Consider the following 60948-nt stretch of genomic DNA (forward strand, 5'->3'; position numbering starts at 1 on the left):
GAAAACAGGTGAAAAAATACCATCAGGAACTGTGCTTGTTGGCATCAAGACTGTTCAAATTCCTTCTAACATCCTTTAGACGGAAGAGCACAGGAGGCATTGAATGGAGTGTCCTGAAAATGGTAGGTGGTGGTTTATCAAAATCATTAATACACAAGTTAGAAGAAAAGTAGGATGCTAGTAAGTCAGCTTTAACTGAGGCAGCAATAGAACCATCCAGTTTTGATAAATGGGAGTACAGATGGGTGAAAGTTGTGGCCAATAGCTTTGGCATTTGAACATGAAACAGGTTTTTTACTCTTAGCCTCTTCAACATCTAGTTTGGATTGATTGATAACTACTTTATAATTGTTGTAAGCAGAAAATGAACTTGGAGATTGGGATATGAGCCAGTGGTGATATGCAACATTCTTATCTTGAACAGCCTTAGCACATTTAATGGAAAACCAAGGTTTAGATAAATGACAAGATTTTAAGGTGTAGTGTGAAATAAAGGATTTCATCTCTGCAAGATTAATTTCATTGATCTGAGGTTTTAAACAGTAATCCAACCAAGAAAAAGAAGAAATCTCACAGATCATCCCATTTTGCATTCTTGTATGCCAAACAACATAAGGTTGAAAATTGTCACAGTAGAAGGGCTCCATTGGAGAAGAAACCATCACAAGTTGTGATATGAGGTACCTAGAGGACCACCCACTTTGACCGTGTAATTAGAAAAGTTGTTGGCTGTTTGGTTAGGATTATCTAGTATTCCAGTAGAGAAATGAACAACCTGTGCGAGGTCATTAGTAATTGTAAAAGCTATTTGTTATTTGGTTTTTTTTTAGGAGTATTAGCAGCTAAGGCCATATTGCTCCGGGATATGCGGTGGTCATTCCCTGACCTTTCCGCATCCTCCGTATTTGGTGGTGACGGGCTCGAACCCTGGTCTAATCAAGAAGCGTGTGCTATGCACTGCTGCTCCTTCCCACCTGGCTACAGAGGTGCCTGTAATTGTAAAAGCCTAAGCATCTTTCCCAGCTGGGTCTGTGTGCCATGTGACTAGAAATGGAATCCAGCTGGAGTTCTGAACATTAAAATTACCAAGGGAAATTATCTTACTGTTAGGAAAATTGGACAGAAGAAAGTCAAGTTTTAAAGAGAGGAAGTCAGAGTTCCAAGTGATTAGTGGAGTTGGGAGTATGGTAAAGGCAACGGGAAATTTGACAACAGAATGTAGTAGAGAGATTTTAAGCCAGAGAAGATTGAAGATAGGAAATTCCAAATTACTAATTCTCTGACAAGGAATATCAGTGTGGACACATGCACAAGTATCACCTTTGAAACACAAGGTATCATACAGCAAATAATTTGGACAACTGACATGAGCAGTGGTTGTATGAACAAATAATTGGAATTCTCTCAGAAAAAGTACATGGGGTTTGGCAATCTGTAAGTGGAAACAGACATCATTGAGATTGGGACTGAGACCATGTATATTTGTGAAATGAAAGAGGAAGGTTTGGATATTTTTGCAGATAAGTTAGTTCTATTAGTTTGACAATTCATGAAATATTCAGTAGTAAGAAAGGTGGGGAGGGCATGCCGTATGAAGTAATGAAATTTTTGGATATGGTGTGCACATGGCAAGAATATACCTGCCCCTTGGCGTAAGAGATTTTTGAAGAGCCAATACTATGTAATTGAATAGGATGGAAGAATAAATAAATAAACCAGGAAAGAATTTCAATGTGTAGTTTATTGCTTTTCGTGAGAATATGTGCAATCTTCCTGCTGCAGCAGTGCCGCACTATGGCCATAGATTCCGATGCACCTAATAAATCCCCAAGCAAATAAACTTCCTGTTGTAGCATATGACATCATTAATTAATTACCATTAGTTTGTAAGAATAGTCTGAGAACGCTGTTTGGACTATACTGTAACACAGTTCCAGAGGCTACCAACAAAAGCTGGATCACTAAATATTCCCTCCTCTCCTTCCACAATTTATAAACATTTTTTAAAAACATTATTATTATTTTTTTTTTATAAGTTTCCTTCTGTATGTTAGTGGTGTATCATAAAATTTTAGTATTAGTATTAGTAACGGCCGTATGGTGCAAGAAAGCCTATGGCTTATGCTGCACCAGCCAAAAAAAAAAAAAAAAAAAAATCCGAACAAAACAATGATAAAAACAAAAATTAAATAAATAATAATAATTAATAAATAAATGAAAATAATAAAATGAAATAAAAAGGAAATTAATCCTATCATCCTATGCGCTTCCCTTACCCGAAAGTACTATCCAGATGACCTTTGAATTTCCCCAAACTGTCGGCCTCTACCACCCATGAAGGCAACTTATTCCAGTAATTTATAACTCGCTGGCTAAAATAAAACTTCCTGCAGTCCAATCTAAACATTTCCCCCCCGTAACTTGAATTTATGTCCCCTAGTTCTAGCATCATTTATAATCTTGAAAATTTCGTCCTCATTCATTTTACTGATGCCTCTCAGAGCCTTAAACACCTCAATCAAATCTCCTCTAAGGTGTCTAGTTTCCAAACTCTGCAACCCACATATTCGAAGTCTTTCTTCATAAGGACGCCCTTTTGCCGATCTCACCAGGCGAGTTACCCTTCTTTGCACCCTTTCAAGAAGCTCGATGTCTTTCTTTAGGTGCGGTCTCCATACTTGAACACAGTATTCCAAGTGTGGTCTAACATAAGCCTTATATAATAGGATTATCACGTCCCTATCTCTACTTGCAAAAGTTCGATAGATCATCGATAGGACACCATGGGCCTTCCTTGCAACCTGTTTACAATGCTCAGAGAATTTCATGTCTGACCGTATCGTAACACCCAAGTCCCTTTCCTCCAGTACTGGGTTTAGTTGAACTCCACCAAGTGAATAAGTTATTTTGGGATTACTGTTTCCCAGGTGTAATACCTTACACTTTGTTGGATTAAAGCACAGCTGCCATTTTTCTGACCATTCTTGAAGTCTATCTAGGTCTCTCTGAAGAAGCTCAGCTTGACAGTGATCATTAACTACTCTACCAATTTTAACATCATCTGCAAATTTAGACATCACGCCCTCTATCCCTTCATCAATGTCGTTTATGAAAATTAAAAACAACAGTGGTCCTAATACTGATCCTTGGGGAACCCCACTTCTTACATCAACCCAATCTGAGGAATAGCCATTTATCACAACCCTCTGCCTCCTGCCCTGAAGCCATCCTTCTATCCATCTAAGGATTTTCCCAGTGATTCCAACCTGTTCCAGCTTATAAAGCAACCGCTCATGTGGGACTGAGTCAAAAGCTTTGCTGAAATCTAAATAAACAATGTCGAAATTATTCCCTAAATCCAGCTCGTGAGTGACCTTTTCGAAATAGCGAACCAGATTTGTTAAACATGATTTTCCCTTTACAAAACCATGCTGAGTATCCTTGAGAATTTCAATTCGATCCAAATGATCCTGAATTCCACCCTTGATGATTGCCTCCATGATTTTCCCTACTACTGAAGTCAGACTGACAGGTCGATAATTTCCCACTTCACTTTTAGAGCCACCCTTATGTATGGGAGATACATTTGCACTTTTCCAATCCAAGGGAATCTCCCCAGAGTCTAGTGATGCTCGCATAACCAGCCTCAGTGGTTCAATGCACTCGCTTGCCGCCTCTCTCAAGATTATAGGGTATATTCCATCAACTCCAGGAGCCTTACTGGTCTGTAGGCTTGAAAGTTTTTTCATTAAATAATCTTGCGAAATTTCAATATCATTAATTACATATTTTTTAACTTCGCTCCCACAATTTCCCATTGCCACAAAAGGCTTTTCATTTGTAAATATCGATGCAAAATAACTGTTGAGTTCATCTGCAACGGCAGCTGGTGTATTTATTACTATCCCCTTTCCCTTACGTAAAGGTCCGATCTGGTTTGTCCTGCTCTTGGCATTTATATATGTGAAGAATTCTTTATCCCCCCTCTTTGCTCTGTTTGCTAGTGATTTCTCATAAACTGCCTTTGCCTGTCGAACCTTTTCTGTGGCTCTATTACACATCACCTTGTAGCTGCTATAGGCTTCAGTACTTTTTATTGCTCTGTAACTTTTCCATGCCACCTTTTTCTGCTCAAGTAATGTGGCAACTTCACTATTCATCCAACTTGGAACCCTTCTCGTGGAGTATTTTTTTAATGGTATATACGCATTCAAGGCATCTGTGATTAATGTTTTAAAAGCGTACCACAGTTCAATTGTATTCATTCTCTGCGCGATATCTACCCAGTTAATAGAGGCCATGTAGTACCTTAAGGCATTGTAATTTCCTTTTCTGAAATTAAAACCCATTCCTTTGCCTTTTACTTCTGCTACCTCTCTCGTCATCATCCACCGTAGAACTCCATGATCACTTCCTGCTACTGGTTCCTCTACTGTCAGCCCTGTTATGTCATCTGATTCATGTGTGATGATGAGGTCTAGGATATTCTTTTCTCTAGTACTTTCCCTGACATGTTGATACAAATAACAGTCATCTAGTTGATTTAAAAATTTTGTTCCCCATGTCGAGTTTCCTTCCCATTTACTCCAATCAATTAGAGGCAAATTGAAATCACCCATAATAAGGCATTGACGCTTACTTGCCCATTCCATTTGCATGTAGAGGCTTTTGTCATAGTCTTCACAATCACCTGGTCTGTAGATTACTCCTACTCGCATTGTACCTTTGTTTCCAACTATCTCACACCATACAGACTCTATACTAGCATGTGAAATGTCTGAATCCGGGAAAGCTATCGTCGCACTGAGGCTGCTTCTGATAAGAAGCATTACCCCACCACCCCTTCTATCTACTCTATCCTTCCTAAATACATTATACAAGCCATACTGAAACTCATCATCCCCAATTTCCGGGTGGCACCACGTCTCTGTAAGCCCTATTATGTCCGCGTTACTTGTTTTAACCAGCAGTTCGAATTCGCTCATTTTATTGACGACACTTCTAACGTTACTGTATAAACAATTAAGATTTAATGTTCTTGTATATTTAACAACCCTTGAAGTTTTTTAGGCTCTCTTCCCTGATATTAGCTACCCGCTCACGTGAAACGTCTTTGGCCCCAGATATCCACAACATGGAAAATTGCCATGCTTGAAGTTTTTTTTTTTTTTTCACTGGGTATACAGGATGTGTGGACAGTCACTATGCATCTGTTTTAAAAGAAAGTTTTTATTGTAATTATTACAAATCATTTGTTATTGCCTAGTTTTACTTACATAATCTTGAAATAACTTCCACAGACAAACCTGAACACATTTATATTCAAAAACCTTTAGTTCTTGTGCAGTGCTTCTGATGTAAGCATTTACAGAAGTTTGGGGTTCTTGAATTTATCCCCACAGATAAAAATCAGGTGGATTCAAGTCTAGTGAATGAGGGGGCCACAGAGTTTTTGAGGTTATTTGATTAGCAAAAGTTTTGTGTAGCAGTATGCACAGTGGTGGAATCTTCCTAAAACCACCCATTCTCGATTTCATCCTCATTTAATTTGCCAATGAATTGGGAGAGAATATTGGAACAGTAATAATGTTCAGAGGTTATTGTTTCATCAAAGAAGATAGGCCCAATGATTCTTATTCTGGAGATGGAAACCCAAATACCAACCTTCTGCTGATGGAAAGGTGTTTGATTTAGACTTGTCGATTTTTGGATGACCATAATTGGTTATTTTGAGCATTCACATACCCTGACAAATGGAACTATGCCTTATCAGTGAAGAATGTAAGATCCAGAATATTATTGGTATTTTCAGTGGTGAACTGTTGAAACCAGTTGTAGTAATGTACTTACTTTTGGTGATGTGCTGCTTTTAATTCTTGGACAACAGATTTTATATGGGTAAAGGCATAACTTCTTCCTTACCACTAAATGCACAGTTGCAAGACTAATACTTTGCTGTTTTGACAACTTTCTCATTGATTTTGAAGGACTTTGCAGCATTGAATCTGAAATATCCAGGAGTTTCTCTTCTGTCAGTTTTGGTTCCTTTCCACTATGCTCCACGAAGTGTGCACAAAATTTGTCTAATGTCCTCTCTCACAAAATTTGTCTAATGCACAGAATGCCAATATGGTATTAGCATATATTGAAATTCCTTAGAAAAGTTTTCTCGGATGCTTTGCTTGTATTTGCCATGCTCATTAAAAACATACTCAACCAAAAAAAATATGCTCCAGTGACAAAATCATCATTGATAAACTCATCAATCGACTGCCACGATAGCTATCTCACAGCCAACTGACCTTGACACACCATTAGGTTCGTGGGGTCTCATCACACTACATGATGGTGTACAGTGACTCATATCGTTTTTGCACATTGCCATCATACAGATGTATAGTGACTTTCCAAATACTCTGTATTTCATTAAAAGTAAAGTAGGTACATTATTTTTTATACTGGACAATAAAAATGACACAAGGTTGTCATTCCAAAATTTCCTGATGATACTGCCTCAAGTTTGTATATGAATTTTCACTGTAAGTTTAAAATAATTGATGTTTTAATAATAATGAAAGTTGTCTTCTGTTATTATTTCAGAGATGCTTTAGATGCACTTGGGCTGAAGAGATACTGCTGCCGAAGGATGCTACTCGGTCATGTGGATCTCATTGAAAAATTGCTGAACTATGCTCCATTAGAAAAATGTTGAGGACATGGATATCTTTTTTTTTATCAAAGGAAAAAAATTTTCTTCAACTGATTAAAGAAAAACTGCTATTAATGTGCTATGACAGTGTTATCAGTAATGGAAAATTGCTGGGATTTGTGTGCTTATTGCAATACTGTGGTTGATTTAAATGATACTGAAATATAAATTTTACAGTAAATGAATCTGAAAATGCAGTCTTCAGTCTGCTCCTTTTTGACCCATAATCACATTGCTTGCTGTGGAATTTTACAAAGTTACATGAATCTGAAATGAAGTTGAGTTGTTTAATAACAATTTTACCAGGATTAAAAAAAAAAAAAAAATCTATCATGTAGGAAAGGACCAGGGTAACATCTTAAAGACTGGATTATTAATTATTTTCTTCATGGGATATTAATTACAGCTTGTTCTGTTACATTTTAAAATATTTTATGAACATTAAATCCTAGATTTGGTCATTAAGTTAAATAATTTGGGTTTTTTATTCTGATCACTACTTTGTTTATTATGCATGAATTGTTTTAAGTTATTTATTTTTATGTAACCTTTAATCAGATAAGTGAAGTTAAGTCAGTTTTGCTTTACATTGAATTCTTTAAGAAAAAGCAAGGAAACCAACTGAAGCCATGGAGTGCAAATGGTCTAAATTAAAAAAAAAAAAAAAAATTCTATCATGTAGGAAAGGATCAGGGTAACATCTTAAAGACTGAATTATTAATTATTTTCTTCATGGGAAATTAAATTTACCGGCCTTCTGCCATACAGTATGGAATATATACACTGAGTGATCACTGAATTATGACCACCTTTTGTAACTCAACCATACAATCACTGTTCTTTGACCATCCCCACTATTCAAAGACAAGTGAATTTATTTAAGCAAATGTTCTAAATTTCTTGCATTTTGTAGACGTTTTGGAGCCAATGTGTGTGGAAGCTGTTTGGTTGCTTGTGGTGTTGACTTGTTAAGGTGCTGCTTTATCCTGCAGTGAACATGTTGAAAAAGTTGCACATATGCAGTTGTATTGTGTGCAACACTCAATATTTTTGTGTTAAATTCCAGAGTTTAAAGTGATGCACATCCTTTATTCTGATATTGGGCAATAAGAATGAAGAGTAACTTCAGTAATAGCAGTTTGTATTTGATCAAAAATTAATGATGCATATTGAAATAGAAGACCATACTGGATGCTTATTAAAATTTGTGTTGCCATAATTATTTGTATTTCAATGTTTTAATTCTGAGTGGGTTGGATGGACTGGGTTGAGCAGCATAGGTTGTTGGTTTGCCCATGTTGTGGAATAAAAACCAGTTTATTTAAGAAAATCAAGGTGGCACTGGCACAAACTAACACAATTGTGGTATGGAAAGAGCACATGAAAGTTTTTCCATTTTAATCTTAACCAAACCAGCCTTCTGCCATACAGTGTGGAATATATTCACTGAGTGATCACTGAATTATTACCACCTTTTGTAAAACTGAATGTGACCATGTGAGGTACGAGAGTGCGGAATTAGTTGACCTACGTAGCACAGATAAGGTGTCAGTGGTTCAGTAGGTAATAAAATTCTGTGCGAATGGGTAAAAGGAAGGATTTATTAGACTTTGATAAAGGACAAATTGTGGGTGCTCGGCAAGCTGGTGCCTCTATTTCCAAAACGGCTGAATTGGTGGGTGTCTGAGAGCTGCTGTAGTTAAAGTGTAGTGGGACGTGTCGAAATGGTCAAAACAATGACCCAACGGCAAAATTGCAAAGGTCAGTGAAAGGTTGATGTTATAGGGTGAGTGCTGGGTCCGACGACCCGTACAGGCACAGCCCTGTTGAAGAATTGAATACCCAATACAACATGGGCCAACCCAGAACAATATCTGACATGACTATTCGTCGCAGGCTTGCACGTATGGGCTATATATCAGCAGATTACTCCTACGGCATCCTCTCCTAACCAAGGTTCATCGGCGTAAAAGACTCTCCTGGTGCAAAGAGAATGCAAGTTGGACGTTAGAAGAAGGTGTGCTATCGATGAGTCACGTTATTTATTCCACATCATGGATGGTCATGTATGGATTTGGCATCGACATGAAGCTCTTCATCTATTGTGCATGGCATCAAAAGTGGAGGCAGTTGTATAGCGTAGGACATATTTCACTGGCAGGAACTTGGACCCCTGGTGCATGTGGAACAGCGTATCACTGGTCTCCGCTATCGTGAACTGCTTACTGATTGTGTACACCCCGCTATGTTACACTTTTTTCCAAATGGCGATGGTGTCTTTCAAGATAAGTGCATCTGGCACTTGTGCAGGAATGGTTTGAGGAACACAGTTCTGACTTCCAGCATATCGATTAGCTTCCGAACTCCCCCGATATCAATCCCATAGAGTATTTGTGGGACACTATGGAAAGACAGACATCTGGAAACACCAATCACCTCCATACCTGCATTGCTGACCGCATTACGCACAGCTTGGTTGGTCATACCTCCCAAATGCTTCTGACATCTTGTTGAATCAATGCCACATTGGATAGCTGCTGTACCGAGGGCAAAAGGAGGACCTACGAAGTTTTAGGTAGGTGGTCATAATTCAGTAATCACTCAGTGTATGTATCGTTCTTTCTGTTGTTGCAGGTGAAACAGTAATTGTGAAGGTTGGGATGTGGAAGAAATTAAAGGTTTGTAGGTCAAACTGCTAACTTGGCCAGTGAATCATATTGTATCCCAGGTAACATAAAAACCACATATCTTATGGATAGTTGTAAGTTTACAGAATGAAAAATGTTAGTCTAGAGATTGAACAACTTGGACCAGCTACAAGATCTACCATGTACGTAGGCAAGGCAATTGCCTCTTGGCCCTTTAGGGGCCCGGTGTCTTTGGCTGTCTCCTGTTTTTGCAATTTTCATTAATTAAGTAGAGGCCTGAACATATTCTTTGCCTCCAGGCCCAAAAAAGGGTAGCTACGCTAGTGTACAAGATGATGTGGAGAAGCTGGCTGAGCAACAAAATACTTCCACTTGAGTCATCAGGAAAGTTCCAGGAATTGCTGCAGTAAAATTTTGCTGGCTGAAAAAGCTGAAAGCGAACATACCACGTTTCTTCTGTAGTGAGTTGTTCATTTATTGTGTACCTCAGTATAAGGTTGAAGGCTTGAGTTTGTTTGTTTTTTTATTATTATTAGACTATGGTGTAAGAAAGCCTGAGGCTTATGCTGTACCAGCCAAAATTTTCTGAATTACCTTGCGAGAGAGTGTCAGAAGTAAAAGCAAATCACCAAGAAAGAGAAGAATGATGATATTGAGCTCAGGACCCTGGGTGTGCCAAGCCCATACTCGCCAGATGTGAGTATGGGCTTGGCACATACAACTGTGCCTGCCGTTTAAGTGGCATGCAGTTTTCTGAATTAAAAAAACATCCATAATGATTCTTAATTTAGCTAGTTGCCAATAGTAAATATTGAAAAAGTGCAAGAACTTCATTCTGAGTGAAGAATGACTGTCAAGGTTGATAACATAATATACATGCTTTTCCCACTTTGAAAACTGCTGAATAAATGTGTGTTAAGCATGGGAGATTTGTCCATAGGAAATTATTTTAATTGTTTGATATGACCAACATTCCTGTCTGCTTTTAAGGCATCTCGCTGTATAACTAGAATGTCAAGAAACATTTAAACCTTTAAATACATAAATATGTGTTCAAGAAAACTTGCCCTAAAATTAAAGAACCTTGTATATAAAATATACTCGTTATTTACAATAACAGCTTTCATACCGTTAATTTTCAAAAGACAAAATGTGGTATAAATCTAGCACTCTTGAATCCAGCCTCTAATTTAACTTCCAATGACAAGTTTTTCCAATAGCTTTTAACCTCTTCATATTATTAGTATTCTTTGAGGCCATTTTAAGAAAGAAATTGAAAAAATTAACACTTGTAACTAAAATCAGTCATGCAGACAGTGGGAATGAGGATATACGAAGTCCATATCCAAGAAATGGTGCATGTGAATGTATCGTTTTACAGCTATGGACATAGGAACAAACGGCTACAGAAAATAAACAAGATGTAAATTATTCATGGAGAAATGTTTGTGACAATAATTTCTTGTCATAAATTGGAAGCGCTTTTTTGCATTTGACAGACAAGGTATTGTTTTCTCATTACCAAGTTTTCCAAATAAACAATGTAAATCACTAATTAGACAATCTCTCCAAAGAGTTTCATGTGTACAAGGCTGAGAAGTATACCCGTTATAAATTCATCAGTTTTGTTATCTGTGACTATCCCATATCCATTACGCAATGGTGCAATCTAATTAGGTATTTTCATTTTTTTTCCCACGTACATGACATCGTACCCCTGTCTAGTGATTTCTCATAATCAGCATTCACCAGCCTAATATTTCCAGCACTATTGCTGTTTTAAGTATGAGTACATTTCATCATCCTGTAGCTTGCATGTGTCATCTTTTTGTTTCATTAGGTTGGCCAGCTCTTTGTTCATATTTGTTGTCTTATCTTTGATGTACATGGGATCCCCAGTATTGGAGTATGCATTATCCAAGTCCCTGCATTTACGAGGATTTAAAAATTAAAGAATTAAAGCTTTTTCCCTTTAGAAAATTGACCAAGCACTTGAATATTTTTTGTGAGAATGACTTTCATGAATGGGTTGAGCACGCTGAATTCTGATGGGATCCTTCCACTTGTTCAGATTACGAACCTAAGGGGGTATAAATTCAAATTAAGAAAAGACAGATGTAGATTAGATGTGCGGAAATTTGCCTTTAGCCAGCGGGTGGTTAATTGCTGGAACAAACTTCCATCTGTCATTGTGGAAGTTGATAGGTTGAATAAATTTAAGGAGGAACTGGACAGGCATTTGGAGGGAATGGTGTGTTTTTTTTTTTTTTTGGCTGATGCTGCATAAACTCATACACTTGCTTTCTTGCATCAAATGCCACTACTACAAAAGCTGAGCTCAAAGTTAAAGACAACTAAATGCGACATATTTTATCTGAAAAAATAAGGCAAAAAAAAAAAAAAAAAAGAACAAAAACAAAATTCTGGATTTATTCTTTATTCGTACAACTGAGAAATAGTGTAACTTCAATAAACTTTACTTAACCCTACATTGTGCAACATAATTAAAAAACCTCTAATAAAAGTTTCTTAATCTGCAGTTCGTTTTTTATTATTACAAGTACATTACTATATAATATCGATATTTCACCTGTATTTCGTGCTCATTCTTCACAACAAGTTGCCCGTGTATTGCACTACCTCGAATAAGTAATGTTTCACTAATAGAGAAGATTATCATTACTTATTCTCTGTGGGCACCATCACCCAGATAGCACTCCTTGCAAAATGGTACAGGATAAGAAACTGTTATCTACGTACTATCCCTATTAGACAGGACAGCAAAAAGGTGTAGGAAAGTGATAGTAGAAGAGGAAGAAATGCTGTCGAAAGAAGAAAGGGACAGTTACTCCCACTTACTGAACTAAACCATTCACGGATCCCCCCCCGAATAGGTAACGCTTCCCCATCCTTCACAACAGGTTACCATGTATTGCACTACTTTAAGAAGTAATCCTTCACTAATTGACTTGTTACTTATTCTCGGTGGGCACCATCGAGAATAAGGCAACACCACACAGACGGCACTGTTTCAAAGCTAGTTGGTTTTTCACCCAACGATGAAAACCAAACTATCTTTGAAACAGATAGTTTCAAAGATAGTGCCCATTGAGAATAAGTAACAACAGTCTTATCTATTAGGGAAGCGTTACTTATTCAAAGTAGTGCAATACATGGACAACCGGTGAAGGATGAGCACCATATGAGATACAGATGAATGATGCCTTTCACACTACTATCGTAGTTTTTTTTAAGAGTTGTCTGTGGTGTATCTACACCTATTATGGAATCTTAAAATATGCCTAGTTGCATTTAGTTATATTAAACACTAGCGGGCTCCACTTGCCTTGCTCGCCAACCCCAGCACACACTTTTCTACGAAATATGTAGAGGTATGATGGAGTAAGAATTTCTTTTCTACATAAAAGACACCTGTCAAAACGCACTGATCGATATTTCATCAGGAAATGACGTATTTGTCGTGGCATCGACTAAAAGTTAGGAATGAGGTAGTGATTGCCAGGTGCCACTCACTGTTTAGCCCTGCCCCTCTCCTCCTAGCTTGACATGCCTAGGGTGTTTATCCCCCGACTTGCTGCTGTTTTAAAATCAGTAACTAGTTTTCCAATTTTAAAACAGAAGGATGGGGGGTTAAACAACCTACCTAAGCTAAGAACCCTCCTAGATGACGAAACATCATAAACAAAACACATTCACAATAATTACCCAATCACAGAACTCAACCATACAATCACCCTGTTCTTCGACCATCCCCACTATGCAAAGACAAGTGAATTTATTTAAGCTATCAACTTCCACAACGACAAGTTGAAGTTTGTTCGGTAACCACCCACTGGCTAAAGGCAACTTTCTGCACACCTATTCTACAACTGTCCTCAATTTTAATTTATGCCCCTGAGGTTCGTATTCTGAGCAAGCAGAAGAATCCCATCAGAATTCAGCATGCTCAACCCATTCAAGGCCTTATACACCTCAATCAGATCACCTCGCAAGTGCCTAGTCTCCAGCCGCTGAAATTTGCAGGACTTAAGCTTCCCATGGTAAGAGGACCCCTTCGTTCCCATCAAAGTCGTGGCCAAACAGAAAACGCAAGGGGGGTAGTGTTTTGGTATGGAGATATTTTCCTGAGAATTCCTTGAAGCTCTTATTCTCTACATCGCAAGTGCCTAGTCTCCAGCCGCTGAAATTTGCAGGACTTAAGCTTCCCATGGTAAGAGGACCCCTTCGTTCCCATCAAAGTCGTGGCCAAACAGAAAACGCAAGTGGGGTAGTGTTTTGGTATGGGGATATTTTCCTGAGAATTCCTTGAAGCTCTTATTCTCTACATCGCACTTTGAATGCTAAAAACTACGTATATATTGTAGCCCTCCTTGCGTGAAGCACACTGGTTATAATCTCTGTGCTCTCAACGTCGGGTGAAAAAGGCATGGGTTCGATTCCCATCAATGACTTAAGTATCCTTTATGGACTTTTTCACTCCATGGCTGAGGTAATAGTAGTAGTAGTGGCATGTGATGCAAGAAAGCAAGTGTATGAGCTTATGCAGCATCAGCCAAAACAAACAAAAAAAAAAAAAAAAAAAAAATCACACCATTCCCTCCAAATGCCTGTCCAGTTCCTCCTTAAATTTATTTAACCTATCAACTTCCACAACGACAGATGGAAGTTTGTTCCAGCAATTAACCACTTGCTGGCTAAAAGCAAATTTCCGCACATCTATTCTACCTCTGTCTTTTCTTAATCTGAATTCATGCCCCCTTAGGTACGTAATCTGAACAAGTGGAAGGATCCAATCTGAATTCAGCGTGCTCAACCCATTCAAGGCCTTATACCCCTCAATCTGATCACTGCGCAGGTGCCTAGTCTCCAGCCACTGCAATTTGCAGAACTTAAGCCTCTCTTGGTAAGAGGATCCCTTCATTACCCTCACCAATCTTGTTGCCCTTCTCTGTACACGCTCAAGTAAATCTACATCCTTCTTAAAATGAGGCCTCTAGACCTGTACGCAGTACTCAAGGCGTGGCTTGACCATTGCCTTATAATACAGAGGGACAATCGCCTCATTTTCCCTGCTAGCAAAATTCCTATATATCATTGACAAAACCCCATGACCTGCCCTGGCAGCCTGGCTGCATTGCTCAGAAAACTTCATATCTGACTGCACAATTACTCCCACCTTAAGTGTAGTACCACACAGTTAGTACGTTTCTCTGGGGTTACTTCTACCCATATGCAGTACTTTACATTTGTCAAGGTTAAACTTCAGTTGCAACTTCTTAGCCCATCTGCCCAAATTTTCTAAATCCTGTTGCAGTAGCACACTGCCATTACTGTCATTAACAATCCTGCCAACCTTTGTATCATATGCAAACTTCGACACTAAGCCTGATATACCTTCATCAATATCATTGATAAATATCCAAAACAACAGTGGACCCAACACCGAACCCTGTGGGACTCCACTAATAACATTAGTCCACGAAGAGCAGCACCCATTGATTACCACCCTCTGTCTTCTCCCACTCAACCATCCTTTTATCCATTGTAGCAACTTACCCTTAACACCATTCTGCTCCAATTTGTACAATAGTCTTCCAAGTGCAACAGTGTCAAAGGTAGTCAGTCTTAGGAGTGGTTAGCAAGGGTTTTTCAGTCTGAAATTTGGATTTTTCGTCCAGTAAAACGGAAATCGAAACACAAGAAATTTATGGACATATTACACAGGGACAGATATGTTAGTTCACGAGTAGCTCTAAATCACATTTCACTTTACTTAAATCATGAGGTACACCTCTTTATGGTGACTGTTTTCTCAGATGGCAAAGTGTGTTCTAGAAAATGTGCCCTGCCATGTTACCGATATTGTTCGAGAGTGGTTCCCCGCACATGAAATGGGCGCTTAATAGCCACTGCTGCTAATGCGCCATTAAAATTTTAAACCAAACCAAACCAAACCAAGCACATGAAACTGGCTTCCAATTGCTACATTGGCCTCCAAATCATGGATATGAATACGAAAGTGCCTGTGATTACGTAGACAGACCGATATACCGTTTGGATCCTATAATACGCATTATAGCAAATTTATGGACGCAATCCTAGCGATATGGTATAACCTACCTCTTTAACGTTCAGAAGTCTTTATTGTCCATGCTTCGTATTGTGGCGGCAAGAGGACGACGTATCCACTATTGGTAGTTGTCCTAATGTTTCTACTGGATAGTGTATGTGCTACTCTATGTTGTGCACAATCTGGAGAAAGAGAGATCAAACGAAGCTAGTGCCACGTGGAGGTGCAGAAGAGGCAGTTGGCAGACATGCAGCTTGTAGCTGGTGTAAACTAATCCAGCCATAACCGAAAATTTTCAAGGAAGGAGATTTGGTGTGGGGGGGGGGATTTGATGGGCGTATTGCAGCGGAAAATGTTTTCGAGATCTCAATGGATGAGATGGCGCCTACTAAACAGGTTATTGCAACGTGCTTGGTTAATGTCAGTGTAAATTTATCACATGGTGCTTTAAATTTGTGGTTTTGAATTTTTTTTTTTTTATCACAATGATAAAAACTACAATGCGAGTGCATTTGTTTCTAGGTCGGATGTAATTTAAGAGTTGCCTTAAAATTTAAATTCTTGCATTAGTGTGGATCTTCCTTCTGATGTTGTATGGTGAGCATTTGTTAATTTTTGAATTATAAATACTATGTACACTTTCAATTAGCATTGTAGTTTATTTTATAGTCGTTTTGTACTGTAGTTTGGAACAGTTCGTTAGATCAATAGTTACGGTAATTCACTTTTAATTGAAAAGTCGAAACCTCCAGCTTAGCGTTTGAAATTCTCAACTCATTGGTTCTTACTTGCGACTTCTCCGGCCGATTTGTTTTGAAAATTTTGTAGGTTATTGGGTGCTTAGATGTCACCAGAATACGTGGTTGTGCAACTGTATGCACTGTGGCGGATTAAGGATAGTTGGGGCCCCTAGGCAAATTATATTTTGAGGGTTCCCCCAAAAATAATAATAAAAAAAAAAAGAATACAAAATAAAAGTTAGGTGGCAAATAAATTAAATTTTGGGCAGAGATTCAGAAACGGGTGCCCCTTCCAGACTGCTAGCGATACAGCCGTGATTGACGGGTGTTGACTCCGCCTATCGTCACGTGATCTCCTTAAGAGACGGATGCAGCCGGCACGGTAGAACACGCACTGCGTGCCACGTAACTAACGTGGAAACACGTGTTTTGATTACGGTAATGGAAACACGTGTTTTGATTACACGTGGTTGCGAGATACTTCTATTGATTATTGGTATTGTTTATTGTTCCAACCCCTCACATAGACGGGGGTCTGGGGGCGGTAGCCCCCAGAACAAAAAAATATTAAAAAATTAATAAAGAAAAAATGGCCGCAATCAATAGCCGTACTTGTTACTTGTGGTGTTTTGATATCACGTGGTTGCGAGGTATGTCTTTTGTTTATTGGTATTGTTCTCTGTGCCACGTAACTAACGGCACTGGAAACACGCGACGATATGAAACCGTCCTCGTATATTTTTATTGTTCATCACATATTTAATAAATTGTTCATCACATATTTGTTTCAGGAGCAAATATACGTGGGAATTAATAAAGAAAAAGAATGGCCGTGGTGGCCGTTACTTTGTGGTGTGTTTGATATCACGTGGTTGCGAGGTATGTCAGCTGAATAATTCCGGGGGTGTGGGGGCTGGAGCCCCCACATAAACGGGGGTCTGGGGCGGTAGCCCCCAGAAAAAAAAAGTAAAAAAATAATAAAAATTAATAAAGAAAAAGAATGGCAATTTAAAAAAAAAAAACCAAGAAACAAAAAATTACAGGACGAACTGTAGTAACCAGCCAATCAACAGTAATCAATCAATAGTAATCAGCCAATCACAATGTGAATGGCTGATTACTATTGCGCCATTTCCAGGCTCTGGTGGTCATTTTTAGTCTATATTTCATTTGTGCGGGTGTCCTGTTGCTGCTGTGTAAAATTCGACTCCTACCTCGCAGAGTACATGTGGCCAAGGAAAATTCCAGCAGCAGCGATCTGACGCTTGAATTTTTAAAAGCAGTAAGTACTGTATATAACCGAGGATTGAAGGTGGACACCCGACCAATGAGGTGAGTGGTTTTTCTTTGTGCCAGTTCAATCTGATAGTTTGTCTTAGAAATAGCATAGAAAAACGTGCATTTTTTTATCCTCCTAAGAAACAAGTGATTGCATTTCGTATAACTTTTTGTTTTATATTAATATTTTGTTGATTTGCGGTTCCTTTTCTTTCGCGAAATTTCGTTGTCCCCTTTTCAGCTAAATCAGACTCATTCAAATATCACGTGACTTTTTATTTTCGCGAAAAAACGTGCATTTTTGTTCCTTTTCTTTCGCGAAATTTCTTGGTCCCCTTTTCAGCTATATCAGACTCATTCAAATATCACGTGACTTTTTATTTTCCCGAAAAAACGTGCATTTTTGTTACTTGGATTTAACTTGGATTTACCGTGTAACTGGGATTTACGATTTGTTTTCTGCCGCCATTTTTGTTGCTGTGCCAAGTGCCGTTCGCGTGTCACTTGAAATCCATCGGGCGAGGAGAGGAGGGGGAACGCAGTGAGTGGGCGGGGTCACAACCCGCCAATCATTGCTTTTCCCCTCCTCTCCTCGCCGCCATTTTGAAAGGGGCACCCGTTTCTGAATCTCTACCAAATTTTGTACTTTTGAATTTTTTTTCTTAAATTTTCGCTTAAATTAATCAAGATTTTTATGATGTTTACTGAAAACATTAATCAATTTTAGAACACTATAGGAAAATGTCTTGGCTTGGGGGCCCCTAGGCATGTGCCTCATTGCCTTAATGGTAATCCACCACTGTGTATGCACTTACTAGTCTGTGGTACCAGTAAGTGCTGCGTACTTAGTTGATTACCTTTCTGGCAGCGTGTCAGGATTATTCCATTTGTGTAGTAGGCGCGAGATTTAAACTCGCTGCCTTATGCATTAGTGTGTACACGTGGCTGTTCATAAGGCATCGGTATTATAAAAAAAGTATACAAATGGATGAAGCCGATCTGTAGAGGAAAAAGCTAAATTTCGGAAGTCCACCAGTCACTCGCTGCTGCCTTCCTTTTTTTCTCGCCAATAGTCTGGAGTACGCACCCTGTTCTTTAGTTTACCGAGGATTATCTGGTGAGTATGGGCTTGCCACACCCAGGGTCCTGAGCTGACCCTGGGTGACCTGAAAAAAAAAAAAAAAATTCTGGATTCCCTTCTGCCTCTCTCAGGGTAATTCAAAATTTTTTTTTGGCTGGTGCAGCATAAGCGTCAGGCTTCCTTGCACCATTTGGCTAATAATAATAATATCCAAGTATTGAGCATTTTGATAAAGAAGCATTACCTGATAAATTTGGTATACCAGTGAAGCAAGCAGTTATTTTCAGTATGATTCATAAAAAAGATTCAAAGGCAAGCAAAAAAGTAAACTTTCTCCAAGTTTCTTATCACCAAAGAAACCCCAAAGAACTTACAAGTTATTCTCTGGACCAGTTTGATTGTGATGTCATAAGACGTTCCAACAATCAAGGATATTTTTGTATTAATGATGCTATTGCACTTAATATATACATAGTCTAAATTTGCTCGCAGCTTGAGGCTTTAGCCCTAAATGCATCTTAGGATATTTTTGTTTATGATAAAAAAAAAAAAAAAACAGTACCAACTATGCCAAAATTAATCCTAGTATTAAAACAAATTAAAGTTTAATTGAAAAAGAGAAACTTTAAGAAGTGCTTCATGAGTTGGGATTTTGTTTTAAGAAATCTCAAAACAGAAATTTAAATGGAAAGAAATTGCATTGCATTTAAGAGAATGAAGTATTTATGCAGATTTGAATAAGAAAGCATTTTCTCTCATTGGTACTATCGATCCAGTTGAGCTTTGAATTTCTCACTCTTGGCAATAATTTATTCCTCTAATTAAGATTTCACTGGCCAAAGGAATTATTGAAGTAAGCTGAATTGTTGAACTACTCTATTTCAGCTAATAGGAACAGGTGATTTGGTCATGTGCAGAGAGGTTTAAAGGACTACCTTGTACAGGTACGCAGTACACGTAGAATACAGGTTAATCAGAGCCTATTGTCCATGTTTGGAATCTGTGCTAATCTGCTTCATGTCTGTGGACACATAAATAGCAGTTAACTGGTGTTTGTATCAATTTTGGGAATTTGCTTTACTTGAAGCTGTTGTACATGCCAACCTGTATGTGTGAATTGAGTAGTGTGTAAAAGTCAGATAGCCAACTTTCAAGAAGAAATCTTTGAAAAACCTAATTAGATCTTAAAAAATCTGATCATCTATTAACAGACCAATATAAACAGCAAAAACTACTGGAGAAAAAATTTGCAAGAACCAAGAATGTTTGTTTTTGTGTATCCACCCTATTGCCCATTCATTCATTATAAACTGCAATATACAATATAAACTGCTTCAGCTGCTAACAACCAGCAAGCTTAAACTGAAATTTATTTTAGTAAGCAAGCAATTGATATTAACAGTGATGACCACTTCTCATATGCAGTTGCTGTGTTTATGACTAATTTATTCCCAGTTATGGGTGTCAGAATTGTAGATAAGTCTATTGATCTCAGACTGGCTTGGAGAACTGGTTTACTCAACCAACATGAATATGTTAAATTCAAACTGTAAATTCATTGGCTCCATCATCTTAGACTTCACTACAACCTGGACATTGTGATATGTATTGCAGTCTACCACAAACTAGAGTTTCTTTCTTTTACTTTCCATTCCCCCTTAATATATTGCAGTTACATTAATGCCTGGTAAGGCTTTTATCATTTGTATTTATGCGCTTTATAACTATAATACAGTAGGTTCTCTGTGTGTGAACTGGGATAATGTAACACTGCTCATATGCGAAAGAACCCTTGATTCATACTTGCTTTTGTGGCTTATATTTATAGCTTGTCTGTTTTTATGATAGCAGCCAGCAATGCATAAGAGGAGAGGTCAAAGTCATAGCAGATGCACTGTTCTTTAGTTGCTTACAAATTTATTTATGTGCAGCACTGAGACAGATACAGCAGTGCTTTTTTCAGTTAAAATACAAATTTTATAGATTACTTCCTAACTAAAAAATGAATTTTCCAAATTATTTAAAGATTAATAAATTAAAATGCAAATGCAGCCCCAACTAACCAATAAAAGTAAATACCCTTCACACTTCTTTTGTTTTATTGGTTTCTTGGAGCAATAAACATGACCTCCTCTAAAGGGGCACTGTTTAGGAGAGTGGCTTCATCCTAATTCTATTTTAAGATTTATGTATATTCTGTTTACACAAATAACATTTATATATATACCTGTGCACAGTTTTTACGAGTCCACCTAGTTTTACTTTAGTACAATAGTTTTGAAAAGGGGGATTCCAACACAGGGTACCAGGAACCTAGCCCTTGTGTTAATATGGATTGCGTAATTGATTGTATATTTGCCGTGTATATTTTACGAGCTATGTAAACTTTGTCATCCAGGGTATCTATGGATGGATATCTTGTAAATTTATTTATGTGCAAAAAAAATACATATTTATTCAAAATCTCTGACCAGGAGATGAGAACTGTAGTGGCTGGTGGTGCAGGGGAGGTGTTGTGAAAACAATCCTGAAAGTTTTCAAGTGAAATACACATTTTATAGATTACTTCCTAACTAAAGAAATTGACGAAATTGAATTAATTTAATTAAAAATGAAGGCTAAGATAAAGAAAGCCAGCATGGGAAACATTGGCTAACTTACCCAGAAAATTAGTTTGCCAATACCGCACTCTAGCGTTGCTCGCTCAATAAACAGAGGGTAGATTATTGGTCTTGAGCAGAAGTGTGTGTGTGTGTTATGGAGGTTTAATGGCGCATAAGCTTCTGGGGCTATAGTGCACCTATTGAGCAGAAGTCAAGAACGATATACTGAATGACAGGTAGGCGTGGCAAACGATGATTGGTGGTCGGTGTGACAGATGACAAGCTACTGTATAGTCATTAGTTGGCATTATGATGTGTATTTATGAGTAAAGAACAGTGCATGATTAATGGTAAATGTAATGAACGGTAAAGAGGTAATAGTAGCAATGAATCTTTTAAAGATGGAAGAAATTTGTAAGGAAAATAAAACGTTGCTTGATTTTTTGATGAAAACTAAATTAATAAGACCAAAATTGTACTGTTTTAAGAGCAATGATTATTTTAAACTAATTTAATCATGAACAGAGTCATGTGGAAAGTTCTCGTATTGTAAAAAATGTTCTGCCCAAGTTTCTTTATTAAAACATAGTTTTATGGAAAATACAAAACTTCCATTAAAAAAGATAATGTATATTATATACTTTTGGTCAACATGCATGCCAATAACTATAACAGCATTCCATCTGGAGATTTTGAAAGTAACAGCAATTAAGTTTTATAAGATATGACGAGATATTTTCAAAATGCAGTTGTTAAAAAAACCCATTAAGTTGGGTGGATCAGGGAAAGCTGTATTGGTAAAACCAAAATATCACAGAGGACGAAATTTAACTGCTAAGAAGAAATGGATGTTTGGAGTATTTGAAAGAGAATCAAAATTCGTCTTCATGAAATTCATAAAAAATTGGAAAGCAAAAACTCTTTTATACATTATTAGAAAAGCAGTGAAGAAAAATACTGCCATCATAACAGATGAATCGCATGGATATACGCACGTGACCACCAAATACGGAGGATGTGGAAAGGTCAGGGAATGACCACCGCATATCCCCAAGCAATATGGCCTTAGTTGCTAATGCTCCTAAAAATCAAATAATAACAGCATGGATATAGGCATATTGCAGCTTTAGAAAAAAAGAATTACAAACATTTAATGGTGAAACACAAGGAATATTTTGTAGCTCCACATACAGGAACACATAGGAATAACATTGGAGCCTAGTGTAAGAGACTGAAAAGTGTGACTAAAAGACTAATTGGCAGCTTTAAAGATATGTTGACGAGTCACATGAATAATAAAATATGTAGCATCAAATTTATGGGAAAAATCATGAAGATACTTTTCAGGGTAAAACTCCAGTTTAGGGAACCCCATCCAACACGGTGGCTAGCAAAACAGTGGGAAAGCAGTGATTGACAAGTTGTCAATCCCACTCCCTGTTTTCCTAGGTTGATATGTCTAGGGTGTTTATACCCCCACTTGCCGCTGTTTTCAGATCGGGAACTCGTTTTCCAATTCAAAAACAAACCCTAACTATGTTAAGTATTCCACTTCTCAACGACACAAGAGCTCTTCATCACAAGAATCTTGTATAGGTACTAATGAATGATGGATTGAAGTACTTTATGAATGGTTGACCATGGAATATAAAGCTGTCATGATACCACTCTGGCACTACCAGAAAAATGTTGATTTTGTGCTGCACCACTGGCAAAAGCAATATCTTCAAACAGCTGCAATGGGCTACCATTAAGCCACCTATCAATTTGAATTTTCTCATTTTGTGCACCCTGTTCTTGGAAAATGGGCCTCTTCTTATTCCTTTTTAGCATTGGAATTCTCTAAGTGTGGAATGTCTGTATTTTTGTCAGGTGTTTAGGTTTAACTGGTGAAATCAAAGCTTCATGGCAAGGTTAGACAGCTCTCTTGTCATAGCCATCTCACAGATGTCATGTTGGAATGGGAATTGCCTGGTAGAAAGATGGATGCTTTTGCTTACCTGGCATCTGTTGAATGCCACACAAAAAATTAATCTCTTGTGATTCATAATGTATAGAAAATAAAAAAGCAAATACTGTATAACCAGTTAGAAATATTTGTGAGAGGATTTGATTTCACTTAAAAATTTAACAAAGTAACAGAAAAATTTTAAAAAGTGGCATGTATCAGATACCATACTAGCAGTGGAAGATTAATAATTTCCACCTACAATCCATTTCCCAGCTAAAGTGATGAACTTCAATTATAAACACCCTGTATTTACTTCCTAATTCCAGTGTATCGTTCTCTAAGTTATTCCTATGCCTCCATTGATACTTCCATTTTTCTTGGTATATCCTTCTCCTTAAGTCAGAGCTTCTCAGACTGCCATTTGCAGAAAAGAATGTCCTTTCCGTGTTTCTCTCATGTAGGTAGTAGTGGTGGTGGCAGATGATGCAAGAAAGCAAGCCTGTATAGCATCAACGAACACACACACATACCCTTCAAGAATTTGTGTAGTTCTTCCTTGAATTTATTCAAACTATCCATTTCCACATCAACAAATGGAAGCCTATTCCAGTAATCACCCACTTGCTGGCTGAAGGCAAACTTCTGCACATCTATCCTTCCTCAACTTAAATTTATGACCTCTCATGTGTTTAGTCTCAGCAACAGGAAGAATGCTATTCACATTTAGCTAACGCAATCCATTCAAGGCCTTAAACACCTCAATCAGATAACCTGCAGTTGCCTAGTTTCCAGATTCTGCAGTTTGCAGGACAAGCCTTTCTAGGTAAGAGCAACCTTTTGTTCTCTTTACCAATCTGGTTGCCCTTCTCTGCACCTGTTTTAGCCGATCTACATCCTTCCTAAAGTGAGGCCACCAGACCTGTATACAGTATTCTAGATGTGGCCTAACCATGGTCTTGTACAAAGAGATCTTCAACTACCAAAGTTTCTGTATATCATTGACAAAACCCCAGGAGCAGAGAATTTCATATCTGACTGCACAGTTACCCTCATGTCTTTTTCATTTTGTTTTACCCTGAGTGTAATTCCATATAGTTAAGTTACTTTGATATTACTGCTATCCATATGCCGTATTCTGCATTTGGAAATGTTAAACTTCAATTGCCATTTTGCAGCCTATCCACCTAATTTTTTTAAACCTTGTTCCAGTAGCATACTGCCATTATTGTCATTAACCACCCTACCAATTGTTGTAACATCTGCAAACTTAGACATTAAGCCTGATATACCTTCATCAGTATCATTAATACATATTGAAAACAGCAATCCGAGAGCTGAACCCTGGGGAACTCCACTGATAACATTAGTCCATGAAGAGCAGTGTCCATTAATGACCACTCTTCCACTTAACCATCCCTTTATCCAGAGCAGGAACTTTCCCTTAATGCCACTTTGCTCCAGTTTATACAGCAGTGTTTTATGTGCAACATTATCAAAAGGCTTCCTGAAATCCAAGTATATGATAAAATTATTTTTTGCATAGAGTTCCTTGGTCACTACATCATAATAACCAATCAGATTGGTTTGAAAACACCGCTCCTTAATAAATTCATGCTGTGTGATTGCATTCCTGTCCAGATGGGCCTGTGTTACTTCTTTAACCAGTGAATCCATTGTTTTCCCTGTAACATGTTAAGCTGACAGGTCTGTAATTACTAATGTCAGTTTTTGATCCCTCTCAATGAATTGAGGTTGCATTCACACATCTCCAGTCTATAGGGGCCTCCCCTGAATCCAATGATGCTCTCATAATTATGGCTAAGGGTTTTCTTACCTCCTTTTCTGCCTCCCTTAATATGATTGGATAGACCTATCTACCCCAGGTGCCTTTATTATGTTCAGTTTCAACCATTTGTCTTCCACTTTCCTTTTGGTTATCACAAATTCATTTAGCTCCCCCATTGGAGTTTGATAAACTTCTGACATCTCTTCCCATAAAGAATTCCTTGTGTGAATGTAGATGTAAAATATCTATTCAATTTGTCTGCAACCTGAGCAGGGTCATTTGACAGTTAACCCTTTGACATCAAGTGATCCAATGTGATTCAACCCCTTCCTTCTACTGTTAATATAAGCATAGATGTCTTTGCTAGACACTTCTCATAATCTTCCTTACCTTGCCTAATCTCCTTTGGGACTTGATTACATAATAATTTATATCTACCATTGTAAATGCAATAATCAGTACTTTATTAATTCCACCATCTCTTCAGGATTTGAACTTTTGAAATTTCTTGTTTTTTTGCTCGGCAAAGTTATTTGAAACATATGATCAAAGTTTTCCAATTCTGCTATTGTTATTAAAACTATTTAACAGAATTTTTTCCCCTTTGGACCATCCAGACTTATTAAACTAAAAAAACTATTATGCAACCAGAGCTTGACTTACCCAGAGACATTTTGCTCCATCCTCTAAGAGAGACTCCCTGAACTAAATTTAGTACATCAACATGCCATACATACTCGATATCAGCAATTCCTTAGCCAGAGGAACCTCAAAATGACTCTCATCACCCACAACCAGCATACTGACATGATATAATAACCACAGAGGTATAAGGAATTTGTTTTTTTTATACAATTCTTCCCCTGTTTAGCAGTCAACAGATATCGAGGACCCATGAGGTGGGAAGGAGCAACAGTGTGTAGCACACGCTTCTTGATTAGACTGGGGTTTGAGCCCATCACCACCAAATACGGAGGATGCGGAAAGGTCAGGAAATGACCACCGCATATCCCGGAGCAATATGGCCTTAGTTGCTAATGCTCCTAAAAAAAAAACCAAATAACAATAATAATAACAATTGAGGACCCATGAACATAAAATCTGATTGGCTCTGTCTTCAAAGAACAGCAGGTAACAAAGAGCATCTCACATAACTGTAGAAGAAGGTTGAACCTACTTACATTGAACTGGTTTCCTCCAGAATATCCATGCTACCACATTAAATTTCAGGCCATACGCTCCTCCACTGGAAACTACATTGCTTCTCCAAATGATTTGCTCATACCAGCCTTATTGCTAAAAGCAAACTTCTTTGAAAGATGAGGCATCGCTACCTCGTTCTGGCTGGCTGCCTCTTAGCCCTGCTAATGATAAAATGGACAGATCAGCAACCTCATAAATTTTCTGAGTAATCGCAACTCATCCCAGATACTCTGATGATAATTAGGAATCAGTGTTATCGTCACAGGTACTGGCATTAGATATTATTTCCATTAGTCACAGCAGTGTCATAAGAGCTAGAACATGGTGTTATACTTTTTTTCTGTATTGTATTTTTCACAGATTAACATAGTTAATCTAGTTTTTGTAAAATAGAATAAATGAGTTCATTTTAAAACCATTGACTCAGTGCTCGTTGTTTTCTGTAAAATTCTAGTAGTGTACTACTTGTATTATTAGAAAAAAAAAAAAACTATAGACAGGATTTACAGTTAGTATGTATTCTTCCATGTGCATATATATGCAGTGGGAGAAGAGTGGGTGAAGGAACAAAATTTTGGCGAATTGCAGCATTAACTGAGAAATTAAAAGGTGCTACTCCACCTTCACTTGCAGTGAACAATCAGAGAGAAGACTGGCCATTTGAGAAAAGCAGAAGGCAAACCATAAGGACTCACATCTGGTGAGTATGGGCTTGGCACACCCAGGGTCCTGAGCTAGATATCATCATTTTTCTCTTTCTTGGTGATTCCCCTTCTACTTCTCCCTCCCTCCCTCCCTCCCTCAGGGTAACTCGGAAATTTATTTTAGCTGGTGCAGCATAACCCTCAGGCTTCCTTGCACTATGTGGCTAGTAATAATAATAACAATAATGGAAGCTTGTTCAGAAGACCTTCATGTCAAACTTGATCAATAAATGGCATTAGGAATGTCAAATTTGAATTGAAAATTTCAAAAATTTGAGATTTTTTGAACTTTCCATTGAATTTGTCTAAAGAAGTAGGGTAAGCCAGGATATCACTGGTGGACCAACAATAATGGAATCTTTACCGACTGTCACTAATCAAATGGAAGGTTTCGAGATAGTGTCATAATTTAGAAAGAGTTGAGTTAGTGTAACAGGATGATAATCAGAAGGGAGAGGATTTGTCACACTTAAGAATTGGCTGGATATTAGCAAATTTCCATGCAGGAAACAAAAAATCAGTGGACCAAGCAAGTGTAAAAATGATACAAAATAGAGGTAAGCTCAGGAGCAAAGGTTTTGAGAATAAGTGGAGAAATGCTATTGACACCTAGAAATGTCTTGTCATTAAGATTGTTCAGGGTTCTTCATGTCTAGTAGGGCTGCATATAAGAAAAATGACATTGAACTTCTTGAGAGTCCAAAGGTGGGTAATTCATCTGGTGAGAATAGCTAGTCTGTATGAGCATGAAAACTGGATATCTCTGAAGGTGGGGAGGGTCAAAATGAATAAAGCAAAATTTTTGCATTGCAACGAGATAGAAATTGGATGGACATAAATACAGGGTTATTCAAAATGAAGTCCGGAGTTTGAAATGTTTGAATTCGGCCATTTTTTTGGTTTCCTGGTCGAATTTCCAACAATGAATGATGAAGACATTTCAACAGCAGCAGCCAAGTTTCAGAAGATTTACTCAGATGACATCGAGCCTGGGTTTGAAATGTTTGAAACCCCGGACTTCATTTTGAATAACCTTGTATAAACAAATGAGGAAATCTAATAGACAAACTCTGGAAATTTACATTTTGAAAGCAGTTTGCTGACTATTGGAATAAACTATCATCCTGGATAGTTGAGGTTGACAAGCTGGCAAAAATTTAAGTTACAGCTGGATCATTTTTTTTTTTTTTTTTTTTTACTTTTCTAGCTGCCTTTGTGCTTATGAACTAAACTGAACCCGAAAGTTGGCTTATTGGCAATTCTTTCCATCCAAACTTTGTGTACACATTCATAGGTTGTTCCATTGAGGAGCCATTTTAAACTGATCAGCACATGCTATTTGCATACTGGTTCATTGAAAAATAGTTCTTGAACTCAAAAATGGCTACCATTATATATAATAACTGCTTCACTCTCATTGTGAGATAATTAATTAATATATTTCATATGTTAATAAATGTATTTCACTCTCGATTTACTGACGAACTTTCACTGTCCTTGTCTGCAATTGCCTACAATGACAATAAAACAGTTTATATTATCATGTTAAAGTGAAATGGAATATAGTAAAAATAGGCAACTCATAATGTTTCAAACACAAAAATTTTGAAAAAGTTTACATTATTAGGAAATGTTTTTAAAATATAGTTATTTAAAAATTTTCCTTACAATATATTATAGCACTCAGTTGATTGGAGAAATTCTTCAGTTTTCTCATCATGCAGAGTCAATTAGATGTTATAGGTTACGAGCATTTTTTGAATAATGTTCTTCGTGCAGACTTAAAGTAAGTATATTATTTTGTACTTTGCTTATAAGTTTTTTTTTTTTTTTTTTTTTTTTTTAATAACAAAAACCCCAAGCATAAAAGGTATTAGAACCTATGGTACTTAGTACCATACATGGGTTCAAGGTTGAGGAGATGAAAAAAAGATACTTTTTAACATTAGACTTGAAGTTTTGTAGATTATAAGTTTCAGGAAATACTTATGAAGGTAAGCTGTTCCAGAAAACAGAAGGTGAAAGAATAAATGAGGAAAAAGAAAAATTGGTTCTGTGGGTGGTTGTGGCATATGGTTTCAAAGAGAGAATAGGAATTATAAAAGCCAATTCAGAAGAACAGAGCCCATGGATGTATCTATAGAAAAGGCATGCAGCAAAAAGAGAATGCCTATGAGAAAGAGAGTCTCAAAGGGCTTAAATCAGCAGCAATACAGAAAGACAAATGATACTGAAACTGAAGAATAGTGATTGCGTACTTATAAATAGCAGAGAAGGCATAATTCAAATTGCAGAAGACTACTACAGAGAATTATATGAGGAACGAGGGTATGATGCCAGCAGTGGGGAAGATGGATCACAAATTAGTAACACATATGACATATCCGATATCCTTCCTGATGAGGTAGAACATGCGTTGAAGAAAATGAAGAATCAGAAAGCCCCAAGGGAAGATGAAGTTACTGTAGAGTTATTAAAATTTAGAGGAAGAGACATGACACAGAAACTGACAAGACTTCACAAAGTGCATTACAAAAGGTGTGATGCCTAAGGAGTGGAATAATGCAATCATAGTTTTGCTGCATAAGAAAGGAGAATTGAAAATTATAGACCACTAAGCTTGTTATTCCACATCTACAAGTTCACAATTGTCATTACTAACAAATTAGAAAGAATACTTGATGAGAATCAACTGAAAGAGCAAACTGGCTTTAGGACAGGATTCTCAACTATGTAATAGTTGAGAATCCTGTCCTGACCTATATTAAATTTTGAGTCTTCAAAGATTTTACCGATAAATGGGCAAGAAAAATATCCTTCTGATTAGTTTTGTTTATATTATCGACATTTCTGGTCAATTGTTAACAAATTTAATAATATAAAAATAATAAATAATTATTAATAGTTTTAGTTTTTCATTATTTCAAAATATTGAAGGATTAATATTGAATTTTTCAAGGGCCCCGCATTTGCTAAGGCCGACACTGAATATAAGACATTAATATATCACCAGTGGATTGATGCTGATGGAATCCTTACTGGCAATCATTGATCAGATGGAGGGTTTCTAGATAGTTTAGAAATTGGCAGTTGATGGATTTTTCCATTACTTTAGAAAAAGTAGAAGTCAGTGCAATGCGATGATAATTGGATGGGAGGGATTTGTCATTCTTTTTAGGAACTGGCTGGATATGAGCAAATTTCTAAGCAGAAGGGAAAACACTGGTGGAATAATATACTGAATGTAGTATACTGGGAATGGTAGTAGGTGGTTTACCAAGATAATCTGAGTTAGAAGGAAAGTTGTATGACCTAAACCATGGTTTTCCAACCATGGTTTAGGTCACCTCTATGTGAGATGGCAAAAGAACCACCTCAGCTAGATTTGATGGAGGTTAGAGTAGATATGGGCAAAAGTTGTGGCTAATAGCTTTGGCAAGAGTCCAGAATGCTCAACTATCATTTGGACAAGAAGCAAGTTTTCTACTCTTAGCTTGTTCAAAATTTAGTTTGGACTGATTAATAACTGCTTTACAATTGTTGCAAGCTTTAGTGTAGGCAGAAATGAACCTGGAGATTTGTATGCAAACAAATTGAGATATGCAACATTCTTATCTTGAAAGTTGTAGCATATTTATTGGAAAACCATGGTTTAGATAAAGGAAGAAATTTTAAGGTGTAGTGCAGAATAAAAGATTTCATCCCTACAAGATAATTTCACTGACACAATCTGAGCAAATGTTGACATCAGATTTAAAACAGCAAGGAAACAAAGAAAATCTCACAAATCATCCCATTTTTGTATTCTTGTAATGCGAAACAACACAAGGTAGAGAATGGACATGAGAGAAAGGCTCCTTTGGAGAAGAGACCATCAGCAAGTTGTGATATGTGGCACCTAGAAGACCACTCACCTCGAACGTGTACTTGGAAGGGTTGTTTGTGAGAAAAAGATCGAGTGTTGACTGTGCAGTTAGGATTATCCTATATTTTGGTAGTTATATGAACAGTCTGTGCGAAGTCGTTAGTAATTGCAAAGCCTCAGTATCTCGACAAGCTAGGTCCGTTTGACCAAAAAAACGGAAGCCATTTGGCATTGTGGACATTAAAATCACCAAGGAAAATAACCTCACTCTTAGGATAGTTGGGCTGGAGAAAGTAGTTTCAAAGACAGGCAGTCAAACAGTTCCAAGTGATTATTGGAGTTGGGAGAATGATAGAGGCAACATGTGAATTTGACAGAATGGGGTAGAGAGATTTTAAGTCATAGAAAATCAAAAAGTGGAATTTCTAAATTACTGAGTCTCTGACAGGGAATATCAGAGTGGACATATACACAAGTACCACCTCTGAAGCAAAAGGAATTGTACAGTGAATAATTAGGACAACTAAGATTAGCAGTGGTTGAATCAGCTGGTAATTGGGATTCTGTCAGGAATAAGTACCTAGGGCTTGGCAGACTGTAAATGAAAATGGACATCATTGAGACTGGAATTGAGACTATGTATATTTGTGGAATGAATGAGGAAGTGTTTGAGAGGTCTAGATCCTTTTGCAGATAAGTTTGTTCTGTTAGTTTGACCTATACATGATGTATTCAGTAGTATGAAAAGGAGGGGAGGACATGTATGAAGTAATGAAATTTTTAGATATGGCATGCACACAAGAATGTACTCAGCTTCTTGACATAACGTGGCCTCGACAATGCCCTCTACATACGCAGTGTTTGGACTCTCTCCATCGCTATCTGGCAGAGTAGAGGCAGCAAGATTGTACACTACATGATCCAGAAGACTCCTAGAACCAATAGGTTCAGTCTGGTGGACTATGTAGCGACTAACCTGTGAACACCGTTTTAGAGCTGTATCCTTAAAATGTAGAGAAAATTGGATCTCGCCTTGAAGTTGGTAATCAGTGTTTGTTTGATTATGCTAGTTGGAACCATTCTATATTTTTCATACATTTTTGAAAATCTACTGGTAAATATTGAAAATCCACTGGTTAAACTTACAATTAAGCTATTGCTGTGGAAATTTCTTAAAAAAAAAAAAAAAAAAAAAGGAAAATTGTTTACGTAAGATATAACAGCAACATTAGATTCTTTTGAATCTACTTTCAAGTGCAAATGGGCAACTTGATTATTTATGTTAAGCCTTCTAATGGTGCTTATTCAATATTATGCAGTAGTCTCAATAACCTGAGTTTCATTAATTCAAGTTACTTAAATTTTTTTTTGCATAGAAAACTGTTCAAATTTTGGTTGGATAAAATTTTTGAATTGCTTTTGACTGGATTACTTTATACTGGCTTGCTGTAGAGCTAAGTATAAATAATCATTTGTGTTATGTTTTTGTTTTTACCATAGTTTTTCATTCGTTACATAATTTTATTATTGTTTTTTTTTCATTAGTGTTAAAAGTTTTTTTTTTTTTTTATTAATCTTAATTTAAAAAAAATATATAAAGGTTTTTTTTTTATCATTCAATATAATCTGAGTTTTCAGTCATCTGTGTTGCTCCGGTTTCTTTTACCTTGGATTATTGAGGTTCTAGTATGAACACTTTGTATATTAATAACAGTAATTAAATAACCAAGCCCTTTTGCTCTCGCTTTCACTCAAAAACATTTTGCTACAGTTTCTCTAGGAAGTTCAAGAAATGTCACCAAATTGAGAAATAAGACTTTGTGGAAACAAGTTTCATTGCAATTTTGTGGAAACTACTGCTTGTGTCATAAGTAGCTCCTTATGTTGAAACCAAATTGCCAAGATTATGTAATTCAGGAGTGCTAGATGGGTCAATCATGATGTGGCAACATGCTGCTGTAATTATGACATTCTTGTTTTAATCATTTTTCAGAAAAGTGGGGGTCTGATCAAACTGAAAAGTAAAATGCTATACTATATGGTTACCTTAGTTGATTGAAAAGGAGCTTGACGCATTTTGTGTGGATTTTCTTGTGCCCAGAGGTGTGTGGGGATGCAGAGCTAATACAAATAAGCTTTTATCTGTACTGGCAACTACCCTTTATAGTCATTAGCCATTTAGAAACAAAATAACACTGAGAGCATAAGAGAAAACAAAGTTTTTTTTTTTTTTGTTTTTTTTTTTCAATGCATTAGCATTAGTGCAATGCAAAGGAACAATATTTGTATTATGCTTATGCCAAGAAAAGTTAGAAGTTAGGGTTATCCCTAGTATTGCGAACTTAAAAAAAATCTAAGTGTTGTTCAATGGCCTTTTAATTAGCTTTAACAGTGGTGCCAGTAGAAAGAAATTTTTCAGCACAAAAACAAAATAAATGAATAGAATTAAGAAAACTGGTTGTAAATCATATAATCAAAGAAAACAATGATGTTGTGAAGTGTATTATTAGCAAATCTTACCTGTCAGAAAACCATATTGTTGCAAATCATACCTGCTGGGCTATTGTACTCATTGGGCAATCATACTGTTAGAAAATAATACTTTCAGGAATGTGATTGTCAGAAAGCTGAACTTAATTCATTAATATGCAGGAATTACCACTGGGCTGATAAAAATCCACCACCTAACAGAAGTTGTTTAATAGAAGGCCAGTGAATGCAAGTGTTCCCATAGTGACACTTAAAAAATTTAATACAAAATAATGAACTTTTATATGATTAACTTAAATAGGAGTTCCAGGAGAGAGAAAGAAAATAAAGAGAAGAAAGAAAGAAATCCACATCTGCCAAGAATTCAGTTGTCTTTTACATATTTTTTAAATTTATTTTGTTCATTTTATTTTATCATTCTTGGTATAGTGCATTGCTTATTATGCAGAATTGTGGAGTAAAATTTTTTGGATTAATTTTCCCCTTATTTTTTTTTATTAGAAAAGTTCTAGATGAACAAGACAAAATTTGTGCAAAACTGGCTGAATACGTACAGCTGAGAACAGTAATTGAGAGGATTCAGGTCAGTAATATTTATTTACTACCACCAGTAGCATCCTGTTGTTTCATAAAAATCTAGGATGATAATTTATTAATACCATAATGTAATATAGAAAAATTCACCTAAGATGTTTCTGCCTACGACATTTTCCTGTGCAAGATAGTACAGTTTGTGCTCCCATTGTATTACAATGAAACATTCTACATTTTCACCATGCAAAAGGTTTCCACATGTAAGATTTCCCATGTAAAACATTTTAAGCACTTTCAGTATCTTTCCTGACCCTTTCAGTAGTTATTTGACTCATTGCTGCTCATATATGACCAATTAAAAATTTGAATTATATATATGGTATCTGTAAATGATATATGCAGTTTTAACTCCCCTTCCTCAGAGCATGTTTAATCCTTAACCAGTCGGGGGGAAAAAATAATTTCTCTGTGTGAGCGAAATGAGGAAAAATCAGCAAAAAATAATTAAATTTTTTTTTTTTTTCATGCCATTGTTATTCTCAAATCATTTCTGTACAGAAAGGATTACAACTGAAAAACCCATGTTTTATGTTAAAAACATATTTTTAATTAATTTTTGAAATTAAAACTCGCTTTAGACCTGTTGGTGAGCTAAATGCAAATCGAAAATTGCACACATTCAATGAATGTATATAATTAGATGGCAAACTATGTCAGTAACAGGAGTATTCACTGTGGGAAATGTGCAGAATCTGAATGTGTAGAATCTGTTGACCTATCAAGCTTTTCCTTGCACCTGTATACCTTTGGGTTGGTGAGGTGCAGCTGCCATGTGGCTTGCCAGATGTGTGATGCTCACCTTCGGTGGACTCCCAGACCAGGGGTGATTCTTACTTCTTCCTTCCTATCTCGTCTTTCCACTGGGGGATGCCTTCTTTTCTCATCCTCCTTTTTCCTGCTTTGGCTCCACCATTTGTACTACTTCCCCCCCTTCTTTTTTTTTTTTTTTTTTTTTTTACTTGGTCTCTGTCCAGAAAACTCAGCTAATCCTGGTGGAGATTGGCCAGGGTATGATTGGCAGCCTGGCTTACCTCCCAGTGGTGATGGCATGCAACATAGGGCCGACCGGGCTAGCCGAGTGGGTAAAGTACCTGCCCGGCAACCCAAAGGTCGCGGGTTCGATTCCCGCCTCGGGGTTGGATCAAAGTACTGCAAAAACCTTGGGAGGTGCAATATGGCCACAGAAGCCGATGCGCCAACAACTACCAAATCAAAAAAAAAAAAAAAAAAAATGCAACATAGGGCCTCACTAGGGTCCCTGCAGCCAAGCTGCCACAGGCACAACAACAGAATGAAACGCAATACTAGATATATCAGATACTATACTTTTTGCTGGCTTTTGCAGTAGTTCTGCATTCCATCACAGAGTACATATGGCACAAATGTGAGAAACCACCAGTGGCACATGACCCTAAATACTCCAGCAAACAGAAAATCAATTGTAGAACGCATGCAATTTATGGACAGTATATGCGGAGCAATATGGCCTTAGTCGCTCATGCTGCTAAAACCTTACAACAGCTATAATTCCTGAATTTGTGCATTTACCAACATCACAGACAAGTCCATTCCTACACAAGGGGGTGTTGCTAATGCCAACTCAGTGTATGTAAATAGTTTTGGTGGTTGATTAATTGGGTTTGCCTGTACATGTCCATAAATAAATGAATACTGTGTCTAGAAAATGAATTGCCAAAAGGAAATTAATTTCTGAGTGTCCTAGGCTGTTTGGTGTGAAAGAAAGTTAGACAAGTTACTTGATTTTGTTCATTTATATTTATACTTAAGACCTTGTAGGCATAGAAATATTTAAAAAAATATATTTTTTTTAAATAAAAAAAGCTAAATTTTAATATACAGTAAGTGCCGGTTATAGTGATCACTGGTTATTAGAATCAGCCGCTTTATAGAATCAAATTTTGAAGAACTGATTGAAATCAGTAAAATGCACAACATTTGCATCGTTTATTAGAATCGCATCTTCGTTTATAAGAATCAGTCGTGAATGCCTTTGTGATATTTTTCTAAAGCACGTTTCTAGAGGTAGTAGTAATCATGGCATGTGACAAGAAATCAAGCGTATGAGCTTATGTAGCATCAGCCAAAAAAAAAAAAAAAAAAAATTACACAGCCATTCCATCTAAAAGTCACAACCATAAAACAAAAGCAATTTGCAGTTTCTGGTTTATTGGGCATTTTCTGTTAATACAATTCAGTTAGTGCAATAAATGGGTAGCATACTCGATTTTATTGCATTTGCAATAATACTGATTACTGGAATTTTGTGTTTTCACATCATTATGGTGAAATGTGTTTTCCCTTCACTGAAATCTGCTCTTCATTTCTATATCTAAACTTTGTCTCACTTGTGTGTTGTGTTGTGTTAGTTCCAGTTTGTGTGTGCAGTGTGCTTTGTTATTGATTGGCACTTATTCGGCCTTAATCTAACTTCTAGCACCTAAAATAAACTTTTTATGTATATATATATATATATATATGCCCTAGCCACTGAAATCTTAGGAAATTAGGTGGCAGGGCCTGCCAGAGTACTAACTTTTGCTGCAATCCTTCAATGCCTGACCTGCCTCCTCGGGGTGAAGTGTGAGCAATGGGGGAGTTTCATTAGAGGCCCAATGGCTAAAAGATCAGAGGAACAACACAAGACAACTACATTATGATACTGATCATGTTGAAAAGCCTGAAGACATGGGTGAACAGGAGTTTAATGATTGGGTGGACATAGATGGTGATTTACAAGTTACTACAGCTTTAACAAATGAAGAAATTGCCCAGTTTGTTACTGATAATTTCGCCGAGGAGGAGGAAAATGAAGATGAACCTGAACTAATTCCAGTTACAAAACGGCAAACTCGTGAAGCTATAGCTGTCCTGAGGAGATCGCTGGAAGAAACTGGTGCAAGTGATCGTGATTGGTTGGTTGGTTTTGATTTTATTGGCGCATTAGCTACTGAGGCTATAATGCACCGCAAGTGATCGTGAATATAGACTGTTATACAATATTTAAAAATCTATAAATAGACTTTGTAATAATTTAAAGCAATATAAAATAAGTGACTATTTTAAATTATAATTATATTTTTTTACAGAGTGTTATATTTAATATGTCACTTTGCTACGTACGTAAGTATAAATTTATTTTTATTTTGCTAACCTGCAGGTAATATTCTTCCAATTTTCATGTGTCATTTAATTGGTAATAAATCTTTTGGTAATAAAATGTAAATTTGCGCTTTATATTTTTATTTTTATCGCCTCTGGATAATATTTGTCGATTTTTGTTTATTAGAATTGCCCTTTATTAGAATCAAAATTCAATTTGCAAACGTGATCACTATAACCGGCACTTGTACTTTTTTTTTCTTTTAACAAAAGACCCCACAAACTATTTTTGCCCAGCGCCTGCAAAATTTCCATCTGGTGCTCTAAATGTGTTAATTTTAAATAGTTACAGAGCTATGGTTGTTCAAATATTACAAATTGGCTATATAGTAGTAAAAGAATAATAAGAATAAGAAAACATACCCAATAAAATGCTTTTCATACTAACATGTTTACCTATTCTTATATATTTTTCATTTTTTATTATTGTTTACCCTTACATTTGTGCCTCATTTTGTTTGTTCACTATAGCACTTTGTATTTTTTGGTAACTTCCCCCACAGTTTTGCCCTGTACCCCTGGACTAGTGCTATTCATTCCAAATACCTTAGGAAAGTTAGCCATTAGCAGGTATTAGGTTGCTTGAGGAGTCCCTATTGAAAAAATTTTTAGTGCTCTTCAATTCAATTTTACACTCGTCTACAATTCACAGTGCTTTTTTCATAGTTGTTCCTTAACGAATACCATACCGTAATTAAAAGGAAAGTAACTGAATTGCCAGCTAGATTTAAAATTCTGCAAAGCATTTCCACTTTGTGACAAGGAGAAATTGTGAAAGTTGTCTGTTTATTGCTCTAAAAGTTTTTTCTTGCCCATGAGTAATTTACATTTTTGTAGCTATTTTTACTGCCACAAGTTTTCTGTGTTGGTTATAAAATTATGGTCACATGGCACTATTTCTTGCATATTACAAAAATTTAAAACTTTATACATTCAACTGCCCAGTCCTTGAACTCCTCACTGTGGACCTGGGTGAGGCCTGCTCCTATGCCTTTGCAGATGACTTAATCCTCACGGTCGCTGCCAACTCAAGAGAACAGCTGGAAGCCATTGCAAACCCAGCCTTGACAACTCCAGAAATGGGCCAGGACCCACTTCCTACAGATTTCTCTTATGAAGACTTGCTCATTGCTCCTGAAGGGAAGTCTATTACTTAGAAGACCACCCCAATTAAAGATCGGAAACAAAACCCTTAAACCGAACGCACAGCTCAAGCGCTTAGGATACCAACCTTTCCTTTCAGCTTCACTTGAAGTATATCAGGACAAAAATAAGAAATTACACTGCATTAGTCTCTAGGTACTCCAGGAGGGACTGGAGACTCAACAAGTGCACCCTGTCCCTATATTACAAAACAACTTTCATCCCTGCAGTCATGTACGTTTCTCCCATATGATATTATGAAGTCACAACAGCAGTTAACAGATGACCCTGGACGCCGTTCAAAGGTTGTCATTACCTGTGCCTTCTTGTCATTACCCGTGCCTGCCATATGGTGAGTACACACATGCCCTGCAGCTCCTTGCGGAAGTCTTCCCGCTGGACCAGATGTGCAACAATGCAGTACCACTTAGCCAAGGGAGTCCCTATCACCTTCACTGGACACACCATAGACCTGACAAACAATCAGAAGGCAGAAAAAACTAGGCTGTACCTACAGCTGCAGCAGGCATGGCAAAACAGATGGATGCAATCAGCCAAGGAAGAGATTACAAGAAAATTCTTCCTGGATGTAGACAGGATATACCCCAGACTACCTCGCTGGTTCCATCCAGGCTTAAATATGATATACTGGTTAACAGGACATGGCCTTTCAACGCTAAGATGGCAACAACATTCAGGCTAGTCGACAGTCCACTATGCATCTGTGGGGAGCCTGAGACCTGGCAGCATCTAACATGTTGTCAACACTACGAGGATGTCCACTGCTTATTAATAAATTACCTCCCACGAGACCTAGATTCACATCTTATGGACACAGTGGCTGAATATAAGGCATTCTTACGTTTTGCCCAGGACTTGTTTAACAGAAGGAGGACTCTACCCGCCATCCATAGAGATGCATGAACTCTAATATATCCATAGACACAAGGAACTCTAATGCACTGCGAGGTCGTGACATGACAAACTGTCACTGGAATAAAGGATGATAGTATAAGGACAAGGGACTGAACTACACAATGTCAAAATGTTGATGCCTATATCGACTAGACACCAATTTAGACAATTCACAAGCCAGAACCTAGTGAAATGTGACCTAGAAATCAGAGGCAGTGTGAAGCAGCATCAAATGGACATTCTGAAGAAGACATCACCATCAAAAGTGACCTTACTGACTCATAACAGAGACATAGATTCGTCTCTTACTTATGTGGATCCACCAGCATGGACATCACGAGACCAGACTCGACCATTAATTATGAGAGAGCAGCTCTGCTGCAAACACATCATTTACCAATCTGTGCCGGGTGGCCTTCTTTATCCCCATTCTCCTGGCAGGGGGGGGAGGAGACAGGCTCCCATCTCCTTTCTCTAGTGGGGCATATCGCCCACTGATATTTCTGTGGTCGCCTTCCCTATCATCCTCATTTTTATCTATTCCCCGTAGTCCAGTCTTTACCCCCTACTCTAACTAAACCAAGCATTGCACTCAATCTAAACCTAACTTAGCATCAAAATTTAACTGTATTCTAACTTAATAGGGTCTAAAATAAACTTTATATATATATATATATATATATATATGTATATAGGCCCTAGCCACTGAAATCTTAGGAAATTAGGTGGCAGAGCCTGCCAGAGTATTATGTACATTATTTCCTATGGATAAATTGTCCTCCAGTTAACAGATTCACTTAGCACTCTGTTTTTATAGCCCCATTATGAGTGCTGAGTGGGAGGATGCCTGTAAAACTCCATAGAAGTTTTTTAAAATTCAAATAGCCATAGCTCTGCAACTGTTCAGAATTGGACCCATATGTTTATGGAGGCGCCTCCGTAGCCAGGTGGGAAGGAGCAGCAGTGCCTAGCACACGCTTCTTGATTAGACCGGGGTTCGAGCCCGTCACCACCAAATACGGAGGATGCGGAAAGGTCAGGGAATGACCACCGCATATTCCCGGAGCAATATGGCCTTAGTTGCTAATGCTCCTAAAAACCAAATAACAACAACAACATATGTTTATAGGAACTTTTTTTCTTTGCTATCACATCCTGAGTCAATCCTGAAAGCACAGCCTGTGTATTATGAAACACCCTTATAATATATTATTTTTTTTAATATAGGCATATAAAATGAACACCAACCTGAGGACAAAAGTAGACCTGGGATGCAATTTTTATGTTCAGGCCACTGTGTATGTATTTTTTCTGTAATTATTATTTATGTTAATTTCATTGTAATGCTATGATATGTATGTCTGCTTAATAACCGAATAATTAACTTAATAACTGACTGTACTCATCGGGATTTTTTATGTTGTGATAGAGGTGAACCTGTACGGCACCACTCTGAACTTAAGCATTTGCTTTCAGGTGTGTAATTAGTGCACACAGGATTCATTCCAGTCACTGTTATAAAAAGGCATCTTTTTTGCATATATATATAGGTCATTAAATTCAATAAAGTGGTATTTTGATACGTACATTATTAAATATTGGTCGATTAATTCAGTTAAGTGGTATTTTCCTATAGGTATTAGTGTGTATACGGATCAGGTAATCAAGCTAGCATATATGGGCTATTTTAAGTCTGTTTGGCCTATAAATGTTAAGTTAAGCATATTAAAATTACTATGAAGCAATCAATACAAAATGATAATGAAAATGTCATTACTAACTGATAATGAAAATATCAATACTAAGTGATTATGAAAATATCAATACTAAATGATAATGTGCAATGCAACTTTGAAAATATCAATACTAAATGATAATGCACTGCAATTTTTAAAAAAAACATTCCATCACATGGCCATCAATCCACTACTTCATCGGGAGCTTTGAGCTGATCGATAGCCCGTCTGAAGGAATGTCCCATACCTACCTGTTTCTGTTGTCCCCCATACCAGTTTTGCCATTCATTATTTCGCTAATATATATATAAGCGATATTTTTAGTTTAAGTAGGCTTTTTATTTAGCTTTAGATACGTATAATGATTTTAGGTTTAATTTAAGAATCGTTTTTGGTTTGAATTTAAATTTTAAATTTTGTAAGCAACCGTAGCAGCAAACTGGGATAGGTGACACAAAGCCAAACGGGTATGTATTTGAATAAATGAGAAGGTTCTTACTTACTGCAACTTGTCCTGTGGTGGTCATCTGTCAGAAAGGGGTAAGTTCCCGCCTTCTTTTTTGTTTTATATGTAGTAAAGTTATTACTGCACAGTCACGCTAATTGTATATAGTGGTGTGATGTTGAATTAGCTTCAGGGCCCGATATCCTATGTCAATGCGTGTGTGGGGGGGGGGGGGATTTGGAGTGGGAGAAACCTTCCGAAAAGAAACGGTGGTAGAAGTGATGTTTAATATACATGAAATATGTTTATGAAAATGGAAGAAAATGACTATTACAAATGTTATGCCATTCCTTGGACTGGTATAGCTTTTCTAAGGCATAACAACCTGTATATGTCCAAAGAAATGGCTATTTACATATTTACAGCTTCCTTCTAAGTGAATATTTACCCCTTGTCACACTATATGTGATATTGTCATGTTGATTTGTGGGAGTAAGCTTCCGGTGGTATTTTTCATTATTAAGTTTTTCAGTTTTAAAATTTCAAATTTTTTTTTTGATTTAGTCTGGAGGGGGATTTTTTTTTTGAAAAAAATTTTTTTTTTTTTGATTTAGTCTGGAGGTTTTTTTTTTTTTTTTTGAAGTCAGGTTGTAGTGCGGTCAGAAGACGAGCCTCATCTGAGCACAATAAACCCATGTAACAAACCTGGGCATTAATTAACTTTATTGCATTGGTATTTTTAGACAACTTAGTTTAAAAATGTTTCATAGTGTTTTCAATGAATGTATATTGGGTTGACGTTAGGGTGGTGTGTTTTGAGATTCAAATGTATGGCCGCTTTTATATGATGCTTGCTGTAGTTGGTGGGTATTTTATTTTTGATGAGAGTTTTTATGAGTTTTTGAATAACTTCCGTGATACTTTTTATATTATTGCATATGTGTATCATATAGGTAGTAAGAAATATGCCCTATGGAACTAATTGCCGCAATATTCCACACAACAAAGACTATAGTGCTTACTTACACCAGCAAAGACAACTTAAATTTAAAAAATGTAATAGTAAGCTATGTGAAACATGTCCATACATGCATAACCAACACCAACAAAACTCCGATGACACACCTTTATTCTGTCATACAAAAAACGTCATATACTTAATCACATGTAAAATATGTGGAATACAATATATTGGGCAAACAGCACAGAGTTACACATTAGATTAAACCTTCACAGCTCACAAATTAAGAAATACAGCGAAAACCCCACGAAAAACATCAACTCCAACAATGCAGACAAATACAACAATGAAATTGAATATAAACACTACCAAAAACACAAATTCACCGATAATACCGCCAAAAGAGAAATCATGGAAGACATGTTTATACTACTGTATAAATCCCTCTACCCATACGGACTAAACAATAGATTTAATGGCAGAAACTTCACCTACACTAACCCCGAGCAATGCACATACATCATCTTTCAACTTAATAAAAACTGGCAGAATTATGGGATTAAATATGGTAAAATTTTACAAGAACATAATGAAAATAACAAGATTAAGCCACAAAACCTCAAAGACTTTGAAAAACTCCTCACAGAATGGGACACAGAACCTATAAACATAAAAAACATCCACAATACCCTTTTTGCTCTTAGTATCAGCAAACTAAAAGCCCTAAATAAGATTCACCTAAAGCTCAAAACCCAGAACAAACACCTCAACCATGCTCTAGAAGACATTTTTAAATTCAGAATCGGCATTGACTTTGCAGACAGCACAAAAAAAGAATACTGCATAATTAAATTCCTTAACCAGTCATTCAACAATGTCAACATCAGTGATATTATCAATAAAAACAAGAATTACCTACCTATTAAAAACATCAACATTAAGGTTAGAAACAGTTACATTAAACCGATAGGATTAGCAATCTGTAACTACAAAAACACCATTGCCGATATGAATAACACAGACCAACCTTGCCACTGCCAGGATAGCAAATATAAAAATTACATAGATCCACATTACAACCATATAGTCACAGGCGACTTCAGCAATAAGAGAGATCATGAAAAAGGGTACCAAATTTAGACCCAACACCCCAGTCAACATAAAAAACATACGCAAATCAATATGCACAGATCTACTTCAATTTGCATTTAAAACTGCATACAAACACAGCGCACCAGTAGAAGCCTTTCAAAGCTGGATAAACACTACCATAGAAAGCATCCTGACCAGTTTCAAAGAAAACACACCGTTACAAAAATACGATAAACAATTTAACCTCAAAAACATCAACTACAAAACAAAAGAAACTTGTCATCACAAACACAGATAAGGCAAGTAACAATTTCAGCATCATTTGTAAAAAATTCTGCATAGACACACGTAAAGAGGAGATGAACCTCAATGACACATACAAATCTATAAAATCCACTCCAAACAGCATCAGCAAGAAAATTATAGCTATGCACAAAAAACAAAATAAAAATAGACAAGATACAATATCATTACATTTATTGGATCCCCAAATTTCATAAGGTACCGACCGGAAAAATATTTATCATGTCAGGCAAAAACAGTTACATAAAACACTCCAGTAGGTTAATGGAAGAAAAATTAAATAACATAGCTAATGAAATCAAGGACACCAAAATTATTTCCAACAACAAAAAAATATTTAGAATACATCAAAAACCAAAACAATAACATCAGAAGCATATACACATACGACTTTAAAAACCTTTTCAACCGCATATCTCACGACAATTTAATTAAAGTCCTCTTGCAATTCTACCAAAAACATCAGTGTTATTAAATGCAATAAACAATATTGGTACGACCTCATTAACCTCAGTATCAAAAACAACTACGTACTTATGGGAGACAAAATGTACATAAAGAACAGGGGGGTAGCTATGGGATCTAGCAGTTCTTGCTCCATAGCTAACCTTTACCAGCATCACTTCGAAAGCAACATCAAAGAAAATATTATCTTTTACAGATATATCGATGACATCCTGGTAATCAACCACGACAATTTCGGCACATTAGGCCAGGAAATTTGCCCTACAGACCTAACTATTGAACGCACAAACCCGGACAGCAACCTGCAAGCTTACTACCTCGACAGCGAAATTACCATCACCCAAGACAATGTCTACACGCAACACTATGATAAGAGAGACTATTTCAACTTCACAACAATAAAACTCACCTACTGGGAGAGCAACACAGCTAAACACATCCATGGAAACACCATCAGAAATCAAACAAACAGGTTGATACACATATGTAATAATATAAAAAGTACCACGGAAGCTATTCAAAAACTCATAAAAACTCTCATCAAAAATAAAATACCCACAGACTACAGTGGGCATCATATAAAAGCAGCCATACATTCGAATCTCAAAACACACCACCCTAACGTCAGCGCCTATACATTCATTGAAAACGCTATGAAACATTTTTAAACTAAGTTGTCTAAAAATACAAATGCAATAAGTTAATTAATGCGCAGGTTTGTTGCATGGGTTTATTGCGCTGACGAGGCTCGTCTTCTGACCGCACTACAACCCGACTTCAAAAAAAAACCCTCTAGACTAAAACTAGGTGGTAGATGACTCTCATCAACTGGTGGAACCCATGTTTAATCTCTAGAGCTAAGTTCCGGTCAACCCTTCCCTATCTCTTCCATCATGCAGTATGATTGATGACTTTTGAGGTTATGATGAACATCGTGGCGAGATCCAATATTCCTTACATTTCGAAGGTACAGCTCTAAAACAGTGTTCGCAGGCCGGCCGCTAGTTAGTACACCAGCCCAAACCTATTGGTAACTCTATAGGAGGCTTCCGGATCAGCTAGTGTTTAACCTTGATACCTCTACTCTGCCAGATAGTGACTGAAGGGAGTCTGGGTAGTGTGTATGTGGGGAGCATTGTCGAGGCCACGTTATGTCAAAGATCTGGGTATATTCTTACCATGTGTACGCCATATCCAAAAATTTCATTACTTCATACAGCATGTCCCACCCACTTTTTCTTACTATTGAGTACACCATGAATTGTCAAACTAATAGAGCAAGCTTATCTGCGAAAAGATTAAACCTCCCAAGCACTTCCTAATTCATTTTACAAATATACGTGGTCTCAATTCTGATCTGAACGATGTCCATTTCCACTTGCAGTCTGCAAAACCCCATCCACTTTTTCTGACAGAATCTCGGTTATTGGTTGATTCAACTACTCCTCATCTCAGATGCCCAAATTATTCGCTGTATGATTCCTTTCGTCTCAAAGGTGGTAATTGTGTATATATCCGTTCTGATATTCCCTGTCAGAGACTTGGCAATTTGGAATCTCCTCTCTTTGATCTTCTCTGGCTTAAAATCTCTCTACCTCATTGTGTCAAACTCATCTGTTGTCTCTACTGTTCTCCCAACTCCACTAATCACTTGGAGCTCTTTGACTTCCTCTATTTGCAACTTCACTTTCTCCAGTCCAACTTTCCTAACAGTGAGGTAATTTTCCTTGGTGATTTTTAATGTTCACAACTCCAGCTGGCTTCCGTTTTCTAGTCACACCGACCCAGCTGGTCAAGATGCTGAGGCTTGTGCAATTACTAATGACCTTTCACAGATTGTTCATTTACCTACAAGAATACCGGACAATCCTAATCATACAGCCAAAACGCTTGATCTTTTTCTCACAAACAACCCTTCTAAGTACACGGTCGAAGTGAGAGGTCCCTTAGGCACTTCAGATCACAACTTGGTGATTGTCTCTTCTCCAATGGAACCTTTATCTCATGGCTATTCCCAACCTCGTGTTGTTTGGCATTAAAAGAACGCAAAATGGGATGACCTGCGAGACTTCTTTTCTTTTCCTTGGTCGGATTACTGTTTCAAAACTTCTGATGTCAATGTTTGCTCAGATCGTGTCAGTGAAATTATTCTTGCAGGAATGGAATCCTTTATCCCACACTCCACTTTAAAATCTCGTCCTTTATCTAAACCTTGGTTTTCCAATAAATGTGTTAAGGCTGTTCAAGAGAAGAATGTTGCATATCGTAATTGGCTTGTTTCTAATTCTTCAGTTTCATTTTCTGCCTACGCCAAAGCTCGCAACAATTGTAAAGCAGTTATTAATCAGTCTAAACTAGAGTTTGAACAGGCTAAGAGTAGAAAACTTGCTTCTTGCCCTAATGGTAGCCTAGCATTCTGGTCTCTTGCCAAAGCTATTGGCCGCAACTTTTGCCCATCTCTGCTCCCACCTCTGTCCAAACCAGATGGTTTTGTTGTCACTTCAGCCAAGGATAAAGCTGACCTGCTAGCATCCCATTTTTCTTCCAACTCATGTATTAATGATCTTGGTAAAACACCTCCCACCATTCCCAACATGCTCCATTCAATGCTCCCTGTGGTCTTCCGTCAAAAGGATGTCAGAAGGATTTTGACGAATCTTGATGCTATGAAAGCTCGAGGTCCTGATGGTATTTCTCCACTTGTTCTCAAAACCTGTGCTCCTGAACTTACTCCTATTCTTTGTCACCTTTTTTCACTTTCTTATTCCAAAGGTGTTTTTCCTTCTGCTTGGAAATTTGCTCATATCCAGTTCCTAAAAAAAGGGTGACAAATCTCTCCCATCCAATTATCGTCCCATTGCAATTACTTCTACTCTTTCTAAAGTAATGGAGAAATCAATTAGCCACCAACTCTTTAACTACCTAGAAACCTTCCGTCTGATCAACGATCGCCAGTATGGATTCCGTCACTGTCGATCCACTGATGATATTCTGGCTTATGTTACCCATTTATGGACTAATTCAATGGAAAGGTTCGGTGAAACCAAGTAGTTGCTCTTGACATCTCTAAGGCTTTTGATCGTGTTTGGCATAAAGGTCTTCTAAACAAGCTTCCATCTTATGGTTTGACAACTGTTTTTACTAATTGGTTATCCAGTTTTCTCTCTGATCGCTCACTGAAGGTGATGGTAGATGGCTCTCTGTCTTCTAATTTCTCCCACTAATGCCGGTGTCCCCCAAGGTTCAGTTCTTTCCTCCGCTCTTTTCCTCTTGTATATTAATGACCTTCTTCCATTGACTGGAAATCCTATCCATAGTTTTGCCGATGATAGCACATTGCATTCCACTTTCCATTTTGAGAAACCTTGTCCTGCTCAATCAGCTTCAACTTCTCGAAAATCTGCTACCAATTCCTTAAATGCCGATCTTCGGGTAATTCTCCAGTGGGACAAAGACAACTTAGTTGATTTCAGCCCTTCTAAAGGGTTCGAGCCCGTCACCACCAAATGACCACCGCATATCCCGGAGCAATATGGCCTTAGTTGCTAATGCTCCTAAAAACCAAATAACAACAACCCTTCTAAAACTCAGTCTTGTCTTATATCTCGTAAAAAAGGATTCTTCTGCTCTTATGCTTATCTTTAGTGACACTCTGATTTCTAGGCAAAATGATATATCTCTTTTGGGGATTACCCTGACTTCTAATCTCTCTTGGCACATGCACATTACAAATATTGCTTCTTCTGCATCTAAAAAACTTGGTTTTCTCTTTTGCTCTCGACATTACTTTCTTTCCAAACAACTGCTCATTCTGTATAAATCGCAAATCTGCCCTGCCATGGAATATTGTTCCCACATCTGTGGTGGTGCCCCCAAAACCTCTCAGGCTTCTTGATTCCATTCAGAAGAGAGCAGTTAGGTTAATTAATGATTCATCTCTAACAGAGTCTCTCCACTCGCTGTCTCATAGACGTAGTTTCTGCTGCATGCCTCTTCTACAGATACTTCCATGGGCACTGTTTTTCTGAATTGGCTTCTATAATTCCCGCTCTCTCTTTCAAAACAGTCCGAACATGTGCTGCCACTAGCCAACATCCATTTACTGTCCAACTTCAAACTCACATAACCAACTTTTCATCTTCCTGGTTTATTCATTCAACTGCTGTTTTCTGGAACAACCTTCCTTCATACGTATTTCCTTAAAATTGCAGTCTACAGAAGTTCAAGTTCAATGTCAACAAATATCTTCGTCTTCTCAACCTCGAACCCAAGCACAGTACTAAGTACTATAAGTTCTAATACCTCTCCTGTTTGGGGTTTACATAAATTAAAAAAAAAAAAAAAATTTGAAATTTTAAAACTGACAAACTTAGTAATGAAAAATACCACCGGAAGCTTACTCCCACAAAACAACATGACAATATCACACATAGTGTGACACTGGGTAAATATTCATTTAGAAGGAGGCTGTAAATATGTAAATAGCCATTCCTTTGGACATATATGGGTCATTATGCCTTTGAAAAGCTATACCAGCCCAGTCCAAGGAATGGCATAACATTTGTAATAGTAATTTTCTTTCATTTTCATAAACATATTTCATGTATATTAAACATCACTTCTACCACCGTTTCTTTTCGGAAGGTTTCTCCCACTCCAAATCCCCCCCCCCCACACACACACGCATTGACATAGGATATCGGGCCTGAAGCTAATTCAACATCACACCGCTATATACAATTAGCGTGACTGTGCAGTAATAACTTGACTACATATAAACAAAAAAGAAGGCGGGAACTTACCTCTTTCTGACCGACGACCACCACAGGACAAGTTGCAGTAAGTTTTTTTTTTTTTTTTTTTTTTTTTTTTTTGGTAGTTGGCGCATAGGCTTCTATGGCCATAATGCACCTCCCAAAGTTTTTTGCAGTACTTTGATCCAAGCCCGAGGCGGGAATCGAACCCGCGACCTTTGGGTTGCCAGGCAGGCACTTTACCCACCCGGCTAGCTCGTCGGCTAACAGTAAGTAAGAACCTTCTCATTTATTCAGATACATACCCGTTAGGCTTTGTGTCACCTATCCCAGTTTGCTGCTACGGTTGCTTACAAAATTTAAAATTTAAATTCAAACCAAAAACTATAAAACGATCCTTAAATTAAACCTGACATTATACGTATCTAAAGTTAAATATAAAGCCTACTTAAACTAAAAATATCGCTTATATATATATATATTAGCGAAATAATGAATGGCAAAATTGGTATGGGGACAATAGAAACGGGTAGGTATGAGACATTCCTTCAGACGGACTATCGATCCTCTCAAAGCCCCCAATGAAGTAGTGGATTGATGGCCATGTGATGGAATGTTTTTTTCAAAAATTGCATTGCACATTATCATTTAGTATTGATATTTTCATAATCACTTAGTATTTATATTTTCATTATCATTTTGTATTGATTGCTTCATAGTAATTTTAATATGTTTAACTGAACATTTATAGGCCAAACAGACTTAAGATAGCCCATATATGCTAGCTTGATTACCTGATCTGTATACACACTAATACCTACAGGAAAATACCACTTAATTGAATTAATCGACCAATATTTAATCATGTACGTATCAAAATACGATTTTATTGAATTTAACTAAATCATGCACGTATAATGTCGAGTTGCCCTATGTACAATGGCATTAATGTTGCATATATGACAAAAACTATAATATACAATTCTATCATTATAAAATTTAAACATTACATATACACTATATATATAAAATTAGAATGATAATTAAATAAAAATAATTCCAGCAGCCTGGCAAGGCAGAAGAGCAAAAACATTCAAAATTAAACATAATGATCAAACCAACAGGGAGGGAAGAGAAGGGTAACAAGAGTAAATATATTGTAGCAGAAACACTCCAAGATAATTTAGAAAATCTAAATGCAAAGAAAATAAAATAATAATCAATTAAATTTTGAATGCCAATTAAATAGAAATTTAATGGCACCCCCTCTGACGGGCACCAAGTCCAAATTTATGTGAAATATCACCAACAGAGATGTAAACCAACTACAATAAAATAAACCAAAAATAGACTGACCATTTCGCCCCATCTCAACAGAGGACTATAAGGCCAATAATGGTCAAGGAATCACTGCATTTTGATCGCATGACAAATCGCCACAAAGGCGAGTCGATTGAAAGATTGCAGCATTTTGTCTAGCGATCGATAATGGTCAGGGAATTGCTGCATTTCAATTGCTAGACAAATCGCCGCAATCTTTTGATCAGTGTGCCTTTGCGGCGATTTGTCTAGCGATCAAAATGCAGTGATTCCCTGACCATTATTGGCCTTGTGGTCCTCTGTTGAGATGGGTGTAATGGTCAGTCTATTTTTGGTTTATTTTATTGTAGTAGTTGGTTTACATCTCTGTTGGTGATATTTCACATAAATTTGGACTTGGTGCCCGTCAGAGGGGGTGCCATTAAATTTCTATTTAATTGGCATTCAAAATTTAATTGATTATTATTTTATTTTCTTTGCATTTAGATTTTCTAAATTACCTTGGAGGGCTTCTGCTATGATATATTTACTCTTGTTACTCTTCTCTTCCCTCCCTGTTGGTTTGATCGTTATGTTTAATTTTGAATATTTTCGCTCTTCTGTCTTGCCATGCTGCTGGCATTATTTTTATTTAATTATCGTTTTAATTTTTTATATTTCAAGCATCATGTAGAGGAATATGCTTTTTGCTGCCTCTTATGTTTGCTTTAGCTTTTTTTATTTATTATGAAAGATTCAGTTTTCAACTATTTCAAACATTATTCAAATATATGTGTGTATATATATATATATACATAATTTTTTTTTTTTTAATATGTTAGAATAATGATCAAACTTCTTTTTATTTCACTTGGTAATTAGTAAATGTTTATCTGTAGTGTATTTATTTAATATTTATAACACTAATGTTTCATGATGTAATTATCATTGTGAAAAGATTGCCTTCAGCATTTATATAAAAAGTGAACATAAATCCTGTATAACAGGATTTATGATTTTTTAACCTATTACACTTTCATTTAATTATATTTTTGTCTTCCTGAATAGTCCAGATACATCTCACATTTTAGTGCATGTTGGGTTTGGATTCTTTGTGGAATATACTCATGAGGAGGCACTTATTTTCATAAAAAGGAAAGTTGCTCAGCTTGAAGAAAATATTGAAAAGTTAACCAGTAATTCAGCCAAGATTAAAGCTCATATCAAATTTATCCTTGAGGTGAGAAATCTGACCATATTAAGTATATCATTACTATAGTATTAAAATTATGATTGCAGCAAGTATACACATTTAATTAATTTCTCACAAAGTTGTTACCTTTGAAGTTTTCACTAAACGTTTTATATATTATTGCTAAATAATAAATGAAATATTCCCATTTTAAAAGCTTATAAGAAAGCTGCATATGAATATTTTTCATTAGGCGTTTTTTTTATTATTTTTTTTTTTATTTTGGTTAACTGTTTAAATTTAGCCCTCTGTGTACTATTTTGATAATTTTTCTGTTTAAATATAATTATGATTTCAACTAGAAAATGTACACATAACATGTCAAGATGTCATGACCAACAGAGAAATTGTCACTGGTAATTCACCTGCTGCAAGTTGTGGACTTTTCCTTGTACTTGCTGTCGCATATATGTGGAGCTTTCTTTAAATTAAAAGAGGTATGAGGGAATAAAGAATGGTCATAATTTTTCATGAACAACCATACTGCTTGTTATGTCTAGCTGAGCTGCAGAATTTAAGACCAAATCAAGCTGTATACTTAGTAACTGTGCAGTTGACTCATTTGCACAATGTGACCTTGGCGGTCTGTCAGGTTTATGCCTTTTCAGTTACACCTACATAACAATGGACATGACATTCAATGAACAGTATGTTGCTCTCAAATTTTATTTCCGTCTCAAGAAAACATCAGCTGAAGCATACGAAATGTTAAAACAGCCTTATGCTGAATTTATGCTTCCATATAGCACAGCTCACAGGTGATTTAGAATGTTTAAAAATGGATATGATTCAGCCATATCCATCTTTAAACATTCTAAAGATTCCGATTTTTCAATTCAGCAGTGGTTGGAGCTGTAGGACTGCCAATTTTGGTTGGAAAAATCACAAAAACTTAGCAGTCGTGGTTTAACTCTAGGACTGCCAGGAACCATAAAAACCACTGCTTCTGTAATTGTGAGAAAAGATCTTCATATAACAGTAAGGCAACTAGCAGAGATGTTAAGATTATCAATAGGAAACACTAGTATTCTCCATGATGATTTGCATGTGTTTGTGCATACTGGGTTCTAAGGATATTTCCACCTGAGCAACAGCAAGTTTACATGGAAGTTTGTCAGGAGCTGCAACAGATGGTTATTGAAGATGGTGCGGTTCTGCATAAGGTGAAAATGGTGGATGAGATGGCTTCATCATTTCATCCCAGAGAGTAAGCAACAAAGCTCTGTTCGGAAGTCTGCATCATCGCCGGCACCAAAAGAAGCAAAGGTTGTGGCTGCTGCAAGAAAGGTTATGGTCATCCCTTTTTTGACATTCAGGGAGTGGTTTATCAGCATGTTGTGCCATGTCATATACCTGTTGTGGGACCTTACTAAGAGCTGTACTGCACACTGTGTGATCACAAAGTGTGCATTTGCTTCATTGCACATGACAACAATTGCACCCAGGTAGGTGGATGCTGAATCATGATCATGGAAGACATCACATTGCTCACACTGTCATAGAGTACTTAGCCAGCATTAATGTCACATGTGATCTTCATCCACCCTACAGCCCTGACCTTGCACTCTGCAATTTTTTTTTAATTTCCAAAGTTAAAGGAGCTGCAAGGAAAATTTTTTCCAGTCATCAAAAGAAGTTGTAAAGACATTGGAGGTGATTCTCTAATGCATGTCAAAAAATGGCTTCCACCATGTTTTTGATTAATGACAAAGGTTGGAATAAGTGCACTTCATCAAATAGGGGGACTACTTTGAAAAGGACCCATGAAAATGTATGGATGATTAATAAAGGTATATTGTGAAAAAAAAAAGATCATTCTTTATTGAACATCTTTCATACTATTAAAGTAGACTTTAAATTAAAACCCTGCGTACTGTCAAGTGAGACTAAGCTTTTGAGAACCCATATTGAAGCCCTAAAGAAAAATTAGATTTGTGAATTGATAGAGACTAAATATCTAATTCTGTGCTGGGTGACACTCTTGTGTTTGACTCCAGGACTGTATCTTCCAGAATACTCTGGTTCAATGGCTAGCCTTACTGGTGATTCACCTATAAAGAAACTGGAAATATATTTTATAATAAAGATAGCACAGGTCTACCAGATGCTAAAACTGGTGATGTAACTAAGGAGTTAACCAGCTTTTAAAGCTATCAAGTTTAAAGGTATTAAACTAAGGGGTAGAATTTTTCTCAGCCTGGTCTGTGCTTGTTAACAGGAGAGACTGCTTCTACAGGGATGGGATACACATAAATAGAAAAGGTGCAAGAATATTTGCTGATGCTATCGAGGCAATGTTAGGTGGGTTGGAAAACTGCTAGATTGGGGGAATACACGGATTAATAGATTAGCAGTAGCCACTGGCAGAGGTGAATGTGATTCTTGCACTGCTTCTGTTGGAATGAGCAGCAGCCTGGAAAACAAGATGCAGGGGATTTCAGAGACTGCTGGGAGTCATTGCAGTACAAGTAAACACATGGGTTGTGTTAGGGTAGCTAAGAATAGGAACAGGTGCATGTATACTTGCATGCACACCAATGCTAGGAGTTTGGTAAATCAATTTGATGAATTTGAGGTGTTGGTCAAAACATCAAAGGCAAATATTGTTGCAATATCAGAGATGCGGTGTCACACAGATATAAGGAATGCAGAACTGGAATTTGGGGAGTACAATGTGTGCAGGAAGGATAGACAGGATAGGAAGGGAGGAGGGGTTATGCTATTAGTTAAGAAACACATAAAATCCAAGGAGGTACAGCCAGTGGACAGCGCAGTGTCGAGTCAGTTTGGTGTGACATAAACACTGGGAAATCCTAATTGAGAATAGGAGTGTATTATAGGCCTAATGACTCTGATGAGTATAATAAACTGTACAGGGGAATTTAATTTCCCGGATATTGACTGGAATTTGTGGGTTGGTCACTCTCACACACTAGCAAGGCTTTTGTGGATTTATTGGATGATTGTTTTCTACATCAGCATGTGGGAGGCAACTAGAGGGAGTAATACTCTTGATCTGATAAAGGAACCACTAAGTAGCAGTGTGCTGAAGTGGGATTTACTCAAAGAGGTAACTACCATCAAGGGTAAAGGGAAGAGTTTTTGCTTTCGTAAAGGTGACTAGAGAGGTCTGAGACAGTATTTAAATTCTATACGGTGGAACCAACTGACGATGTTACCAACAACAAGTTCAAAATTGGAAGCATTCAAAGAATTAATCTTGGAAGCTACTAGGCTTTACATTCCAACTAAAATATTGTTTAAGGTTTAGGCCTAAATGGATGTCAGATGAACTAATGAGACATGTGGCAGAGAAGAAAAATTCATGGGATACATATAAATTAATGGGTGACATGGATGCCTATGATAGATATAAGCCAGTCTGTAACCAAATCACAAAGGAGGTTGTGCAGGCAAAGGTGCAGATTATGCGAAATATTTGGCAAAGGATACAAAGAAAAACAGCAAAAAGTTCTTTACCTATGTAAACTCTAGAAGGAAGAGGATGAATCAGATTGGTCCACCGGATATCGAAGGTTCAACTGTTGATGATCCTGCTCAGATGGCTAACAAACTAAATGAGTATTTTGCATCTACATCCACACATGAGGAGTTATTCAGGGAGAGGAATGCCAGAGGCAAAATAAACTTTGGCAGTGAGCTAGATGATTTTGTAATAACTGAGAGTAAAGTGGAGGAGAAATTGTTGAAGATAAACATAAGAAAGGCACCTGGAGTGGCTGGGATCTATCTAGTTATATTAAAGGAGGCAGCAAAGGAAGTAAGCAATCCCTTAGCCATAATTATGAGAGCTTCCTTGGACTCGGGGGAGATACCCGTGGACTTGAAATGTGCAAATGTAATCCCGATTCACAAAGGAGGATCAAAGGGAGACACAGGTAATGACAGACCTGTTAGTTTAATTTCTGTTCCAAGAAAATTAAAGAAATGCACTGGTTAAAGAAGCACTGCAGTATCATCTAGACAAGACTTCAGTTATAGCTCGGACACAGCATGGGTTTGTTTGACCAATTTGATTGGATACTATGATGTGGTCACAAAGCAACTGGATGTAGGGAATAACTTTGATATCATATATTTGGATCTTATAAAGGCTTTTGATGCTGTTGCACATGGAAGACTGCTGCACAAATTGGAGCAGTGCGGCATAGGAGGCAAATTGCTGCTATGGATAAAGGGATACTAGGCACCTGCGAGGTGATCTGATTGAGGTGTATAAAGCCTTGAATGGTTTGACCATTCTCAATGCTGATGGGATTTTTCCTCTTGCTCAGAATAATCACCTGAGAGGACATAAATTCAAATTGAGGAAAGACAGTTGTAGGATAGATGTGCGGAAGTGTGCCTTTAGCCAGTGGGTAGTTGATTGGTGGAACAGACTTTTTTGGTGGAATCTTTGTTGTGGAAGTTGATAGCCTAAATAAATTTAAGGCTGAGCTGGACAGGTATTTGGAACGAACAGAGGGATGAAATCGGAGTGTGGTTTTTTTTTTTTTTTTTTTTGCCTGATTGCTTGCTTTCTTGCATCATATGCCTCTACAAATGCTAACTATATATGGCAATTCACGTGGTAAGTAATGACTTAAAACAAACTGATGACTTAAGTCAAGAAATATGGTCATACTGGCAAAAATATCTCAAAAGGGGACATGTTCTTGTCTGCATTTCTGTCCATACATGATAGGAGTGAATATATTATGAAGACCTTTGGATTAACTTGAGCCTTGAGTGACTCCAAGGCTCATTGTGGTTGGCTCTAGTTATTAAGAAAAATTTTCGTTGTAAATTCATTTGAATAGAGAAGTTGTAATGGTTTTGACTAATGTAATTTAAGAGACCTTAAGGGTTTAGCAGAAATTGCTAGTTCAGGGAGGGTTAAGGGAGTTGAACAGTAAGAAGTTAGTGATGTAGGCCAAAATTACACTTTCACTCTTCCTGCAAGTGCTTATTTCTGAGCTATACCTGTCCGGTGCACAGAAAGAGACATTAAAATAGGTGTAAAAACCACCAGCATTCATATACTACCAGGAAAAACATTTTTAAGCTGCTAAAATGGATGCAACAACGTTGCAAAAAGTCATAAAGTACCAAGTGTAATTTGTAATTAAACAAATTTGAGCTTTTGATCAGATCAACCAGTGATGATATAATGGGACTACCTGAGATATTTTGATTGTATGACACCAACAAAAAAGCTAATCATCTGATGGGAGGACTTTATTGGCACCATACACCAGCTGATGAGAAGCCAATAATAGCCCTACGGATGTAATACTATAATAAATCTTTTGTCCCTCCAATTTAGTACTGAGAATGTTTTAGTTTAATGAAATTTATGGCGAAAATAAAGAGCTGTTTACTGCTTTACTAACCAGATGAGTTTTCTTAATAGCAAACTTGCGATACTTGATCATTTATTGTTATCACATGGGAAATTAAAGATGCAGAAAACTGGCAACATGCAGTGATAAGTTTGGCAGTAAACAAAAGTTTTTAAAATATTTTTTTTAACCTATTTTCAATGTATTGTTTAGAATACCGATTTCCACATTTCAAAAACTTTTTAAATAGATTTATTTTTAAAAAACTTATTTTAATAATAAAAAATAAAAAATAAAGTTTTCTTCTGTTTTATTAGTTATTTTCCTTAATGTTTGTTTACATTTCTGTATTACCATTTATTTGCTATTGTACCTTATGTCTCAGATGCAAGTATTATTAGGCGCCTCCATAGCCAGGTGGGAAGGAGCAGCAGTGCGTAGCACACGCTTCTTGATTAGACCTGGGTTCGAGCCCGTCACCACCAAATACAGGATGCGGAAAGGTCAGGGAATGACCACCGCATATTCCTGGAGCAATATGGCCTTAGTTGCTAATGCTCCTAAAATCCAAATAACAAATAACAACAACAGCAAGTATTATTATATGTATTACCATAGTTTTATATATATATATATATATATATGAACTTTAGCCCAGTTAATGTTTGGATTGTTCCAAATTGTTATTTGAACCTCTCAATATTCTACTCGCTTTAATGCTTATTCTTCTTCCTCATTTATTCCAACTATTTATCTGATAAATAGTTTAACTTCGTTACTTGTTTTATCATTTTCCATTCTAATTCTAATTGATGTCTCAGTAATTATTTTATTGTTGTTAGACTCTTTCCGTTATGGATATTTCCATATTATGCTCTTGCTTTTTCGTTAAAATTATGTAACATTCTTTAAATTTTCTTTTAATTTTCTGCTAATGGCACTGCATCAATTATAATTTCTTTATTTATCAATGCTTCTCTTAGTCTTATTCTTTTGTTTATATTTCATTTGTATTTCCTTGATCTGTCTAATTATGCACTTATTGTCTGCATATATAATTACTTCTGTATAAATATAGTGCAAATGCATCAGGAATACATAGCTGTATCTGAATAAATCAGATTATTAATAAAACGGCATCGTTTTAAGTTATATCTCATATTGTGAATACCTTCACAACGAGTTGCCATGATATTGCACTACTTCGAATAAGTAACGCTTCACCTAAGGAGAAGACTAATGTTACTTATTCTCAGATGGATACCACCACCCAGACGGCACCGTTTCAGGGCTATTTGGCCCTTCTTCGGTGGGTGGGTAGGTACCCGAGTGATGCAATGATGGCAAAACAGTTATGAAGTATAACTCCACAATATGAGAGATGCCTGATGGTGTATCATGTATTTAGACTCAAGCGTTTAGGGCATAAGCCTCAAGCTATGAAGGAGTCTAGACTATGTATAAATATAGTGCAAATGCATCAGGAATACATAGCTGTATCTGAATAAATCAGATTATTAATAAAACGGCATCGTTTTAAGTTATATCTCATATTGTGAATACCTTCACAACGAGTTGCCATGATATTGCACTACTTCGAATAAGTAACGCTTCACCTAAGGAGAAGACTAATGTTACTTATTCTCAGATGGATACCACCACCCAGACGGCACCGTTTCAGGGCTATTTGGCCCTTCTAACGGTGCCGTCTGGGTGGTGGTATCCATCTGAGAATAAGTAACATTAGTCTTCTCCTTAGGTGAAGCGTTACTTATTCGAAGTAGTGCAATATCATGGCAACTCGTTGTGAAGGTATTCACAATATGAGATATAACTTAAAACGATGCCGTTTTATTAATAATCTGATTTATTCAGATACAGCTATGTATTCCTGATGCATTTGCACTATATTTATACATAGTCTAGACTCCTTCATAGCTTGAGGCTTATGCCCTAAACGCTTGAGTATAATTACTTCTGTTAAGTAATTATATATGCAGACAATAAGTCTGCATGTATAATTACTTTTGCAGAATTAATAAATATACAAAACATAAACAGGTAGATCTTTTTATAGTCTAATGATTTTTTGTATGATTGGCTTTGCCATAAATATTCCATCTATGTATGATCCATTTTTTCCTAGATCTTTGCTGCTCATTATTTAAATCTGTAATTTAATTTTTCTGATATTACCTTTGTATCGTTTTAATGACATGTTTTATAGATTAATACTTCTGTACTTTACTGGAAATTGCTTAATTCCATTTTTATGTATTGGTATTATGGTTTTTTTTTTTTTTTTTTTTTTGCCAATCGCTTGATATTTTTTTCTTTAAAAATGTGCTTGAAAATTTCTGCCAATTCTATAGTTAATTTTTCTGTTATTTAGTATTTTATTTAATTATTTAATATTTTAGTTTTTTTTTTTTTTTTTATGAAAACCCCAAACACGAAAGGTATCAAAACGTATAGTACTTAGTACCGTGCATGGGTTAAAGGAGAAGTATGGGGGGAGGGGGATGCCGGAAACTTTGCTCTAGAGACTAAACATGGGTTTCACCACTTCAAGCCTCCAATAAGCAAAGAGGTGGTATTTCACCGGTTGATGAAAGTCATCTACCACTTACAAAGTATTTAATATTTTAGTAACTCATTTTTATTTTAAATCTGCACTTTTCCTGTTATTTCTTTAATATCTTCCAAATTAAAAAAAATTATGTATTTTGTTATATATCCTTTGCTTGCATATTATTTTTTTAAAATAAGTATACCATATAACTGAATCCCCTCCCCTTTTTTTGTACTTTTATTTATACAAATTTTGAACATTTTCCATCTTTCCTGTGCTATAATTTTGCAATATTACTTCATAGGGTTTGAGAGAGCTTCAAGGATTTGACAGTAATGATGAGAAACAACAAGTAGATATATGGTAGAAGCACAGAATTGCAGTGTAAAAAAATTATTTATATATAATTTTGGATAATTATGTTTTCAACACTTTGCAATACCATGCTTATTTGTAATGCAGTTGAAGATCTTCATAGTGACCCCTCCCAAGAAGGATGAGAGAAATGATTGTTGTATCTAAAGTTCATAAAATCAGCAAAACGAACAAAGAAAAGATTTTCAAAGTTCACAAAGTAATTTAGAATATGTATTATAATATTAAACAAGAAAATGAAGATTGTACATTTTGTATTGATTGTTCAGTGTAGTAATATTACTCTATAAATTATATACGTACAGTAATTACATATATCCCAGTAATTACTGGGATACTGCAAATATCAAGGCTTAACCATAAACAGGGGGATTTGTTTCAGACTTGAAAATAATCTTTCAAAATGCATGGTTTCAGTGACAGGAAATGATTTGAAAGACAATTAAGAAGATGCATAATAGTGGTTAATTCCCTTTCACAGTTTAGCTGCTCTTGGAAAAATGTACAAATTAATCCTTGATGAGCATCCTTCAATGAAACTTGCTCGACCACAGTACGTTCATCCTCTTTATAACTACAAATTTCAGGTTTCATTGCTTGTAGTGAGTTCCTCTTCATTTGTGCATATCCTGAAACATGCAATGTCTGCATCCACTTTGAATGGGATATTTCCCTCTAAGTTTAGGTGATAACACACATCCTCAAAAATTTCCACACTATTTATCAGACTGTATTTCATGATTAATAGGTGAAGAGGCTTGCAAAGCTTCATTCATTGTATCATTCAATGCAACAAATCCAGCAGGTTTGAAGTAATTGGCAATTACCTTTTTTCATCATCCCATGCTAAAACACAAATATATTGGCTGCAGCATGCTGATTATACATTGTTTTGCTTTCAAGACAGAACAGTTTTATTTAATAGCATTCTTTGATAGGTTTTCTTAAAGCACTGGATTACACCTTGATCAAGTGGCTGAAGAACTGATGTCATATTAGGTGGTAGGTACTCAAACAGTGATTGTATAGGCTCTCTACTTGGCAATGAGGAGCATCTTAAGATCCATTTCTTAAGATGCTCCTCATTGATCCATTTTAGATTTTTGATGACATCCAAGAGCCTTTTGGTTTGCTTGATACATAGTTGGTATCGTCTTTAAAGCATCAAGTCTGGCTTCTGGGCTTTTCCAAAGATTAAGAAAGGAAGCTTCTCTGTGCCAGACATGTTTACCACTAGAGGAATGATAATCCATAATTTTTTTCCCCTTTTTTGTGCCACTATATTTCTCACCTTTAAATGTAAGTATTTTATTATGGTAGCAATTAAAAAAAAAAAAAAAAAAAAAGTCCAGTTTTATCAGCAGTGAAGAT

The 60948-nt window shown here is 36.7% G+C and overlaps 2 protein-coding genes across 2 annotated transcripts in view; both read left to right on the forward strand.

The window, feature by feature from the left end:
- Positions 1 to 6906, forward strand: part of Polr2L (DNA-directed RNA polymerases I, II, and III subunit Rpb10) — a 14865-nt gene extending 7959 nt beyond the window's left edge. Inside the window, exon 3 of the mRNA XM_090386143.1 lies at positions 6601 to 6906. Within this exon, the coding sequence (XP_090242269.1) occupies positions 6601 to 6712 (112 nt within the window). The 3' untranslated portion in view covers positions 6713 to 6906. The remainder of the gene's footprint in view (positions 1 to 6600) is intronic.
- Positions 6907 to 15931: 9025 nt separating this feature from the next.
- Uxt (Uxt prefoldin-like subunit) lies at positions 15932 to 59620 on the forward strand. Its single transcript, XM_090386421.1, has 6 exons — positions 15932 to 16045; positions 28475 to 28580; positions 33651 to 33732; positions 40209 to 40279; positions 51105 to 51276; positions 59507 to 59620. The coding sequence occupies exons 2-6, from the start codon at positions 28513 to 28515 to the stop codon at positions 59567 to 59569; spliced, it is 456 nt and encodes a 151-aa protein (XP_090242547.1). The 5' UTR covers positions 15932 to 16045; positions 28475 to 28512; the 3' UTR covers positions 59570 to 59620.
- The last annotated feature ends 1328 nt before the right edge of the window (positions 59621 to 60948 follow it).

Source organism: Mastigoproctus giganteus, chromosome 12 (assembly GCF_048544385.1).
Source record: "Mastigoproctus giganteus isolate SK-2022 chromosome 12, ASM4854438v1, whole genome shotgun sequence".
Classification (NCBI taxonomy): Eukaryota; Metazoa; Arthropoda; class Arachnida; order Uropygi; family Thelyphonidae; genus Mastigoproctus; species Mastigoproctus giganteus.

What these genes read in the sequence shown, in the direction of transcription:
- Uxt (XM_090386421.1), top strand. Translation starts at nt 28,513, where the DNA reads ATGCAGAGTCAATTAGATGTTATAGGTTACGAGCATTTTTTGAATAAT. An exon ending in TTTTATGTTCAGGCCACTGT is followed by an intron (nt 40,280 to 51,104) that starts GTATGTATTTTT and finishes CTTCCTGAATAG; the next exon opens with TCCAGATACATCTCACATTT. An exon ending in ATATCAAATTTATCCTTGAG is followed by an intron (nt 51,277 to 59,506) that starts GTGAGAAATCTG and finishes ATTACTTCATAG; the next exon opens with GGTTTGAGAGAGCTTCAAGG.